General features: G+C 38.4%; 3 protein-coding genes across 4 annotated transcripts; 2 read left to right on the top strand and 1 right to left on the bottom strand.

Annotated features, from left to right (window-relative positions):
- Positions 1-10,060: 10,060 nt before the first annotated feature.
- LOC149071155 (disintegrin and metalloproteinase domain-containing protein 10-like) lies at positions 10,061-12,184 on the bottom strand. Its single transcript, XM_089248093.1, has one exon. The coding sequence runs from the start codon at positions 12,182-12,184 to the stop codon at positions 10,061-10,063; it is 2,124 nt and encodes a 707-aa protein (XP_089104219.1).
- A 6,668-nt stretch (positions 12,185-18,852) lies between these two features.
- Positions 18,853-49,757, top strand: Pop2 (CCR4-NOT transcription complex subunit Pop2). 2 transcript variants are annotated; one of them, XM_089248164.1, is made up of 8 exons: positions 18,853-19,086; positions 24,899-25,191; positions 27,081-27,274; positions 32,356-32,517; positions 36,059-36,236; positions 37,756-37,833; positions 39,462-39,649; positions 49,255-49,630. In XM_089248164.1, exons 2-7 carry the CDS (start codon positions 25,033-25,035, stop codon positions 39,591-39,593), a joined length of 903 nt encoding a protein of 300 aa, XP_089104290.1. In that variant the 5' UTR covers positions 18,853-19,086; positions 24,899-25,032; the 3' UTR covers positions 39,594-39,649; positions 49,255-49,630. The 2 variants fall into 2 exon arrangements, with proteins under 2 accessions (XP_089104290.1, XP_089104289.1); XM_089248163.1 differs by having other exon boundaries at positions 18,867-19,086; positions 39,462-39,653; positions 49,255-49,757.
- A 10,085-nt stretch (positions 49,758-59,842) lies between these two features.
- On the top strand, positions 59,843-71,854 carry LOC149071153 (uncharacterized). The gene is made up of 5 exons (XM_089248239.1): positions 59,843-60,117; positions 64,536-64,629; positions 68,746-68,882; positions 68,994-69,126; positions 71,341-71,854. Exons 1-5 carry the CDS (start codon positions 60,078-60,080, stop codon positions 71,678-71,680), a joined length of 744 nt encoding a protein of 247 aa, XP_089104365.1. The 5' UTR covers positions 59,843-60,077; the 3' UTR covers positions 71,681-71,854.
- Positions 71,855-72,089: the final 235 nt, after the last annotated feature.

The raw sequence follows: 72,089 nt of genomic DNA, 5'->3' as shown, positions 1-72,089 counted from the left end.
TATCCACGGATCCTTGTCGGGCACGTGTATGATTAAGGCTATTTCCTTGTGAAAAAACAGCCCTTTTGGGTGTCAGGTGAACCTTGGATTCGCCCAGTTAATGCATACAAACCGTTATAGCAAAGCGCACTACTACTGCTGAAACGGAGGGGTAATGATGAAGGGGGGGGGGGGGTTTGGTGGGTTATAACTAACTACGCACTAGAACCGAGGTATCACCAATTATGGTTTTTAGGTTTTCCACTTTAATTTTCGAATTCAGTAAAACTAGTCAGCGGGAGATCAAACAGTTGGGCCATCAGGATCTGAGAACAGTCAGTGCTGTCTTACAGCATGGGTACACACGGGAAAGACTCGAGGCCATCTTAAAAATGTGATTTCATGAAAATTTCTGAAAATTATCATGAAAATTGAAGGCAAGCATAAAATCATTTTAGCCACAAGCCTTTGAAGTCCTTTGGAACATGATGTACCCTGAATCAAACAAGGACCCTAGATTGTTGAAAGTTTTCACTGATTCTGAAACTAATTCTCTCGTAAATTCTAAATTTTCATCGATTCTGGCAGTATTTTTATTAGTAAACAGCGTGTTAACAGGTGGACCAACTGCACTTGAGTACGTGGTCCGAAATCAAAAGGGTCCCTCCAAATTATTGGAAACTTTCACTAATTCTGATATTATTTCTTTCATAAATTATGGATTTTTACACTGCTTGCAATTATTATTCTCATAAATTCAGAAACTATTTTCCTATTAATTATGGAAATTTTTTTCATTAATAATGGAATTGTGTATTTTTTTAAAAATAACTTCAAATTCTCATAAATTCGGAATTTTCATTAATTTTTGTGTAGTGTTTTAAATGCCCCCCACATCCTAGAGTGGGGCCCATAGGCTGGAGCCTCTGGCGAGTCCCCAAACCAAACTCTGTCAGTCCTGCCCTTGTAGGGCCATGGGGTTTTCAGAGGGCCACAAAAGTGTCGGGATTACAGGTCACCAGGACACACCCCTGAAAGCAGTGGTGCAACGAAAGAATTTATGATCAGATTGTTAGTAGATTTGTACTAACCATCTCAGGAGCCAAGTGGGGGTCGTGACCCATTGATTAAACCACACACACACACGTAACGAATTATTCGCACACATTATACAGTACAAAATGTGTATTGTGTATACTCGCGTAATATAATAATATATTATGTTTGTTTCTTGAACAACAGATGTCAGCACTGGAGATATTCTATCCTTGTGCAAAACAGATCAGGAGATATGTATGTAAAAGAAGTCGATAGATGGCAGCACTCTAGGTTTCTTTGGGGCTATTCTTTCAGTTTCAATAGTTAAAATCGTGGGAAAAAAAGGATGATGAGAAAAGACATACACCATCAGCACACGCTAAAGAAGGAAGCATGTGTGCTCACCCTGGATGACGTCATTTTTTCCCAACATTCACAACAGATGGCGTCGCTTTTCTGCCGTATAACAAACACAAACACTGCAATAATTTTTCCCAACTCTAATACAGAACCGCTATAATTAAATATTGCGGTAATTTGATAAATATAAATATGGTTATTATGCACAATTGCCCACTATTAAGCATAGTTACCAATAATTTTGAAAGTTTAATAAATTTTGTTTTTCATATCTACCGGTGATTATGTGTAATCCCCACCTCGTATATACGATAGTAAATAATCGTCAATAAATTATTTAAATTTATCGAAAATTTTGCCCATATTCCAGCCTAGGGGGGAGGGATTCGATCAGTGATGTTGCTTATGTTTAAAAATGTTGATAAATGTGAAGAAAGCTAACATTGCAATGCTGATAATATAATTTATAACGTTTTTTGTTCTCATAACGCTTATTGTCATTTAATTTAGTTTTTACGGCAAAATATGGGTAGTGCAAACCATCACTTAAGAGAGGAAACTGATAAGTGGTTGAATTTAAGTGATATTTCCGTATGATTTCTTCCATATTTATCATACTTATGAACTTCAATCGGTAATCATGCATAATTGCCGGTAAAAGTGGAAAATGTATCAAACTTACCGAAACGATTAGTGTTTATGCACAATTACTGATTTATCACATTTTCCGTAACATATATATATTGCCTATAACCATCTGACCTACCACATCCTTGTTGCAATAATGCGATGTTTATCTGTTTCTGTCTGTAACTAACCTACAACTTTTAAATCTAATCAATCTTGAGTTAAAAGGTAGATGCATATATTATTAATCATTAAAATAGAGATGAAAAACTCAAGTTATATCACAGAAATACGTCAGGGCGTGACAAATCCTTCTTCAGTTAGAACGTCACTGAAAAAGGTGAAAATTTGCAAATACGTGTCCACATTTGCGTATAATCCGAGCTCTAGTTATGAAAAATTGTTGAGATATTTCATGTAATGTTTTCTTCCCCGCTTACCTCCTCTGTAACACAAGTGTGGCGGCACTGATATAGCAGCGAGAGAAAGTAGGCCATATATATTTTTCCTGTCAATATTTACAAGCATACAAAAGCTGAGTAAGGACGAGACGTGGAAGCTACAAATTGAAGCGGTGCTCATCAAAAACGACCATTGGAACTTGGCAAACGGAAAAGAAACAAAGCCTCCGGAAGGTACAACGGAAGCTGATGTCGAGAAGCTCAAAAAATGGACTCGGGCCGATCAAAAAACCAGAGCGGACATAATCCTATCCATAAGCCCAAGTGAATTATGTCACGTGAAACACTGCACCACAGCTAATGATGTCTGGAAGAGACTCAAGGAAATATACGAGTCCAAGGGGCCGGCGAAAAAAGCAACTCTGTTGAAACAGCTGCTATTTCGAAAGATGAGACTCTGAAGGTATGTCTGATCATCTGAATATTTTTTTCGATATCGTCGACAAGCTCCATGAAATGGACATTCTGATAGCTGACGACCTACTGTCGATTTTGTTGCTGTACAGTATCCCCGCAAGTTTCGAAAACTTCCGATGCGCTATTGAGTCCCGTGACGAGCTACCTACGCCCGAAGCTTTGAAAATAAAGCTGCTTGAAGAGTGGGACGCAAGAATAGGAAATCATGTCGATATTTCCCAGCAAGCCTGCTATTCCACCGTCAAGAACGGACAACAACGTCAAAAAGAAAGCGACGGAAGATGGTGGTCAAACCATAAAGAAAGTGACCGAAGAATGGGGTCAAGCCACAATAAGAATGTGCCGAAGTATAAGCCGTTACGGAACATCATCTGTAACTTCTGCTCCAAGAAAGGCCATAAAGCTTCAGCGTGCTGGAAGAAGAGGGCTGACCGACAAGCTGAATCTCCGAAGCACGAAGCTTCGATGGCTGCACAGGATCCACAGACTACGCTGAACCAGGTTTACCGAACACAGTGGTGCCGGGATAGTGGAGCAACGTCACACATGTGCAACGACGAGAGACTGTTTTGGGAAATCAACAAGCAATCGAACTCGTTCGTGAAACTGGCTGTCGATAAATTCGCCGAAGTGACGGGAAAAGGAACCGTTTGCATCAAGGTGCCAGATGGACGCAGGACCAGAACAATTCGCACAGAAAATGTTTTATGCGTTCCCGAGCTGAAGAGCAATCTGCTGTCGACGTCCAATGCTACTGCGAGAGGCAAGAGTCATCGAGCCAGATGGATCCCTACTCTTCCGAGCACAACGCCATGGGGACTTATACTACGTGACACCAAGCATCGAAACTGCTGCAGTTGTCACCGATCTTCAAAAGTGGCATCAAAGATATGGCCATCTGAACGAGAGGGACCTGAAGAAGCTGAAAGCCGATCAAATTGTACGAGGTATGTCATTTGGAAATTCCGATTCTTTGAAGGACTAAAATATGCATCCAGTGTAAGCAAACGGCTACACCGTTCCCAAAAGAGTCGCGATACCGAAGCAAAAATTTGCTGGACCTTGTCTATTCCGATGTGTATGGTTCGAGATATTTCGTAACATTTATTGATAACAAATCTCGTTATGTGCAAGTATATTTTCTCAAAACTAAAGGCGAAGTGAAAGATGCATTCGTGAAATTTAAGGCCGAAATGGAAAATCGAATCGGGCAGAAAATTAAAACACTTCGCACCGACAATGGGCCGGAATATTGTGGGTCTCAATTCACCCAATATTTGCAACAGCAAGGGATTCGGAGAGAAAAATCGGCCGCATACACTCCTCAACAAAACGGTGTCGCCGAGCGTATGAATCGCACAATTGTGGAAATGGCAAGATGTCTATTGATCCAGTCAAAGCTACCCGCAAGTTTCTGGGCGGAAGCTGCAAATTGTGCTGTGTACCTCCGAAATCGAGCACCTACTAGGGCTGTGGAAGAAATGACTCCACCATACGGAGAATTTTTTGGCATCAAGCCAAGTGTATCCTACTTCAAAGTATTCGGGCAAAAAGCGTTCGTGTTGAACAAGCGGTTAAAAGGCAAATTTGAGCCAAGATCGCAAGAGCATATTTTCATCGGATATGCATCTGAATCGAAAGCGTATCGGCTGTGGGACAAACAATCAAGAAAGGGTTGCAAGCCATGACGTAAAATTTATCGACGAGTTTGAAAATAATCTTATTTCTGATGGTGAAGTCGAATGTGTATTTCCAACCGAAACTCGTGTAAGCGATTGTGATGATGAAAACGAAAACACGTTTCCTTTATACAACCGCGAAACCGTAAACACCGAAAGAGGCAACAACGGTGCAACTCTGTCATCATCTGATTCTAGCGAGAACGAAAGAAGTTCTTCTGAGGGGGGCGAAGATGGGTCGGACAGCGACGCATCTCCTACCCTTCCCTCCGTTCAAGCGCGAGCGCCTGGTCGTCCTAAGCTTATCAAGACGGGGAAAAGAGGAAGACCGCGAAAAGAGTACCAAAATAAAAACAATCCGAGATAACGAGGCCGTGCAACTGGTTGACAGAGTTGCCAGATTGGCGGTTTTCCCGCCAAATTGGGCTGGTTTGAAAACGGTTCGGCGGGAAATTTTTGGCTTTGGCGGGTGGCGGTTTTTTGGGCGGTTTTTCCAAACTTTTGTTCATGACTAATTTCTCCCTGTTTTCCTTTGCTTGCGTGAGCAAAGAAGTTTTTCTTTTTCACTTCAGTCCCCAACCTCATGTTGTGTTTTCTTCCTGACAAGGCAGAAGGAGTGGGGGGGGGGGGGCATCTCTCCCAACTATGGAAAGCCAGAACTTTCAACCATAATGCCTTTGCCACCCAATAATTGAAGGGGCCGTAAAACAAAAACTTGGGAAACTGTCCTAGGTTCTAGATCAGTGGTTTTCAACCTTTATGATACCGCGGCCGGTCGGTTGTAATATATCCAATGTAGTATAAGGGAAATAGTATATCCAAGGCCCCACATCCTGAAGCAGGGCCCTAGGCTCTGATCTTTTGCGTGCCCCTGAGCAGACTTTCACGGGGCCCCTTCATGATGAATTTCTAGCGTGAAAAAGCAAAAAAAATTGTGAAAATTGCCCTAGGTCCCAGGGCTGGAGCGTTGTCAGCCCATCCCTTGTGGGGGCCACGAGTATATCTAATAACTATAAGGGAAATGGGAGACTTCAGTGACGTCACGATCTTCGCGCGGAGGCCTTCTGCTATAGGTGTTGCTCCGGCCCGATGGTTGGGAAACATAGTATCTAGACCACAGAAGCCTGTGAAAGAAACCGTAGCCTCCACAATCGTGGAGCTAGCATGGCAGGGCTCAAGAACTAGTTGCCCAGGCACTAGTCCTGTCTTAACGCATGAGCCCAACCGGGCATGGCCCGAGGGCCTCAGAAAAACTAGAGGCAGTTGTATTTTTCGGGGATTTTCCGTGTAGGGAATCAGAAAAATCACTTGACTCTCGGGGCCATCATGCTCTTAAAACGGCCCTGCCAGGAACCCAGAAGAGTTCTTAAATTTTTTGTTTACTGTATAGACCAGTGATTCCCAACGTGGGCGTTAACGCCCCCTTGGGGGCGATGGAAAGTTCCAGGGGGCGGTAGAAGCTACGGGTATAGCATGGGATCCTATGGGTTAGATTGCGTTGGGGGCGATGGGAGAAAAAAAAATTCTGAAGAAGGGGGCGATGGGACAAAAAAGGTTGGGAAACTATGGAATAGACTGTGAAACATCTAGTCTGGGACCCATACTAATTTTTAAAATCATTGTACCAAATTTCGTAGGCACCTATGCGCAATTTGAGGCAGTGCCGTCTTGACGAAGGGGCCAATCCGGGCACGTCACGGAGGCCTTGAATGAAGAGCGGGGGCGGGGGAGGGATAAAAAATAAGATATGGTTAAGATTTGCGAGATTAAGCATGTGAATTGGTAAGGAGGCATTCGCAGTCTGGATAGAGGGCTGAGCAAAATCAATTTGCCCGGGGGTCCATGATGTTTTGAAAACGGCCCGACTCCAGGCCATCTCTTGGCCGTTTTTCCAGGAGAGAGAATGTGTAGCCCTGACTTTCGCAACTTTTCAAAGAAATCAATTTATTCGGTAAAAAAAACATATGGAGGAGTTACTGACTATAAAAACACAAGAAAAGCTATAAGCCACATCGTTGCAGGCTAGAATATCGTCAAGCTGTAGCTCGATCGTTGCTTCATAGATGGCAGCACAAGCTCTAATATTTTGGGCTACTTTTTGGCTACTTTTGAAGAGGATTTTGGCTGGAAATTTTTTAAGGACCTGGCAACTCTGCTGGTTGATGACACCGACAATAATCCTACTGTTTCTGAAGCTTTGCGTGGGCCGCATCGAGCGCAATGGAAACAAGCCATGAGCGATGAATATGATGCCTTAACCCAAGAAAAAGCATGGGAAATCGTCAATAGACCAAGAAACAAAAAGGTAATTGGCTGCAAATGGGTACTAAAATTGAAGTACAAACCCGACGGAAGTGTGGAAAAATACAAAGCAAGGCTCGTCGCTAAAGGTCGCTCTCAAGTACCCGGAGTGGACTTTGCAGAAAATTATTCGCCTGTGACAAGGCTGAGTTCAATCAGAACTGTAATCGCCTATGCAGTTGAGAATAATCTCACGGGTTATCAATTAGACTTTGTGATGGCGTATGTGAATGGTGATTTAGATGAAGAAATCTACATGGAAATCCCAGACGGATTCCAGGACGAATTGAGTGCTGATAAAGTGTGCCTGTTAAAGCGATCACTGTACGGACTGAAACAATCCGGAAGACAGTGGTACAAGAAATTGGATGAAAAATTGAAATCTCTGAATTTCAATCCTCTAAATTCTGATAAGCGTGTGTATGTCAAGAAAACGTCTACCATAGAAACAATCATCATTGTATATGTTGATGATCTAATTGTGTTTACAAATTCCAAAGAGAACTACAAAATCATTAGGGATAATCTCGCAAATTCTTTCAAGATGAAGGATCTTGGAAAGCTGCATTATTGTCTGGGCATCGAGTTTGAACAAACCATGGACTCTATCAAAATGTCTCAAAAGAAGTACACCGAGGATATCCTGGGGAAGTTCAAGATGGAAGACGCTATGCCAGTCAGTATCCACACCGATGGAAAGCGGCTACAAGCTGACCAAAGAGATGTGTCCCGTAAATGATGTGGATAAATCCGAAATGAAAGACGTTCCGTACCGAAGTCTGATTGGTTCTCTGATGTATCTATCTGTGGCAACTAGACCTGACATCACGCATGCTGTGAATTTTCTCAGACAATTCAACAACAACCACGGAAAATGTCATTGGGTTACAGCTAAGAGAATCCTGAGGTACCTCAAGGGCACTATGGATCAAAGTCTCACATTCAAGCGTTCGGGAAAGCCATTGACTGCATATGTGGATGCCGACTGGGCTTCAGACATCAATGACAGAATGTAATTTTCATGTAATTTTTTCTTCACCGCTTACCTCCTCTGTAGCTCAAGTGTGGCGGCACTGATATAGCAGCGAGAGAAAGTAGGCCATATATATTTTTCCCGTCAATATTGTTACGAACTTTCGACGATAGATGGCGCGATTCGTTCGATGCCTCTCAAAATGTCGAAATCAGTCGATACCGGTTTCGGTCTAAGCGCAGCGACATGCGATTGGCGGAGAACTGGCGGGGCGTGTAGAGAAAAATCTAGAAAGTCCCGCCCCTCCATACGGTAGCGCCGCCGACTAGGAAACTGTGAAATGGAATGTTGTGGAATGTTCTTTTTCTCGAAGTTTCTATCCGGGTTATAAATACCGTGGCGCTCACAAGATGGCAGACGGAGAAAGGCTAGACAGGCTCAAAGAGACTCGAATAGAGAGATTCGTTGAACAGTCAGTTGTGCTTTACGAAAAGTTGTTAGCTCTCTGTTTAGGCTGTCAATACGTGTAAATTGCTGTTCTGTAAATAAATCTGTGTTTGTCCGTCAAACCGCTTCTTGTTTTGCAATCCCGAAGTCTTGTGGAAAATTATCCGGAACAATATAGGGAGTAGCTTGTTAGTCGATAGACGTGATGGTCGTATTGTGTTTTATCGTGTAATTATATTAATCTCTATAATAAACTAGATATTTCGTTATTTTATTGATGAGCAGTTCATGCTTTGAAACGACATCTCTGCTAGATTCCCAACAAAAATTTTATTCGAACTCACACCCGATAAGTTGTAGCAAAGAGAGAAACAAATATTAATGATACGGTAGATGTTTCTGAAGTAGACCTGTCATAATCTGTTAAAAAGTTATACATCGCTGCTACAGTTGTCAAGCTCATTTAATGTTAGCGTCCATTGGTTGACAAGGTACGCAAATAATTTCGGGGCTCCTTGGTCCCGATTTTATATATTTTGTATGGGGGAGAGGAATCGGCATCCGAAGATTCGTGCATTGTCATATAGTATACAGGAATGCAGAAAAATATCTACTCAATAATGATAATTAATCACTAGAATTAATCAAAGAAAAAAATCCCAAAGGTGATGATAATTAAAAAAAAGAGGAAAAAAAATCGCAGGATTGATGGAAATTCAGAATTAATGAGGAAAAAATCCTAGAATTGATAAAAATTTAGAAATAGTGAGAGAAAAATTCCTAGAATTAATGAATATTCAGTAATAATGAGAGCAGCGAGAGAGAGAGAAAATCCCAGAATTGGAGGAATTTCAGAAATAATGAGAGACAAAATCCCAGAATTGGAGGAATTTCAGAAATAATGAGAGACAAAATCCCAGAATTGGAGGAATTTCAGAAATAATGAGAGACAAAATCCCAGAATTGATGAAAATTCAGAAATAATGAGAGAAAAATCCCAGAATTAGAGAAATATTTCAAAATTAAAAAAAAAAAAATTCCCAGAGTTGAAAAAAAAAAATTCAAAATTTATTGAAATGAAAAAATTAATGAAACAAATATTTCGAGAACTGATGAAATTCCGGAATCAAATCAGTTGAAGCTCAGATACCTTGTTTACTACAAAAAAAAATGTATTTGATACATATAATTTTTTTTTCCACTTCTATTACCGTAAGTGCGGGGCCCCAAAATCACTCCCCAGCGCGACCCAACCCGCAAGGGTAAAAAGGTTATAGACCTGGAGGGACAGAGCCTGGGTCGTGACTGGTCTGTCGGGCCCCAAAATCACGAGTCCCGGGAGCAATTGCACCTGCTGGGCACACCCGCAAGAGCGGCTCTGGCTTAGACACCTGGTTTTGTTTTGTTTTTCAAATGAAAAAAAAATATTTTTCTTTTACTTCTATTACGTTGAGTGCGGGCCCGGTGTGGCCACACCTGTCGCACATCCTCAAGGCTTCTATGTCACAGAGATATCTGCTGTGCAAACAATTTGAGACAGCTAATATTCTTCGCTGACTGAAATAGTCCTAACTGCACTAACTGATAGTCCTCCTTTCCGTGAGTGGTTGGAAAGAAGATAATTCAAAATGCATTCAAGAGTTCATCCACCTTTTTTTATTGAATACCAGCCTGGGCATTGTTTTCTTATACAACGTTTATGTAACTCTCAATAACACAGTAGAAAATTTCCAAAATTCGCTCAAGATGTCCACCATCGGTGTAGTCGGACCCTTTTCTTACCTTCGCCGATCCTTCTCAGGGCTCGTTTTTTTGATCGGAGGACGATACTGCCGCGGATCAACCTCGCGTTTCTTCATGGGAGCAATCGGTGCCATAGACATCGTCTGTCTCGCTTTTCTACTGCGCAAGTATACGGCGAGGACGGGCAGAGAAAGCACCGCCAGTAATGTTATAATACCGAATACATAGGCCAGAGCGTTGTATTTCCCGGCAAGTTCCGGATTCTCCGTCATTACTGTGCAAGACCCGTAAACGTCACAGATCTGGTTTCCTGTTTTCCCGCATTTGGTGCCGTAAGGTAAGAACACATCCTCGCCATCGAAAGCTCCAAGATCTCTCGCCGGCACGCAGGACGCATTTGCTCCTGCCTGCAAGCAACAAACGCGACAGACGTCGTCGCCGCTGCAACTGCAGTGCGTCATGTTATTCATCTCGCAGAACGACTTGTCGCAAGAACCGAAGGAACACACTCCCTCCCTCGCGTAACACTTTTTGCCGGCACGCGCGATTTTTTTCGCTCCCGTGCATTTAAGCCACATTCCGTTACATTCCTGCATGACGCAACCGTCGGGACCGAAGTGGCACTCCTTCCCGGCTTTCTCGACCTTGCAGTCCCCTGAGCAGCACATATTCTCCCTGGAGCTGCAGAATCTCTCTTCATTCCTTCTGTAGGTGCATTCAGGATCCGTACCGAGGCCTCCTTTGGGCGTGCAGCACTTGTCGACGATGTCGCAGGTATCTGGAGTTCCGCAGTCGCATTCTTCTCCAGTCTCTCTGATGCCGTTGCCGCAACTGTGGTAGGGCACTGGCCTGTTACATATTTTTTTTTCGATCAAATCCTCAAGATTCCTTGTTATATTTCTGATGGAACACGGAGAAAACTGAGCGAGGTCTTTATCCTCTTCGACAGATTTTGTTCCCATTATATACTCACCGATAATTGCTTCTGGTTTGCATTCTTTGCTCTCCTCTTCGCTGTCGTGATCAGACCCGATAAGATGTGCAGCCTCGTGGGTGAATGTCCGGAAAGTGGTGGCTAATGGTCTATTTAAATATGTTTGTGTAAGTTTGTTATAACTTGATGTTGTCATTATGGCGTATCCCCTGTTAGATTTACACATACCCGCCGTGTAGGCTGCCCCAGTTTCCTTACCATAGTACCGATTTGACATTGCCATAACAGCATCGTAATTTAATTTATATTTTGTGAATTCCTGCAGTATGACCGACAAATCACGGGTTTCGTGGGGAGAAGAAGGTTCGTTTTGGAACGGGTAGTTGGGTTCGCTACTGCTTTTGAAAATAGTTATCTTTTGAGGGATTATCCTTACTTTCATCGAACCGAAATCCGTCCGACGAATCTTCATGTCCGCCGCTTTGCAGTGCAAGTACATATATGCTGCCGTATCACTTCCTTTTGCTGCGAAGAATGACGCGAGCGCCAATAATTCTATCTTAAAAACGAAAGTTATCGGTGATTTTCTCATTTCGTTGTCGGCGTTATTTCCGGCATAGCCCGTTACATTATTAGCGTCGTAGTCATTTCCGTAATTTTCTGCATAACCCATCACGTTATTCATACGTTCACCCAGGTCATCTCCACGCGAATTTCCGTTGACGATGGTCTCATTTTCCATGTAGACGATGGATTTGGAGGCGAGTGCGAGATCGTACGGAAAATACACACTGGCCGGTTCTACAAAATAGGACGCGCGGCCGTTTCTCGTCATGACGAAACCCTCGAACTGGCCATGCCTGTTCCTGTAACCGTGGACGGAAGTCGTATAATTATCGAACTCGTAATATATCGAGCGAATGTCTTGAATATCCGAGTCGTCCGATCCATTCCTTCCGTGTATCTCTATCTCAGTTTGGTGCAGTTCTGGAGATACCGCTCTGTGCAGCAAAATGTCGATATCGTCGCCGTAAGCGCTGAAACTAAGCTGCATGAGATCGTGCGGTCTGCGCTCTTCGCTGGATCCGTGATCGGCCGGAAAGACGACGTCCTCTGTGGTCCCCGGCGGATGGAAGCTGATCTCCAATATCTCATAGTGTGTGGTGTCACGAATGATAAGTTCCAAAAGGAATAATATAATTATAACTTTTTTCCTCACAGTCATTTCTTGAGACGGTGCCCGTCAATACCTTTGTTTTGACTTTGCTGAAAGAGTCATAGATTACTAGCTCACAGAACTTTCAGAGTACGAATTCATATTTACAGTTACCCATGTACACACATAAATATCTCATTATGCGCTTTTCAACGGCTGAGACCAACTTATGTAATTCGAAATTACTATGCGCATGTTAACGAAAATGCGTAAAACAAGCTGACGATAAAGCGCCTTTGACAGCCTGTACGGAAAATTCACCAAAAACAATTCAACGCCACGTAATTTACCAAAAGGAAAATTTACCCTGGGAAAAATCTACCGCCGCGAAATTCACCGCCGATAAATTGACATAATGAGTGAGTGCATGAGCAGGTGAGTGAGCAAGTGGATGAGTAAATAAAAAAATTGGTGAGTAAGTAAAGAAGTGAGTTATTCATCAAGTGAGTCAAGGATGAGTGAGCAGGGCAGAAAATGTTGGTAAATAAATGAACAAGGGGGTCAGCAGGTGAGCGAGGCGAGTAAATAAATGAGTGAATGAGTGAGCAGGCTAGAAAATGAGCGAGTGAGTGAGGAAATCATTCCTACGGTAACTCACTTAATTGCTCACTCACTCGGACACTCATACGGTCACACGCTCACTAGCTCATTTAGTAACTCATTTGGTTACTCACCCGTGCAAACATTCACTCATTTGCTCAATCACTTGGTCAGTACAGTCACCGGTGACGAACTGACGTCGATGAATTTTCCCAGCGGTGATTTTTCCGTCAATGAATTTTCCCAGCGGTGAAGAGTTGTCGGTGAATTTTCCGTAAATCCTTTAACAGGCTTCTAGTTCAATATCTTGATGTTTTATTGAAATTGAACCTCACACTTTCTTTCTATTCGCACCACGATAAGCAAACAGACTTACAGATAGTTTAGATCAGAGGTGGGTCATGCTCAATGTTTGAGGTCCAACACAATAGTCAGCTACGGCGTCGCGGGCCGCACCAGGTAAAATACTTGGGTGTATAAGTCGCACCAGTAAAATGACCCATTTGTCCAGAAAACTTGCAAATTTGCTTCCGCCCAAAGTAATATAGTGAAATACGAGCAACTTGCATCGAAGATTACTGTTTCTTCTAAAAAAATCCAACCAATCAGCTCCGTAGTTTGAATTTTACAGACAAATATTTGTTATTATTATTATTTTTTATTTATTCATTTTATTTATTTTTTATTTTTATTTTTTTTTTTGCATTTTTCTGCAATCATTATTTTTTTCCCTTACCGCAAATTTGACAATCCTTGGTAGTGCACTTGTCGAATAGACACTCAAGGAATTGATCCACGCACAGATAGACTTGGAGGGGAGTTTTATTATTGGGATGGAAAGCGTGTGAAAAGCGATTTCATGCATAATATATCCGCTCCCAGGGTGTCCCGAATGGATAAACACGAAATGGTACCGAGGTAAGATGGACTAGCTTCGAATGGATTAGTCAAACTACCTGTAGATGTGAAAGGATGTGAACACGCATCAATACCTGGTGCTCGTGTATGCAGGGCCGTCTTAAGAACATCGTGGGCCTCCGGGACAAGTGATTTTTTTGAGGCCCTACCTGGAAAATTCCCAAAAAATTCACCTAATTCGCGTTTTTGCTCACCGTGCCCGGGTGAGCCCGTGCGAAGGGGTGTCACGACCCCTGAAGTCGAATTTTCAAACATGACTTCAAAAAATACGTCATTCAATTGCAAATAAAATACTAAAAATTTCGTGTCAATCGGTTAGTTTTTTCTTTCATAATAAAAGAAAGAATTAATGAATTATAGTGTAAACGTATACAAGAAAAAACACTTTGAACGCGATTTTCTCAGAATGCAGTTTCTGAGCTCATCCGCGAGATTAAAAAAAAACTACTGCTCCGAAAATTCTGAAATTTTGTAGAAATGTTTATTCGACATGTATTAGTAAAATGAACCTCGGATCTAGCAATTGACTGGTGGAAAGTATTTTTAAAAAAATGTTGAATTTAGATTTTTGAAATTTATATATTTTCTCAAACTTTAAAAATTCATGAAATTCTAACGAAACATCTGATATTCAAGTTCGAGGTTCATTTTACTAACACATGTCGAATAAACATTTCTACAAAATTTTAGAATTTTCGGAGCAGTAGTTTTTTTTTTAATCTCGCGGATGAGCTCAGAAACTGCATTCTGAGAAAATCGCGTTCAAAGTGTTTTTTCTTGTATACGTTTACACTATAATTCATTATTTCTTTCTTTTATTATGAAAGAAAAAATTAACCGATTGACACAAAATTTTTAGTATTTTATTTCCAATTGAATGAAGTATTTTTTGAAGTCATGTTTGAAAATTCGACTTTAGGGGTCGTGACACCCCATACACGCAGACGGATCTGCGTGTATGTCCATAAGATTATACTTACCTAGATTTGATATACAGGGTGATTATAAAAAAACTATCCCGACATATGGGCCCCTAACTATCATACCATTCACAGAAACTGAATGAAATTTTGGCATAAGGTATTTTGATGTATGCGCTCAAGAATGATATGGAAAACAACAGTGTCACTCTAACAGTTACGGTTACAGTGAGAAAATTTCGAAAATATCAAATGGCAACACCAAGTTTTTTGTATTGGAATGTGATCTCCATTGTGAAAATCCCTAAATAGCGTACCTACAACTGCAGCATGAAAATAACCGGCGGTAGATAGGCTAAAAGTGAGGACAACCAATAAGGACAGAGAAGCAGCATAAAATAAAGCATTTTATTGTGTTTTCCACATGACCTTGTGGAGGACTAATTAGGCTGGGATCTCAGCCGAAGAAACGGTGTGACGAATGAAACGAACATTAATGCTCTGGTGCACGGCAAAGTCCTTTTTACTTTTTCCTTGCCTAGCTCCGGGGATTTTCGTGCTACAGGTGCCATTCCAACGCTATTTAGTGTTTTTCAGTATGGAGATCGCATACCAATACAAAAAACTTGGTGTTGCCATTTGATATTTTCGAAATTTTCTCACTGTAACCGTAACTGTTAGAGTGACACTGTTGTTTCCATATCATTCTTGAGCGCATACCTCAAAATACCTTATGCCAAAATTTCATTCAGTTTCTGTGAATGGTATGATAGTTAAAGGCCCATATGTCGGGATAGTTTTTTTATAATCAGCCCGTACATCCATTCTATTTTTCAGTTTCAAGACAGGAATTCCTCTAAGCTTCGCACCGCTCTTATTACGTGACTCACCCTCGTTAAACAGAATGTCGGTATTTTGGTTTGAGAAAGTGCTAATCTGCTTCAACGTGGAATATCACCAACGCGCCAGGCCACAATTTAGAGACTAATGCTTCTTTGTTTACGGCAAAAATAATCATCGTTTTCGTGTATGGAACTCTCTTCGTCAACGACATACTATGATCAGGGCCGGGCTTAGGAATGTTGCGGCCCCGTCTAAAAAACTTTTGAGTCGCTTCCCAACTTTTGGAGTTATGAACGCAAATCTTGTAGGGGAAAAAATTGTTTAAAAAAATTAATTACACTTATTTTTCATTATTTTTCAAGAACGCGTTGGATACTAGAGATCGTATTCAATAGAGCCCGGAAGTTTAGACACTAAAAATGGTCGAAATAGGCACAAAAAAAAAAAATTTACAATATATGGAAGGAAGGAAATATAACTAAAAACTAAGGTATATGAAGGGGGGGGGGTCCAAAAACTAGCTTAAAAATCCGTCTACTGTTTTAATTAGAGTTTATAATAACTGCATTAATGTCCGAGTGAAATTGATTTCAAGCCCATAATGCAGGGCGGTAACTGGGGGAGGCAAGAGGGGCAACTGCCCCCGGCAGCAATTTTAGGTGGAACAAAGAACACCGTTATAACATTATCAAATTTTAAAGTTGTGGGAGCGGCAAAAATCCTAGTTACTCCCTGCATAATGAAGTGTTTGATGCCCCTAAGGTCAATTCCACGGCCACCATTAACAGACGCGGAGCCCGCAGAGAAAATGATCTGTGGGGCTCCTTCGACTTGCGAATAATTCTCGTTTGTTTGTTGTATTATTTGAACTAATCACTACTATTTCTATAGTTGAAACGTAGCTACCTTGTTCCATTTTTGTAAAAACAATTAACATTTTTTTATATTCCCACATATGCGGGACTCCTCCAAGCACGGGGCCCTGTGTGACGCATCTGTCGCAAACCTCTGAGGGCGATTCTGATCAATTTAATCGAATACCAAAAAATTTGTATGTAAAATAAATAGCCATGGTTGTTTGCAACGCATGTATGATGCAAAAACACAAAATCAAAACAACATGCCCCCCCCCAGAGCTCTGTGTTCTCCTACTTCACCTTGGATGAGTCATGACGTCAACTGATGACCTATTGGAACGACCAATCTGTAGCTATACATAATACAGTCCGATGTCTGAGCGAGACATATAATGTGAAGCATGCGGAGAAGCAAAAATTTATAATTTTCCTCTGCTTGTGTAGCATAGGACTGCGTTCTTCTGAAACGCCACGTCTAACACCCATGGCACCCATAAGGGTGGGCTGACAGGGGTTTAGCCGGGGGCCCGGGATGATTCTTATGACTTTTTTTGTTTTTTTAAGCTATAAATTCACTATTTTGGGACCTGTGAAATATTTGCCAAAGAGGCTCGCCAGATATCCCAGCCTGTGGGCCATGCTAACACCATCCGATCAAAGTGAACTCATGGCAACACCAAGTTCCCTGTACTAGGTGAATAATTAGATTGAGAAAAAAAATCAAAGAGAAATCTTACCTTCTTTTTAGGAAGTTCAGTAATAAAAATTATCAAAATTTAGACTTTATACATTGTATATCTATCTTCTGGAATGTATGAGAATAATGCAGATGGTAGTGTTTATGGCTGGAAATTTCTAGAAAGTTTTCAAGCCTCCATAGGGAAACATCGTGACATGACAGTTCAGAGGTTCCGAGGAAAGCGAGAAAGGCAAGAGGACAGTCGAAGTGGCCTCGCTCCGGGGCAGTCATCATCTAGAGATGTCAATGCTACAGACCAGATGGTAACTCCAACGAGGGGGAGGTTTTCAAGGGGAAAAATTGATAGATTTCTTTTGTGGTGCCCACTTTCCGTTGATGCTTTAAGCATGTATTTTTTCTTGGTTAATATAGTCCCCTTAACTGAAAGCCTCCTTTCACAATCAATAATAGTTTAATGGGGGTAAAAATTACATTTTAATCAAAAATTTCCAAAACATCTGCAGAGAAAGGAAAGAGTTTTTTTGTTTTTTTTTCAAAAAATTGCGGCCTGGTGTGTGCGCGCGTGCGCGATCGCACCTTTCGCACCCACCAAGTCCGGCTCTTGCTAAGGGGGTATGTACTAGGCTACTATAAGCCCTATATACCCCAGAAGGGATAGTGCTTATAATACACTATCTGTGAGAGTTGGCGGATCAGCTAGCGCGATAGCCCCGAACGAGCAGTAATGACAAAATAAAAGCTAAATCGTATCCCCCCCCCCCCATTAATTATGATATTAGAAGAAACAGAGTGTCTCCGTCGGGACTCGATTCCAGGCCTTGTTGCATGATACCATCTACACCACTGGAAATACGACCCTTGATTTTTTTTCAAACGAACGAAATGATGATTTCAAAATATGAAATAATCATTTTTATTTTTCTGATAGCCTTTACTTATAGATATTGTTCATTTGCATTGCGGTGCAGTCTCAGCCGCTAGAACAATCTTTGCAGTAAAATCTCTTGATCACGGATCCTTGGAAACGGAAATTTTCTTCGCTAACGGGGAGTGTCCATTACATAGGCGGAGATAGACTTGGAAGTCTATCCCCCACTATCTCCGCCCATGGGTCCGTCAACGGGTAGAAAAATACGTTGAAGCAGGTTGACGTAAAGTCCCGTATACACTAGCGATCGGATCTTGCAATGAAAGCATTCGCAAATGGTTGTTCAGTAATTTGTACGGTGTTGTGAACGATTCTTGAGCTGTTTTCACTGGATCCACCTGGAATCGGTTTTTTCAACGAACACAAAGGAAAGAAAGGAACACAAAGGAGGTTTGTGTACCCGAGCGGATTAGAACCGCTGCAGGGTATCGTGCGTTGCACGTTCGGCGCGCTAGTGTATACGCGCCTTAATTCAAAAAAGTGCCTGTTAACTGTCAGTGTCCGTTATGGGAGGTTTCACTTTATTAACTGATGGCCGTGTTAAGACGGCACTGACTGTGTGGCGAGAATCTCGTCGTTCCCTACCAATTAGCGAATTTTCAGTGTTTTGAGAAACTTTTGTCGCGCCTTTGGCATAAGCTTTAAATGTCCCGTGTTTTTTACCGTATTTTCTTCAAAAACATATGGTCAGTCATTGAAAAAATATTTGTTCGGCTAATGAGACCAGAAATAAACATCTGTCACTGTCTCTGCCACTAAAAAATTTTCTAAATTACCGAAAAAATTTTAATTCTCGAAATTAATGAAGAATGAAAAACTCAAACAATTTCTTTTGGAAGTTTCTCTCAATTCCTCCAAACACTACGCGCGTTGGATAAAAACTGCCATAAAAAAATTATACATCTATTCTGATTGATCAAACGTTTCCCGAACGCGTCTGAAAAACGTAGTATTTCGTATACGGCGAGTGGCATCAGCACGTGTGTATTAGTTGATTGATCTTCCTCTCAACGTTTGTTGTTTATCCATAAAGAGCCTCTAGTCTATAAAGAGAAAAAAAACTGCTCGTATAAATATTATTAAGAGGGCGGTCGCGATGTTTACAACGCAATTCAATTACATCAATCTAATGTAGAGTTTGTTTTAATATCTTTGATTGCCGTCCTTATAAGGATCTATTAGAGGAGAGAAAGAGGGAGAGAAAGGTATTATATATCGCGATATTTCTTATTATTTTTGTTAGTTAAACGTAAATCAATATACACCATACATCGCGGTGGACTTTGATTGGGATTCGCTTTCAAATGTTTGAAGCTTTAATTGAGTTTTTAAACGTTCAATAGTTAGCATTGGCTGTCATTGAAAATCAATAGGATGTTTGTTTTAGCGGGAGATCTGGAATAGTTATTGAGCGGGACATTGATGGAAACAGCTATAGTATGATCCCCACTTTTGATGATGTGTTGTTGGCGGTTTTTTTTTCCATTTTGGTGTGAAAAAGCATCCGAAAGCGTGACGAGAGGTTGGCAGAGAAAGAAGTAGAACGGAAATCATGCTTTCTGATGTCTTTCTTGCGAAAGAAAAAAAAAATCGCCAACACAATCGCCAAAAAAAGGATAAGAGTATGGCTGTTAAAATTTGTAAACAGAGTTTGATTACCCTTATTGGCGTCAATACCGTCAATACCTCGGGTTGCAACTGGGAGCGTAACATAGGAAAATCGAAAAGTTTTTTTTTTACTGCTCTTCGTTTTCTTTAATCCTTCTTTCTCCACGGCACAGTAATAACCTACCTTGGAAATTGGAACAATTCAAAGGGCATCTACATGTGTAATAATCCATGTTACAAATCAAAATTATTGGAAGGACATCTATCCACGGAATTGAACGGACAATGCACTGGTACTACCAAAATTTTTTTAAAAAAATCACGAAAATGCAAAATCAAATTCACCAAAACAATGAATTCCAAAGGGTTTGAATTCGTTGCAAGACTTCAACGCGGTAAACAATTGGCAAAAAGAACTGGTGCTGAACACAACTTACAGCAGAATATGCAGCGACAGCACCACTGCTCGATAAAAGCGAAATGACGCGAAATTCAACAATGCAATAGGGCAAGAAACATTTCGTCCAATTTCTAGCATACCTGTATGTGAATATGCACCCCAAAAGCAGAATGTGCCAAAATCTGTGATGTACGTCGCAGAACAATTAGCGCTACTGCAGAAAAATTTGCAAGAATTTTAAGAAAAAGTGCAAAAAAAACCACTATTACATGTTTGGGGATTTTTACCACAGAACATTTCCAGTCAACCAAGGGCTCATCGCAGAACAGTGCTAAACATTTTGCTTTGGGGAATATGCATAAGAGGGAACGTAATTGCTTTAGCTATGACCAGAAATGTGGTTTTGTTTTTGATTTGTTGCCACCCGCTAACAAAAGTAATAAAAAATTAATATGAAACGCAGCTGCTTACCGCAATGCTTTGTTTGTGAATCAATCAATAAGCGAGCCGTTATTATTTTCAACTTGATGCCCCTGAACCACATTTGAATTAAACCAGAAAGCCGCTATTATTTTGCTATCTCGTTAGTATTACCGTTATTATTCTAATGAGACCCGTTATTAATATTCCACTATCAGATTTAAAACCGTAGTAGACAAACAAGACAGAATCCAGTGGGAGCAGACAATCACAGACGTAACGTAGGTGCCAGGTTTGGCAACTTTTTGAAGGGTATCTAAACTCCATGCCACGTGATGTTATGTTGGGAGAGTCGTTATATTGAAAGTAAAACATATATGATAGTAATTCTATGAAAGCATTTGAGACATATCCTGGTCATTGTAATAGAATGGTTGCTATAACGTGGGGTCGTTATAATGAGCGTCGACTGTATTATCAGACTGTATTTTACACCTGAATGTGAGAGCTATGTCTGCTTTGTGTCTGTGAAACCTAACAGTGTTTTCGTTCGCCCATCGTTGTTTATGTTTTATGTTCAATAGGTGGTGTTATCTCTGAACTGCTAATGTGTGAATTTGCAATTTATCATTTATTTCTGTTGTCGGTCTGCTGGCCGTTTTTGGATAGCTGATGCAAAGTTGGAGAACCTCAGAAAATTGTATTTAAAAAATCATCGCTGCACATTCATGAGTATCAAACCATTTTGTTTGGTGTGAAACCGTTGCAACCAGCAACTGCCAATATTAACCCTATTGCAGCATAACGCCAGATAGCAAAACAGTCAGTTTTCCATAAGCATGGTCAGTGCAAACATGACTGTTTTTTTTTTCGCTCTGAGCAATCATTCGGCCAATTCAAGATAACCTGACCAGATCATGGCACACGCTTTGTCTCAATGAAAAGCTTTTAGCATGGTGAGTCAAAGAAGACTTGGGGCCATGCTGGAAGCTGCGCATGTACGTGTTGTGAATCTAACGTGAAGTTTGTTTCTATGTAATGCTTGTTGTGTGTAGTACTGTCATCTGCTGTCAATTTTTCTAACTTTGAGTGAAGTGTGATGATTGTATCGTTGTAGGCCTATTGTCCTGTGTGGTGAGATTTTTCAACGGGGAGATTGCCTTGCATTAGAAGTTAGATCTGGCATGCTAGAGCAGTGTCTCTCAACTGCCGGGTCGCAGCCCAATACCAGGCACAAACACTAGTCACACAGGGCCATGAGTGATTCACAGTTTCATTTTTCCCATTCATTTATCATTAGTTGTGTGTGGTTCAAACCCCACCGTCGCCACAGTGTTGGTCGGCTGAAGTTGGTTTCCTGTAGTTCCCAACTTCGACGCGCAAATGGAAGTCGATCTCCCCATTAAAAAGTCTTGCCACAGAGAGCAACAGGCCTACAACAATAAATAATTCAATCATTACACTTCACTCATAGTTAGAAAAGTTGTTGGCAGATGGCAGCACAACACATAACAAGTATTACGCAGAAACAAACTTCACGTCAGGTTTCACTACATGTACATGCACGTTCCAACATGTACTAATTTGTTATAGGTTCCGCAAAGGAATATGGACGCGGCATATGTGTGGTTTAGTAGTTAGTTGTGTGTATGAACGGACCTTTCACTTACACAAAAGTGATTTACCAGACCGTAGGCTTCCAAAGGTTTAGAACCACTGCACTAGAGCACATAGCGTCGTCTCTAGGGATATTGCAATGGTGCAATTATTGCAGTGTACTGAAATGTGTTTATTGTAGTGATGAGATTTCAGCGATTTTTAAGTATGTGGTACGTAACAAACATTACACAGAAACAAACTTCGCTTCTGCCTCACTATATGTACACGTACATTCCAATATGTTCCAATTTGTTAGAAAATCCACAGAGGAGTATGGATGAAGTGCACGTCTGGCTTAGTAGTAGTGATGATTACACTAGAACCTAATTCGCAGTTATGAGGTTTTTTTGTTGGTTTCACCAGAACCTATCGGCGTGAGCACCTTTTCGTTGATTTCTCCATGTTTTGAACAATGAATTTGTTAAAAAAAAAATGGAAACCCAATTATGTTTGGCAGGAATTGACAAATCACAGAAAAAAATCCAGGCACCATAACAATTTTTTAGGAGCAAAACAGTAAACTTATAAATATACTTTCCAACAGATTATTTCACAATACAACAGTATAAAGGTGATTGCTATAATGATTTGAAGTCTCAGTTACATATAATACACATTGTGTCAAATGCTTTTATGCACAAAACCATTTTTGCCGGTTTTTGTAATTTTTGCCCTCGACTAGTTTTTGTTGGTAAAATGGATCAACCCTGGTGGGAACGTTTACATGCATTCCAAAAATTTTGGGAATTTTTGGAATTTTCATCACACATGGAAAATTTGGGTGCCAACTATGATTTTTTTAGTTGCAATAGTGATCAAGTACCAGGATTTCACAATCCCTGCAATACACTGGTATAAATTTCGAAAATTTTGTGTTGTCCCCAGACTCAGATTCAGTAACCCACACATAGAAAATTATAGGCACCAGTACCAATTTTTTAATCAGCATGCATGGCGATGTGATGCCTGGGATTTGCCTGGCCCTCATATATGGTATTCACTAGAATCTTTTGCTCGAAAAGAAATTCATAATTACAGATTGAAGATTCTATACGTAATGTGAAAGGATTTGTCAACCTGAAGAAAAAAATATGCTTTATAGAAAAATTCTAGGAAGGCGGGGGCTGAATGAATGAACGCCAGGGGCTCTGCCACCAGACTTATCCCGTTGCAGAGATCTCCTCCAGCCCAGCTTCGTGGCAGAGTCTGGAACAAAGTGAGTGTACCTAACCATCTGAGTGTGTAGTTAGTGTTGTCTGATATTTCAGTGCTGCCATCTATACTTCAAATAGTGAGTGAAGTGTAATGATTGAATATCTGTAACGTTGTATCCTCGCTATGCAAGTCCGTCACTATGACCACTCGACTACCACAGCAGGGATGGGTGGATGTCGTTAATGTGTTAGACAACAGTTGTGCCAACGTTGTTTGTCATCGAGGAGAGAGCTTTATTGCCCCTGAATGTGTGTAATGGGGGTAGTGACATGTACATTCTTATCTCTGAGTCGGTTCATTGTTGTCTTGTTTTCAAATGCTGTTGTAATGGTTTAGATCATAGATGGCACTGTGGCACAAACTTCTGTCCAAGAAAGAACAAAGCAGAGCTGTTTTGTGCTTTTTCTTCATGTTGTACATAGTTGCCAGTTGAATGTTGTGTCTTGTGCATGTGTTGTGTATCATCTGTAATTTCTAGGCCTATTGGTGTAAATGTCATATTTAATGTGTCATTAAATATTGCGATTTTTAAAATTCGCTGCCTTGTCCATCTTTACGTTTTCATGTCGCGCTACTTCACCGTGCACGTGCTGTGGATTGTTAGATGTAGTAGATTTACAGTGAGTCGCAAGCAGCAGTCAGTTCCTCTTGAGACTTTTTGCTGATTAATGTGCAATTTTTCATTAGCAAAAAGCTATGTTCCCAAAGACATTAACCTTAAAAAATGAAAACTGTTCTAGAGAAAAACTGAGCAAGAGAATTATAGTTTTTGTTGGTTGCAATATGGTTGGTTCCGAAAAGTTTCCTGTGTTGGTCATAGGAGAATATCAAAAAATGTTTCAAGCATGTGAAAACTTTGCCAGTGACCTACACATTTAGCAGAAAATCCTGGATCAACCAAGAAGTTTTCACCTTATGGTTGAAAGATATAGACCAGAAATTTTTCAAACAAAACGGAAAATACACTTGATTCTAGACACCTGCAGTGCGCATTGTGAAATACCAGTATTGAAGGCTATATAAAGTGCGTCTTTTTTCTTCTGAATGCAATGGCAGAATAAAAGCCTTGTGATCAGGGGGGGATCATCCGATGTTTGAAGGTGCACTACCAAAGATCAGTCATGCAGAAAATGATTCAATGTTTTGACAGCAAAACCAGCTTTTAAGTGAATTTGTTAGAAGCAAAGACATTGCTTAGATGTGCTGAATTCTGTTTTTTTTCTTCAGCAATCAAGTACTGCTTTCGGCACGATGGATTCATCTTTATGATTGAAGAAGCTGAACATCATGAAATTTTGATGGCAGATCAATTTGAAGAATACGTTGATTAAAAAAAAAACCATTCCAACTGTTGATATTCAGACAGACAAGAGGACATTGTCTCTGTCTGTAACCAAGATCGAATCAGATGACGAACCAGAAGTCAACTTTCAACCAAAAATGTTTGAATGCTTTTTAAAAAAAACTTGATGATCAATTCAGTTTATTATATTTGTATAATTGTATACACCGCATATCAAATTTTAGACTAATTCAAATAGGCAGAGTTCACATGAAATTCGGTTTGCGTGAAAATTTTTGCAGCAATTTTGAGCATCATGTTAAAGAGGTTCGACTGTATTTGATATTTTTCCCTTAATGCCATCGTGACAAGTTTTTCGCAATAATTAGCATGTAATATGTTGCTAACTGTTCATTTTTCTCTGTTCTTCCAGTGTCTGCAGCAACAGCTGCAAAATCGACCGTTTATTTTGTTCATCAATGGTATGTTGATAGGAAGAGAACTAGTTCACAGATTACTGGATAATTTTGCAATCAGCACTTCAGTGTCCGTTGATGAGTTTAGATAATGCCAGCAGCATCAGGCCCAGGACCAGGTAGTAATGGAGTCAATCCTTCACAGCTCAGCAATGAGGCTTGCGGTATTCGAGATGTGTGGGCCATCAACTTGGAGGACGAGTTCAAGATCATCCGTCAAATAGTTCAAAAGTACAACTATGTTGCCATGGTGAGTTGAGTCTACATAAACATTACTAATTCATAATGAGCTTAGTAGGCAATATGACAAACATCAGGGATGCAAAATCTGGCCTGTGAGCCAGATAGATATGCTGTATTTCTGCCACTTGTGGGGCCAGAAACTGATGGGCCTATAAAATAGGGTGACCATATAACCTATATTTCACGTGGTATTCCAGTAATTTTGGCCTTCCGACTTGCATAAATACAGTCAAACCTTAATGCGACAATACTCTGTGGACCAAAAAAAAACATCATTGTAGATTGATTTATCGTTATATCGAGTATCGTTGTAGCTAGGTTTCACTGTACATTCATCCTCAGGCTAAGCATATTTCCCAGGAAAAATAACAAGAAAATAATTTTAGTGTTTGATTTCATCAAAGAAAATAAGTCAAGTAGACTGTTGATAATACAGGAAGAAACGGGATCTAAAAAAATTTCAAACAGCCAAAGTGATGGCAAAATACAAAAATGTCCCGGAAAATACAGGTCATATGGTCACCTGACATATTTCTCAGACATGTATGTTTTTTCTGTAAAAATTACATTTTAATCCGGTGCGACTTGCAGCAGCCCTTTAGTTCCCGCCATTGGTGATTTTTTTTAGAAATTTCTCTGTGATATTTGGTATTTTTACTTCATTCGGCAACATGTTGACAAATTGACAACTTTACTTGTGACTTGGACAATTTTTCTATGATAATTAGCGATGGCCATATGAATGCTGATTTTCCGTATTTTCATGAAGGAAAATATTCTAGCCTTATTGCTACTGCAGGGCTAGACCATAGGCAGAGATAGACTTGGAAGTCTGAGGGGGCACGATGATGATGATGACGTCAATTCATATATACATTAGATCAGTCGACTCCACCTTTGATGCTGGGGGGGGGGGGACAGTGCCCCCATGGCCCCCCACCGTATCTCCATGCATGGGCTGGACAAATAATAAAATATATATTTATTTATTTCGGTGCCAGCCCAATTTCTTAGGAGCCAAGCCTGGTATTTTTTTCCTCAAGAAAAACAGTCCTAAATAATGTTTGCTTTTACTTTTCCTATGTTAAAAGATGTAGCATGATGGAATCAGAAAATTATGGGACTCCAATTTAGCAGCCACATTTGGAACATTTTAGGTACCAATACCGATTTTCTAGTTGCAGTGGCAACCTGGTGCCTGGTACCAGCTTTGTACTGATACTTCTCTACTGAAACTTCTTCTGCTTAATACATTACAAGGATGGGATCCAATTTTCTTCTATCAGGTTTTTATTTCTCGTGGCTGTTAGTCCTGGTATAGAGCCTAATGGTTTCTTCTCACTCGTGTGCAGCTGCTACGTAGCGGATATCGTGTAACACAAAAAAAATCACCACACACCATTGGTGTAGCCTACATGGTGGCATCTCACTGTATTATACTGTGCATAGGAAAAAACAAGTCTAAGCAAATGTGGAGGGGGACCCGACTTCTTTTAGATGAACTGTGCAATTATACTCACTGATACAAAGTTATTTTAATCAATAGCATTCTTGAAAATCAAACTGGCTGACCAAATTTATAGATGTCATTTACATATTCATGGGTGTCATGCCCTACATACAGTGGAACCTCGCTATAATGATACTTGGAGTAACGATAAACCCCTCTTGGATATTTTCCAAATCTTGTTTGGAAGTTCCTGTAGTCTAATATTAAACTGGTGCCACGATGTAATGATAATCCCTCTTCATCTCTATTTTTTGTTGGCCTGCAGAGTATCATTATATCGAAATTTCATAAGTTAAAAGACATATATTTTTTGCAATTTTGATAGAGCTTATAATACAACTGTTATGTCAAAATTTGTGCATAATCATACTCTATTTCTTCCAAAGGACACTGAGTTTCCAGGTGTGGTGGCACGACCAATTGGTGAATTTCGTAGCACTGCCGATTACCAATACCAGCTGTTAAGATGCAACGTGGATCTTCTTAAAATCATACAGCTTGGCTTGACGTTTCTAGATGAAAATGGCAAATCACCACCCGGTTATACAACGTGGCAGTTCAATTTCAAATTCAACCTAACGTAAGTTTCCATTGCTCTTATGATAATTTTTTTTTAAATTTCTCTTATCAATTGAAGAAACATGCTCTTTTTTTATTCTGTATTCTGTTGCATCATTATTAGCAGTCGACGCGAACGGTCACACAAAATTTCGTTCTTGCGCTTTGATCTTACAAAGTCATTGCCAATGATTATTTCAAATGTGTAATCAGTTTTTAAGATATGTATAAAGAATAATGTCTTATCTTATATTGTGCTAAATTAATGTTCAGTACTTTCTAATTGGAGAAATGAATATATCTATTGAAAGATAGAGTTGAACAATGTTGCACCCACGTTAGTGGTGTAAAGAATGTGATTTTGTGTGTGTTTAATGAGTGCATTGGATATCTAACCACTATGCAGGTTGTAATTTAGAACCTCAATGTTACACTAAGCGGGAAAAAAGGGCCAAATTGTCATCCAATACTGAAGTAACTGGTGAATCAACCTCTGGTCTGACTCTAAGATTTTTTCAGAGAAAGTGCCGTCACACTCATTACAAGATATAACCTCTGCACCTAGTTATACTAATTCCAGTCATGCTGTATGGAATAGACAACAAACTGATGCCTCAACATTTAATCGGGACAATTCAACTCTGCCTAAAGTAGATTCTGATGTCAGTAATACACCTCGAGTTCGTAAGCTAATTTTGAATGGTAAACATAAAAGTTTGATTCTTAAAGGAGTGGTTAATCGTCCTAAGAGATCAGCTGTGTTTTTATCCAGATTAAGTCCTGATAGTATGGTGTTCGATTCTTGGATGCTAATAACCTTCATTTGCACCAAGATGAAAACAAAATATAAATTGTACGCCTCCTTCCATATTGAAGCAAATGAAGATGACATTAACAATTAACATTTTATTGAATGGTGAGCTCTAGCCTGAAGGTTCCATCATTTCCTCTTTTTATGGGAAATTACATGCATCTCAAATTGAAAAGTCGACCAATGTGGACACTAATTCAGACTTGGAACAGAGATCAAACGATAATAAGTGACTAGAGAAGATATCTATTTATTATCAAAATGTACGAGGCCTTAGAACTAAATTATCATCTTTTAAAAATTTGGTTCTTTCCAGTAACCATGATTTTATATGTCTAATGGAAACTTGGCTTATATCAGATATATGTGATAGTGAAATGTTTAATGATCGAGATACTGTGGATTTTGTTGTGACCGTTTGTACAGTTATCTACATTGCTCGAGAGGTGGTGGTGGTCTTATCGCAGCAAAAAATAAATTTAAAGTTAGTTCTATTCCTCTTGATTGTAATTTGGAGATTACTTGTGTTAATTTGGAGATTACTTGTGTTAATTTGGAGATTACTTGTGTTAATATATTTTGTAATTGATGCAGAATCTTATATTTGTGTTTTGTTTATTGTTCTCTAACTTGTAACTTTCAGTATTATCGTGAATTGTATAATATATTTCGATAGATTTTAAAATGATGTCAAATAAGCACAATTTAATTATAATTGGGGATTTTAACATTCCTGGAATTAATTGGAGCAGTAGTTTTGATGGTTTTCATGATAGTCGATCGAGATATGTTTCTAGTCTTTTCAACTTCATGCAAAAATATTCCTTAATTCAATGCAATTTTATCGCTAACTCATTTGAAAGAATATTGGATCTTGTTCTAGTATCTATTCCTTATTTTTCTGTGTCGGTCAACAGGGAGGAATTTCCACTTATTAAAGAAGATACCCACCATCCAGCATTATTGATATCTTTAGAAAAACTTGCTGTTGAGCATCATTCTACCACAAGCGTTAAGGATTTTAATTGTGATTTTAAAAAAGCTGACTTTCATTCCTTGTATAATTTTTTTGTCACTTTGATTGGAATTTTTTACAATTTGTGCACTAATGCTAATGAGGCTGTTCATATGTTTCACTTCTACATTTTTACAATTTTTGATGTGTTTGTACCATTAAGAAAGAATTTTACAAGAAAATATCCTCCCTGGTTCGATGGGAATATTATTTACAATATCAAAACGCAAGGAGAAATTATGTAAAAGATATTTGATAACTAATATTATCTCTGACCTGGTACAATACAAATGTTATAAAGCTAAGATTAAACTCTGTATAACACAAGCTCATAAAAAATATATTGATAATATTGAAGTATCTCTCAGATTTAACCCAAAACAGTTTTGGTCTCATTGTAACAAAATAAATAAGAATGCACCTAAGTATATGTATTTCTAAAACAATGCTTTATCAACAGACGCCTTGATTGCTAATGGTTTTGCGAAGTTTTTCGTTTTGTAGTGAATTTCACAGCTTCTGAGGATGATCACAAACAGTTTCTCTTGTTTCTCCTGATGTTGTAAATATTTCTTATATCTCCTTAAATGACATCAAATATAGTATAAAAAGATTGAAAGGAAGTAGCTCCAGGAGTGTTGATGGTACACCTCCTTTTATTAAGGCATGTACTGAGCATTTGCTGTATCCACTTTTATTAATTTTTAATATGTCTGCTAAAAATGGAATCTTTCCGGATGAATGGAAGAGAGCAAGAATCGTTCGAATTCTTAAAAAAGGTGATGAACATAAAATTGAAAATTATAGAGGCATGGCCATTCCGTCACTTTTTGCTAAAATTTTTTCATTCATTGTATGTGACATAATCAGCTCAAATTAATACCTGCATCTCCTCAAATCAACATGGTTTCGTTAGAAATAGATCCACAGTTATAAATCTTCTTTCTCTCAATACACATATTGTTGAAGCCGTAGCTAATAAACGTCAGCTGGATGTAATTTGCACAGATTTTGCTAAAGCATTTGATTATGGTAGCCACTCTATATTAATGTATAAACTTAAAAACTTGGTTTCTATGCTGATACTTGTAATTTTTTTTTGCTTCGTATTTAAAAACAGATGAATTTTTGTATGTTATGGCTTGTCTCTTAGTGATGGAGTGCAACATCCAGAGTCCCTCAGGGGTCTGTCCTTGGACCTCTATTGTTTTTCATTTTTATTAATGGCTTTGCAGCTTCTATTCATAATTGCTTATTATTTGTTGATGGTTTTAAAATATGTGACTTTATTGTAAATTTTGAATGTTCTGTTATTCAGGATAAGTTAACCTACATACTGGTGTATCGAGAATCGTCTACTTTGAATATCAACAAATGTTTTGTTATGTCTTCCACCCGTATGAAAAATCCTATCCTATACTCTTATTATATTGGACCTGATATTTTACAGAGAAGATATTCTGCTACTGACCTTGGTGTAATCTATACCTCTGATTTTGCCTTTCGTGATTATATTAACGATATTTGTACTAATTCATATAACAAACTTGGTTGGCTTAAAAGAATAATTAAAGATTTCACCAATTTAAATACAAAGATTATTCTTTTCAACTCTATTATGATCAAAACTTGAATATGCAGCTGTTGTTTGGAATCCTCCTTACATTAATGTTATTGATGATATTGAAAATGAATACAAAATTCAATTATGCAGTATTTGTATTTTAAAAAATTTAGAACATATGACAATAGAATTTCAACAACTTTCCTTCGTCAAGCTTTTTAATTACCAAACTCCAAAAGAGAAGAAATTTTATTCTTTTGAAATTTTTTTGGCAGTTGCTCAATGATAATATTGATTGTTCTTTTCTGTTATCCAAAATAGGATTCTTAGTCACACGGTACAACACCAGGTCAAATGAATTATTTCATATAACTCTCTTCAGGACCTTAATTGGTGTTTCTTGTGCTAGTACCAGATTTTGTATTTTATACAATAGTTTACCTGATGAATTTTTGATATATTTGCAACACCTATTGGTGAATTCAAAGAACTTCTCTCCGAATGAGGATTTTTTTTTTCTTTAATTGATTTGTTGTTTTTAACAATGTTTTTGAGTTTTTTAAATTGATCTAGTAATTTTATATAGGCTTTCATTTTACTTATTTTGTATTGACTGGTTTCTGTTTTTATTTTTTGTATTTTATATCTGTGTATTGCATTTTATCCAGTTTTTACATTTCTATGTCTTACCTTGCTGTAATTGGATTGTTTCTGCAGCTTGGTATATATTTAAATAAATAAATACATTATTATTGATATTGTCTGAGGCTTTCATGGTTAGCATTCAGTGAGTTACAAATGGTTTCTGAGCTGTGTTAAGCCATAGTCTTCCTGATGCTTCACCCTTTAACAGCTGGCTGATGCAAAAATGAATTTAGGAAAGAGATAAAATTCAACTGTGCACTTGCAGGAAATCAAACCCACGTCCTCTCACTTGTCGGTTGAGTACACTAGACTATACAAAACTTCATATGGATAGTGAAGAATGACATCATCCTCCTGTAGGTTGTCATCTGGTAGTAGTGTCAGCAATTGTGACCTTTGGCCTGAATTAGATCTGACCATCTGTGTATGATTTTGTTCAGTGCACACAAGCTCTAAGGAAAAGTTGAGATATTTGTTGACTTTGTAGTCTAGTGTGCTCACCTGGTAAGTGTAAGGCCATGGGCTTGATTCCCAGCAAGGACGGTTGAATTTTGTCTGTTTCCCAAATTTATCTTTGCATCAGCCAGTTGTTAAAACCTTTATAGGTTGAAAATACATTGAGTAAATAGGAATTCCGCTGGGACTAAGGAAAATATAGTTATAGGTAAATTTATCGTTATAGACAGTGTCATTGTGCACAGGTTTCACTGTATAAACCAAAACCCTGACAACTATGAACTAATTTTTTCCCATGTTATGCTATATTTCCAGTCTATACTTTGCGAAAGTGATAACAATTAATTCCCTACAGAGCCAGTTTATTTTTCTTTCAAAAATTCATCTTCGCATAAGTTAATTTCTTACACCTTTGTATAAATAAAAAAGAGTAACATCTGCACTTGATAACTGTATCCTGTTATAACTGTACCATTATTCATGATTCTGATTCCAATAAGTGCAACCTACTGTAATTTGAATAATGAAATTACTATAAATATGTGGTTATATATTTATTTATATTTTATACTTATAATACTCATATATTGTGTTTTGCTTCTTTTTTTTCAGGGAAGACATGTATGCACAGGATTCTATCGACCTCCTCACTAGCTCTGGAATCCAGTTCAAAAAGCATGATGAGGAAGGCATTGACCCATATCAGTTTGCGGAATTGCTGATGACATCAGGCATAGTACTAATGGAAAATGTGAAATGGATATCTTTTCACAGGTTGATTGAAATGCTTATTATCATCCTTTCTATAGGCCCAGTAAACTCTTCCCTTCACATTCTATGTGTAGGGCTTAACAAATTGAAAAAAAAAAGATTTAGGCGCCAGCCAAATTTTTTAGGAACCAAGTGAATTATTTCAATCTAAAAAAAGGCACTAAATAATGTTTTTTTTTTTACTTTTCTGGGACTATATATTATTTTCCTATATTAAAAGACCAACTGTATTGTATTAAATCCAAAAATTTCGTGTTGTTCATAGTATAAGAATCACAGAGAAAATTTTAGGCACCAATATACTGATTTTAGGGCTGTTGAATAATCTTTACTTGTTAACTAGGAGAAGACCCTTCAATTACTTCATTATGAGGACTTGAAGGAATTGACTAGGAGTAAAGGCTTAAAGTCTAATCTGCATCTTCTCGCAGTGCAGTCTGTAAGTAGCCATGTTTAACATGTGGTGAACGGAAGTGGATGGGCATCCTCCAACTCACACTGGCCAGCATGGAGGATTACAGCCAAAAACCCCCAAAAAAGAAATATGAACTCTGTCTGTAAACTAAGGCCCTCAATCCCCAGCAATCTGAGTGTCCCTGGTTAGGGCAGTGACCAACAAGACATGAAGACAGAGTGTGCTAAGAATCTTTGGCTGGAACCAGGCTGCCATAAGATGATGATATGGCCACATGTAACGGATGATCTCTTTCTTCAGAAAATCGTTTGCAGGAGTTGGAAGAACTGGAAAGAATAAATTGGGACATCTTAGGCATCTTTGAAATAAGGAGAGGAGAAAATTGAACTTACCATTAGACATGTATTTTACTACAGAGGAACAGATAATGGAAGAACTATTGGAGTATGATTTCTCTCATTGATAAAAAGTGTAAAAAAATCACATTGTTAAGTTGGATAGTACAACTGATAGAGTTGCAAAGTTGGGTATATCAAGCAGATATCGGGTACAGATTATACAAGTCTATGCACCAACAACAAGCTATTCTGAGGAAGAAGTAGAATTAGATGAGATGGAAAAACCATCATATCAAAATAGCAATGGGTGAATTCAATGCTAGAATTGAAGAGAGAAGAAATGGTGAAAGCTCAGTCGGAAGTCATGGTTACGGTGTACAAAATGAGAGGAAAATAACAGAAGAAACAAAGAAACTGATGAAAGACCAGAGAGAATTTCAGATAAAGAGGATAACCCTGAATCAAAAGCGGAATATACAGAACTTTGTAAGACAGTACGAAAGTTGATTACAGAAGATGTCAGGACATTTAATTGTGATATTGTAAAGAAAGCATTGGAAGATAATAGGAGTTTAAAATCAGCAAAACAAAAACTGTATGTTGGGAGAAAGGAAATTTTTGCACTAAAAAGGAAAGCTGGAACCATCACAAAAGATGGAAATGAAATCATTAGTATTGTTGAGGAATTTTATAATACTCTATACAAACATGAAAAACAGGATTAGAACAGAGGAAAGGGAGCAGAAAGAAAAGAAAATGGATCTGAATTTGTACAAGTATTACCTGTGCTGAAAGAAGAAGTCTAAGAGGCTATAAGATGTATGGAAAAAGGGAAATATGCAAGTGAAGATGGGATTTCAATAGACATTATCAAAGAAGCAAGAGAAAAATTTGCCAGTATGCTAGCTGCTTTGTTCACAAATTGTCTCACAAAATTGGATGTGCCCGAAGATTGGAATAATGCAATAGTGGTTTTTCTTTACAAAAATGGTGAAAAATAGGAATATTAAGAACTATCGACCAATCATTCTCTTATCAGTAATTTGTAAAATCTTCAACAAAGTGCTGACATATAGGCTTGAATTAAAACTGGATGAAGCTCAACCAAAAGAACAAGCAGGATTTCGAAGTGAATTTAGAACAATGATCACATCCAAACAATCAGGGAACTTATAGAGAAACACAAGGAATACAAATTCCCATTGTGCATGGCCTTCATTAATTTTGTGAAAGCTTTTGACTCTGTCTTCACATCTGCTGTTGTTAAAGCTCTAGATGTAATTAGAGTAGAGAAAACTATCATCAAGAAAATATATGACAAAGCAACTGCAACGATTCATTTGGATAAAGGAAAAGAGCAAAGATTAAACTTGGGAAAGGAGTCAGAGAAAGAGAGGGTGATACTATCTCACCAAAATTCTTTACCGCTGTTTTAGAAGAAGTATTCAGAAAACTGGATTGGGATAAAAAAACTAATTAAAATAAATGGAGAATTTCTCAACTTTTGGCGTTTTGCTGATGACATCGTTATTATGAGCAGTAATCCAGACAAACTAGAAGAAAGGATACAAGAACTTGCTAAGGCAAGTATTCAGGTGGGTTTGAAAATGAATCTGCCAAAGACTAAATTTCATGTTCAACCTGTTTGCGTTGAAGAGGACAATCTTGCTCAACAACACAGAGATAGAAGTAGAAAGCTATGTATACCTGGGACAAGAGAAATTACCATGGACAATGCAATCATGAATGAAATAAACAGAAGGATCAGGATTGGATGGAGCACTTTTGGCAAAAACTGTGTAAATCTGAAGAGTCACATACCACTATGCCTGAAAGGAAAGTGTTTAACCAGTTTAACTTTTGACTTTTTAAAATTTCATGTTTTGATTCCATAAGTCAGTGCTGGCAGCACTGACTTATGGAATCAAAACATGGAAATTAACAAGCAACACGATACAAAGGCTACAAACAACACAAAGGAACATGAAAAGATGTATGCTAGGCATCACAAGAAGAGACAGAAAATGAATCACTTGGATAAGGAACCAAACAAACGTATATGATATCATGGAAAGAATTAAACGTCTTAAATGGAAATGGGCTGGACATATTGCAAGGACAACAGATGAACTACAAGTATTCTGGATTGGCACCCTCGTGGTATTAAACGTACAAGAAGGTGTCCCCACACAAGATGGATCAATGAGATCAGAGAAGTGGCTGGAGTCAACTGGACAGCTAAAGCATCAGACAGAGCAAAATGGAAAAGTTTAGAGGAGACCTTCATCCAGCAGTGGATTGAAAATGGTTGATGATGATGACTGATTTTATAGTCGTCATGGTGATCTGATACTTGCCAATCCCTGTTATATACAGTCGAATCCCATTTTAACGAATACTGTTGTAGTGAAAACTTTTCTGATCCCCAGATAAGTTTACATAGGAACAATGTAAAAATCTAGAATTCCTTTGTAACAAAATTTCGTTATAATGATGTCATTTCTCTGGTCTCTTGGAGTTCGTTATAATAGGATTCGGCTATACAACTTTAGGCTTAATTATCAGACTAAATATGTCTCATTGCCATATTTTCATATTTAAACTTGCGGCTCTGTCACACAGATTTTCATTACTTACGTATGTTCATTATAGTATGTTAGACATCACATAATTTTATGTACTTGTGCTCTACAAATAACCTGGCCTGCGTGTCGCCAGTTTGTGACCTCTGATTTAGTGATATGAATTTTGGCACACTATATAGTATTTGTTATAATTATTTGTATTTTAGTGGATACGACTTTGGCTATCTATTAAAGCTATTAACAGACCAGAATTTGCCATCTGAAGAAGCAGAGTTCTTCGAGCTCTTGAGAGTTTATTTTCCCACTATCTATGATGTGAAGTACTTGATGAAAAGCTGTAAAAACTTGAAAGGTGGTTTACAAGAGGTAGCCGAGCAACTGGAAGTAAGACGACACCATTATGTTCTCTTCACTCACTATTCATTTTATCTATAAAATTTTTATAAGTATCATTGTGTTTTGAATAATCGATTATGTATAATTAATTTCACGCGTACTGCCTTTAATGCTTCAATGATCCAACCTGAGTTAACATGTTCAGAAAAAATCATTTTTGAAAAATGAAAAGCACATATTGTAGCTTCCTAGCCTCTTGTATTTTCTGGGAGGCTCCCAAATTTTTACTCCATCTTCCAGGCTTCTGAAAACATCTTATATCTCTGACATGATTGTAAAAAAACCTATTTTTTGGGGTGGTGAGTTATTGTAAAGAATTCACATGGGAAAAATGACTTACTTTCATTTTCAATACCTGAAATGAGATGAGAGACATCATAAGCATAATGTATAGTGTGACCACGGAAAGATGACCTCTGACTGTATAACCTTCATGAAAATAGAGTTTGTTCTTCAGTTGGGATAAATGGTAGGAAGAAGAAAATAAACATCCTCCAGGGTTGCTTCTGGAATTCTTCCCCACCCCTATTTTTCCCTATGGAAGAATGACCCCTCTCTTTTCATGACAGTCATATAAGGTCAGGGGTTATCTTTCTATGGTCACTATATGAATGGCCCCCATTATGCCAAATCACAAAAATTATTTCATTTTTTTTTTGGGGGGGGGGAGACAAAATTAGCCAAGAGCAGTGTCAGTATCAATCCAGCCTTTTTTACATTCAAAATTGGTGAGATGGCTTCTATCTGTTTTGACCATTTGTTCCCTTTCGGGTCTGATGGCAATTATTTTGTTGGTGAGATTTGATTTGAGAGTAGTAACGGCAGGTGACTTGTGCGATGTCACATTTTTACAATGGGAAAAATCCCTGCATAGTTTCTAAATTCCCTTTTTGCATTTACTTTTGTAAGGAATTTTGATCCCCACTAACACATCCCTAATGCGACAGAAATGATCATTAAAAGTTTGGAATATCTAACCTGTTAATTGAGAACTGAAATCATCATGGACAATGGTCCAAACTGGAAGGCGGAAAATACATCCTTGTGTTTTTGGGAAGTTTTTTTTCCCCTCACATCGTTATTTTTGCTCATAGTGCAAAACAAAAAAGATCTGTTACATTTGCTACAACAATATTAACATTTCAAAATACATAAAAGAAATTAATCTGCATTAAAATGAACTTGTTATTCAACCTATCTGTTGTGATGAAATGAGAGATTTAAAGTTTTTGATAGTTGATAACAGTACTGTCTTAATGCACAGGCTTACCCGGGCACCTCAAGAGCAGAGAGGCCTCATAAAAATGAGAAGTAGTTGAATTTTTTTTTGAGAATTTTCCAGGTAGGTCCCGTGATGCTCTTAAGACAGCCCTGGTTGATAAGCCAGTTTTTGACAACAATTATTTTTAAAAAATGAATGCTTTTTTTGTTATGAATTTCTGTCATAACTCTTTGTATGTTCACCTTCATAAAACTGGCAGTCTCATATAGCAATTTTATTTTTCAGTTAGAGAGGATAGGGCCGCAACATCAGGCAGGAAGTGACAGTCTTCTGACTGGAGCAACATTTTTCAAAATGCGTGAAGTATGTTGGTAATCTTATTGAAAAACAAAATGTATGAAAGTTGTTTTGAAAATTATTACATATCCCATTGTCTCTAGTGTATAAGTGTCCAGCGTGGCCCAACGCCTCGGGGTGATGTGCTTATATCCCCTATGGGACAGAGCCTGGGCCATGTCTGGCTCTGCATTATATAAGAGCAATAACATTCTGTTTGCAATTTTAAGTTACTGTGTGTGCTCAAATATTAGTTCATAATCGGAAGGGGGGGGGGGTTCACACTCTATAAATGAGGCTAATGAAGTTGATGCACAGGGGCGTCATTTAAACTTTTTCCGGGCGGGGGGGGCAAAGAACATGTACTCAATGTATGTATATATATATATATACTTGTGTGTATATATATATTTTTTAGTGTATTTTCAAAAGCCGGGGGGGCGGCAACGCCCCCCAAATGACGGGCCTATTGATGCATGTTATAATTGTGTCGAGTAATCATAATAATCTGAGGGAAACTTATTATAGTAATTAAATAGTAACTTGTTATAATAGCGAATTTCTCTCTCTCTGATTATTCTTTTTAAGCATTGAAAGCTTGTACACCCTCCTTCTTATCTGGGATGAAGGGGGCATTTTTCTGATCAGCTTTGTACTACCCGGCATCATAATTAATGCTGCAATTTATCACCAAACTTCACAATGCCTTCAATTGCCTATTCAAAGCAAACGAAAGATAATGTTCACAAGTGATGGCCTCCTGCTTTGATTTGTTTAACTCAGGAAACATCTTGGAAACAACACATCCACTATAAAACTGAAGACCCATTGTGGTTCCAGTAGCCGGCAACAGATTTGTATGACACTGGGCACAAAAACTAGTATGTAGACCAAATAGATGTTGGGACAATGATGCCAGTTTTGTAGAAAAACAATGTGTGAACTAGTGAATAAATTTTTTAGCTGTTGTATCTGAATATACTGAAATCTGCTTGGGCCTTGATATATGTAACAACCTTATGGCGTTTTATTATTCGTTTCCAGACCCTCATCCCGACTGCACAAAATAGTTGTTTTTCCCCCGATTTATACTAGTGGTTGCATTAATGTGATTTGACTGCATATACTCATCACATAACTATCATTTACAGTTTTGATGAAATATTTTGAGATTTTTCAACAAATAAATGTTTGACTGTATAACGGGGGTTTTTTTTTTGCATACAGTATAAATCAGGGGTTCTTAACCTTTATGTTCCATGTACTCTTTGCACCAAAGCAATGAAGCTCACAACGCCCTGCACCAATGAAATTGGGACCACAGACCACTTTATAAAATAATATTCTGTACATAGCAGTGTAAAACAATGAATTATGTTTTCATATCTAAGTTCATGTACTCATCCCCCTCTGAAATCTCTCAAAGGTATAAATAGATTATTGTGTGCTCTTGTGTATCAGTTACAGCCAATATGCAAAGTGGCCCAACTTTGCTCAAGACAAAGCAAAGCGACCATGCTTCGGACTTCATCTGTAATGCATCTGTTGATGACAAAATCACCTCCAAAGCCGGGTTTTCAAAGAAGTGAATTCATATCACAATTTTTATCATTAGGTTCAGATTAATTAAATTTTATTGTGTCTTGCTGTTACAGATGTTCTTTGAAGATAACATCGACGATGCCAAATACTGCGGACATCTCTATGGCCTTGGTACTTCATATGTGATCAATGGTAATGCCATCCTCGAAGAGGCTTCGCCGATTCCGACTACATCTGGTTCTTGACAGAAGCTCTTTGCGGTGGGACAGAAAAGTTATTCCAAAGCCATTGCATCATCTGTGTAGGTGGGTTCGTTATTACACTTTTTTGATTGATTATTTCGATGAATTCATATAGATATACAAATACAAACACAAAGGCCACAACAGGCAAATTGCTCATTGTGGTGGCTGAAAGAAAAAAGATGCTTATAAAAAATTATGGATGTCAAATATAACCAAACTACAGCAAACCAGTATAAAAGTATACATAACAAAAGAAAAACTAATAATTAATACTATATAATGCACTGCCCATGAAAAAGATTATTGTTGTCTTAATCAAATTATGGATAGCTTCATGATTTATCCCAGCATGTTTATCGTACTTCTTTCTCAACTTGTCAATTATTATTCACGACCCCAAGTGTAAGCTATTCCAATTATTGACAATCTATTAGAGAAAAACTCCCTACAACACAAGACAACCTAGAATTATTTCTTACTAAACAATACTGGTGTCCCCTTGTCAAACCAGCTGATTGACAGTGTATTAATTACTCGTGGTCCATTTAGTTGGAAATTTTAAATGGTTTGATCATATCTCCCGACACCTGCGTTCTTCCAATGTAAACATATTCAATAAATCAAGTCTCTCTTCATAGCTTAAGCCTTTTGTGTCAACAACAGCATGCACAGCTCTTCTCTGCATGCTCTCCCCCCCCCCCCACAACCAAGTTGATGTCCCTCAGTAGATATGGTCTCCAAAACCTTAGACCATACTTTAGTCTAGGACGAACTAAGCCTTGGAAGAGCGGAAGAATGACTTTGACTTTAGGAGAATGCAGAGACATTTTTAAGAATGAAACCGAGCATTTTATTTGCTTTTTTTATCATGGCTGAGCAATGTTCAGAAAACTTAACCTACTCATCGATAAGAATTGGTGATCCTAGTTGAATCCGAGATAGTAATACCATTCAACTCCTAAGTAGGTTGTTCAAACCAAAATGTGCGCGACCATGCACTTATCAACACTAAAGGTCATGCTCCATTCATTACCCATGCTGCAATCATATTCAAGTTTGTCTGGGTGCATTTGGATTTCCAACTACCCCTGTTAGCTTCATATCATCTTTGAATTTGCTATCAATTCTATCCATACCCTGATCTAGTTCATCAATAAGAAGTGAAAAAAAGTATGGACACTTCTTATGGCGGTAGAAGTATGGGCACTTCCAAGGACACTTGATCTCAACTTACAGCACTAATTTGTTCCAAGAATTAGTTGAGGTAATATTTCCGTTCTAAATACCTGAAGTCAAGAGCCTTCAAGACTTTCTCAAAGTGTGTCGTATTGAAAAGAATCACATTTATGATTAGACAATGTAATTGCAAGGTAACATTAGTCTGGGAAATGTAAGTAAAGGTATGATTGTACTCATTTATCTATGGTAGAGTGCAAACAGTTGAAACAAAGTGTGATGTTTATTGTATATGGAAAAATCATGTTGATGTTAAAAAATTGGGTGCAGTGGCCAAAATGGGTGAGATTCTTGCCTAGTACTGTACAAAAAATTTTCTCGATTTAAATTGACAATTTTTGGACTGATTTTCTCACTATATTTTTCATGTATGCCAAACAAACACAACCTAAATGGTAGGATACATACTTTAATGTCAACATTTATCACAAAAACAATGCCAAATCCATTTTCTTTCCCTATTCATGACAGAATGTAAGAAGAGCCATTTTATTCTTGTTTGCAGGTGAGTAAATCTGTTTTGAGGACTCCCCTAAAAATCTAGGAGTATTGTGAAAGCAAAGGGAACATGATTCTCAGGCGTGTATTTCTCTATGCAGGTCAACCCATTGTTGTCAGAAAATATAATTTCAAAGAGTGATTAATTTCATTCCTCTCTAAAATTTTATGGGGTAATTTTGTAAAGAGATGAGTGTTTTTTTAACTTTTTTCTTTATAAAAAATTACCTAAAATTTGAAGGATTAGAATTAAATTTTGATGCATGAATCACACATATCTAGAAACGTATTCGCAAACTCTGGGTCAACCTAGGTCCCTGGAAGACATGAAACACAGAAACATTTATGTATTTTTTGTTATGTAGTATTCACTCCTTAACGCCATAATCATTTTACTCATCAAATTTCTCATTAATTTCAATCAGTTTCACAAACTTTTGTGTATTCTGGGAAGTGAAAGAAGGAGAAAATGTTTGAACTGTGACCATTCAAAGCTCCCCTCCTCCCCCCCCCCCCCCCACTCTCGCAATTCACTGGAATAGGGGACCATTATTTTAGTGCTCCGAAGATTGAGACCTTGGGAAATAGGTGTGCTAGTCAGTTATATTAATCTCAGTAACTATGATTATGCTTGAATTTAAGTAATGTGAATTTTTCACAGTAAATTTTGTAACTCTAAATTTGTTTTATTCAGTGTAGCTTTAGTTGGGGGTAATGCTTATGCACATTTAACACTTTTCCCAGGCAAAACTGGGTAATTTTTGTTTAGCTGCATAGACAAATCAACCTTAAAAGTTTATGAGTTCAAATTTGACAAAATATCAAAAGTAACAATGCTTTTGAGGTCATCATTTAACCACTTCACATACAAGCATTTGGCAGCAAATTCAGATTATTCTGTCAGCCACCTCATTGGGCATTTTGCCTGTTGTGGCTTTGTATTTGCACAGCTGCTAACTTTTGAAAATGTAAATTAAGGAGATTTTTGCTCAGTCCCGTATTTTATACTAAAACCCTAAAAATACCTAAAGCCCTAATAAATACAAAAGGGATTTCTCCAAATAAAATGGGATTTTACACACATGGAAGTTAAACCCTTGGGAATAAAATCCTTATGTAAAAAACAAGTGAAATTGCAAGCCAATACTTCAATGGTGATGTAAAAAAATATTGTGTTCAATCAGAAATGATGTGCACAGAATGTTCACATCGTTTCTTTATTTATTTCTTTATTTTAATTCTTTATTTATTTTTAGTATAAAATACGGGACTGAGCAAAAATCTCCCTAATTTACATTTTCAAAAGTTAGCAGCTATGCAAATATAACGCCACAACAGGCAAAATACCCAATGAGGTGGCTGACAGAATAATTTAAATTTGCTGCCAAATGCTTGTATGTGAAGTGGTTAAATGATGACCTCAAAAGCATTGTTACTTTTGATATTTTGTCAAATTTGAACTCATAAACTTTTAAGGTTGATTTGTCTATGCAACTAAACAAAAATTACCCAATGTTGCCTTGGAAAAGTGTTAAATGATTTTGATTTTGGGGTAATTCAAATCACCCCAAAATCATCAGAAGATGAAAGAATAAAAGCGTCAATTTTTGAAGAACATTGCCTTTTGGTGACGCTTGATATTTTTTTTTGATTTCACATGGGTGACAATGTCTGACAGTCCGTAACACAACTTGTGCAAAAAGAAAAAGTCTGCTTTTTTCTGTAACGTTTGATGAAAGGAAATTCATCGGGAAATAAGTATCTTTAAAATTGATTAAATATTTTTTTGCTTGTCAGTATTTGTGTTTTGTTATCGCATGTATGCAACTTCAACAAAAGAGGAAGTTTTGACCACATGCGCGTCACTATAATCTTCAATTATTATCCAGGAATATTGGCTGCTAAGCTATTTCCCTGCACGATAAGACAAACAACTTTTCTTGTTACCATCAGAGGGTAAAACTTCCTTAAAAAAGGAATTTCCCATTATTCCCCCATTTATGACAAGTGATGTCATTTTGAAAGAGGAAAAAGAACAGAAGCAAAAGAGACTTTTTGCTCCACAAGAAATTCCTTAGGGATTGTTTTTAGATGCAGGGATTCTTTTTAAATGAAGTAGGGAATTTTTAGGGAGAATTAGGGATTTTCTGTGATTTTTGTAAAAATTCGGGAGATTCAAGAACTTTTTGGGAGGCGAGAGATGAAGCTAAAATTCTGGAAACTTGACAGCTATGTATTTGCATTTGCTGAATCTGTTATAAATCTGGTAACCTTGTTGTAACCTAACCACACGTTAAAAAAAAGAAGGGGAAAGGAAAAAAATATAATAGATATAAGGTAGAAAAGAGTTTTTTTAGTCTCTTTTCACTCACACCCTGTTTATTCTCTTTCGCTCTTAGAAAGGGGGGAAAGAAAAAACATTTTCGGTTGAGATAGGCAGAGTTGCCAACAGCTACGAATTGTCCGTAGTTTCTGCAGAGGGCCACTATAAACTACGGGCAGATGTTCTCATTACTATGGAAATTGGTTTAAAAAGATCAGGTCTTTGCGTTTTACTTATTTTTAATATTTTTTTTTAATTGCATCGATTTTTACCATAACGATGAATCTGTATACGTATGTGGGAGAGTTAGAGAGAATGGTAACTCGGAATCTGTTTTCGTCTGTGTGCAGAAGGCAATCTGTAAAGCAGCGTCTAAACCTGCCTCTACTCGATGCCCAAATGTGCAAAAACCTGGTTTTTCGTAGAAAACGGCCCAAGCGGTGGTCTAAAAAACAGGTTTTTCAGTGGTTCGGCACAGGGTTGTCAAATTTACTCCCTGGGTAGATACCCATTCTCTCTCTCTCTCTCTCCCCCCCCCCCCCCCCAGCCTGGGTTATTTTGGGGAAAATTGTTTGCTTTCAAAGAAAATGTGTTGCTTTCAGGTTAAAATTTTAAGGTTAGTTTATGTATTATTCCAAAAATTTCCCACGCTCACACAAATCCTTGTATAAATAAATTGAAGACTGTGAAGAAGTAAACCAATGTATGTAAACTGAATTTTCATTCAATAAATATTCACGTTTGCATTACATTTTTATAAGTTTTATACAGGTACATCAGACTTTCATAACTGAAATATCAAGAGACAAAAATAACATTATCTCATAACGAAAAGAAAATAACTGAGATTCTTGAATTGAACATTGGTAACGAACACCTTCAATTGAAACAGAACAAAGAGTATAGTTTTTCTCCAAAAATAAGACCAAACCAGAAAATAAGCCTTAGCTTGATTTTTTCAAGATGCCCATAAGCCCAACCCCCAAAAATTAGCCTGTTAAAATCGTCAGTCAGGTGAAGGCATTCTGTTGCTATACATGACAGGTTGTCTTATAAAAGTGATATTAATATACAATAATGTTATTGACATTTGTATTTAAAGATAATTCAAGTTATTCTGTAGTTTTAAGTTCCCAAAATTGGCTAATTTGACAAGTGGGAAGCACCTGCAGAGTAATGAATCCTCAGAATGACTGCTATTTCCTCCTCTTAGCCAGATCATTTTTTAATTATTACTGCTTTTTTAAAAATATTTCAGAATTTAATTTAATGAAGCAGGAATATTTTTCAACAGTGGGGAATTCAAGAAAAAGAGAAAAATGTGACTTCAGCTCCTGAAAGTTTGTGTTCGATTAAAAAAAGAAAAACTTGATGGCTCTGGTTACATAGCTAAAGGTTTTATTTTTGATGGATCAGGACACTTTTGAATACATTTTCTGCAGGGTTTAAAAAATTTGAAGAAAAAAAAATTCAGACACCATATCCTGATTTCTCAGAATTTTCATTATCCAAATTCATTTGTTTTACCACAAATAATTTTCTTGCTGCAGTTCTGCATACAACTCAAGGTTCAGCTACAATTATGCAGACATGGGTGTGTTTGTGTGTAAAAAATTATTCGAAAATGTTGTATGGTCAATTTTATTAACCGAATACATAGTTTAACGTGACCAAAAATATATATTTAGACATAATATAAGTTGTACACATAAATGATATACATACATGTTTAAGTTACATATTTTGAAGTTTTGGGAAAAAAGAAATTCAATTTTCCTCCCATTTTGCACAAAAAATCCACCCAGGCTGTAAGTGAACAATTATTCCCTTGTATGATCAATTTTATTAATCAAATATATAGTTTAACATGCACCAAAAATGTATATTTTGACATTATGTAAGATTTACACATAAAGAATGTACATACATGTTTAAATTATATATTTTGAGGTTGTAGAAATAAAGAATTCAATTTTCCGCAAAAAACCCAGGTTTTTTTTACCCAAAAACCACTGGTTTTTTAGAAAAACTTGCCCAGGTTGGGTTTTTTATAACCCAGGGTTGGGACCTGGCTTCATTTGCATAGTGCATGGTCGAGCTCACAGAACTTGTGTCGGAAAGAATGTTTCGCCATAAGTGCCCTGATATGAAGAGGGGGGGGGTAGGGTTTCTAGACGTTCATATATACGGCCCACAGGAAGTATGCTGGTTGGGAATGTGTTGAATATTCATAAATTATTAAGGACGACCTCAGAAAGTTGTTTTGGGAGGTAGAGGGGTGGCTGCTCATGTGGCTTGAGCCTTCTAGGTTCCAGTGCTAATGAAGTGCAGTATTTAATGAACTTTCAATTAAAATTTTAAAAAAATAAGTTTTTGAGGGATTATTTTTTATTGTACTATGATTACGTTGTCCTAGGGAGTACCCCCCATGGCAAAGCTGAACATTCATTAATTACTACTGACAAGCTTCAAGCCAATGTTGGAATGTCTGGATAAGGTTATATGTACTATAAAGCTTTGCAAGGGTGAAGAGAGGAAAGAAAACACATAACTTGTTTGAATTTATTCCACTGGTATTTGGACGCAATATTATGTCTGTAACCATAACAGGGTGAACTGTTCCTTTTGACATTTCATTCATACTGGGTGAGCATTTTCAAGAAATGAGTCTTAGGATCTGGTGGAAATGAAGCTTGTACTTATGTCTTGTCCCTCCTTGACTGCATCAGTCAGATGTGCAAGAGTTTTCTGATTAGTTGATATCATTACCACGAGCTTTGAACAGAATGCAGGTGTTGTTTCTCTCTTCTTCATAACTGAGAACTAAACACTGCTGATTCTCATTTGCCCTTTTTCCCTATCAAAGCAGTTTTTATGTTTCTGTAGTGTTTTTTGGTAACTTTCCTGAAAATATATGGGTAATATTTGATGTGACTGGATAACATTTGAAGAGCTTATTTTCAAAAGTGAACATTTCCACTTTTGCTTATTTTACTGTAGAAATTTAAAAAAAATTGTTTTTCTCTGGAATGGGCTATTTTACAAAAGTAGAAAATAGCCAATAGAAAGAATATTTAAATATTATATTTCTTGATATCAACATTCACTTTACGTTACACTCAGCAATGAGTTTTCTACTTTCAAATTTTGGGAATGTTCTGAAAAAAAATTAAATGCATAGTAAAAATGTTTTTTTTTAAATTAAAATTGGAGTTGGTCAAATCTGAAAAATTGGAAATTTTTATGCTATTCATTCATTCAGAAGATTTCACCTAGCCAAATAAGATACCTTTACTTTCCGCCCGTGAGTAACATTAAAAAACCTCCATGATCATTCTACAGTGGACTCTCCCATAGCAGACACCTCCAGCATGTCGACAGGACTCACACACAATATATTTTATAATTTTTTATCCATTAACAGACACTCCTCCTTATAAGACAAAATTTTCAATCCCATGGGTATTCATTATTTGAGCGGTTCTACTGAAAAAAATGTTTGTGTGCGACTTTGAAAGTGTGTCTAAAAATGTGCCATTGTTTTAAAGAAAAATCCCTAAATGCTAGTAGGACATCCGCTTTGTTATGTTCCCTTTTGAATGAAAAATACAGAAGTGAAGGAATGAGGTGGGTATGTTCCCTTTTGGTAGGAACGACCCACTTTGCATTGTAATTCTCACCAAAAAATAAATATTCTTGTTTGAATAAATCCTGTTGCATAATCTGACAGAGCTCGTCTCATTGATTCAGAAGCTGTTAAAAAGTATGTTCTGAAAAGAAGTAGAAATGTTTCCCTTTTGAAAATAAGCTTTTCATTTGCGAATTGGTGAAAAGAATATCTTGATTTTTGGTCAAGGCATGCATAGTTAATCCAATTGGTTATAGCTGAGCAAGATCATCTTACCATTCCTGCTGAAGTCAAGAAGGGATGTAAGTACAGTCGAATACACTTATAACATACCCCGTGGATATAACATACAGTTGCGTACTCCTTGAAATTTGGCCCATTAACGTCTATATATTTTTATTTCTGTTATAAGATACCCTGTGCATATAACATACAAAAAGAATGGTCTTAATCAAGAAAATTATTCTGATATAACATACGGTAAAAATATCTAGTAAAATACCATAAAAAACAGACTTTTTTTGAACAGCATTCATTGTATGTGTTTTTTTAAATATCAATAAACAAAAGAAATTACATTGTCAAAATAGCTGCATTTCTTATCAACAGATGACACTTAAAATTTTCACTTTAGCACTACCTGTCTGTGATAAATCTAACTATTTTGACAATAAAAGTTTCACAATTTTATAAAATCTTGTCTTTCTGATGCAAACTACATCATCTATGCTTTTGCATTATTGAATTTTTACTTCTTTTTGCTACTTTTTAATCACTTCAATGGATGGCAGTGTTGAAAGAACAATTGTTGTAAAACAACTCACTCACTGTTGAAAAGCTAATTCAAGTGTGTTATTGATTGGTGGCGTGTATGTAAAATTAATGAACATCAGTTTGTTTTTTTTTTTCATTTTCTGAGTTTTTCTTTATAATTGTACAATGCTGTCAACTTCATAAGAAAACCATTAGCATAAACTAAAAAAAATCATTAACATTTCCAAATGTTGTTGTATATCTTGTGTTTTCTAATAAATTTTCAAAACTTTTCACATGCCAATCAAAAACTATATTCATGCTATGTTACATTTCAATTACGTGCTATATAAGCTTATTCTGTTTGCGACAATCACAATAATGCATTTTATGGATATATGCTATTGCTACGTAAGCTCATTTCAAGATCTCACTTATAACATTCACTTCTCGAATTACCTAGACCAGGGGTCGGCAACCTTTTGAGTCGGAAGAGTCAAAAATTACAATTTACAAAATTTCAAAGTTTTTAAAGAGCCACAAAATTTTTAGAGCCACATACGAGAAGCTGGGCATAATGAAATATAATTTATCAAAAAATATGTATAATATGTATTTTAAAAATATAATACTTATTATGTTACCTACCTTTACTTCGGTTTTTTTATTATCATTATATATATATATATATATATATGTACATACATAACTTTAAGAAGATAATTCGCTTCTAACTCTTTTACTTGAAACAACAAACTATACGTCACAGCCAAAGCACTGGTGAAGACGCCAAATTGTCTTGCGTCGAAAGCGAATTAAAACCTACATAGAAACATCCGCCGACGGCGTCATTCGAGAGTTTCAGACGGACTGACAACAGTGACGACGCGTGTCACGGGGGAGGGGTGCGGGAAAAAGCGAGTACAAGTGGCTGAGAGATAGAATCTGTGCCTAATCCTCGTTAATCGATTCAGAATGATTTTTACATGGTTTTTTTTTTTTTTTGATAAAATAAATAATATTTGCATATGGAACTAAAGAGCAGCAGCTTCACATCCAAAGAGCTGCAGGTTGCCGACCCCTGACCTAGACAGATATGTTATAGCTGAACTCGACTGTATAAGCTTTGTTCTTGCCGTTGAAAATGCTTGCCACTTGTGTGAATGCAACATTAGCTTTTGGTTCTGTGCTAATTTTATGTTTTTTTTTTTTTTCTATTTCAGAGCAATGGTGTGTCGCATATGAGATGATTTTAAAACAAAAAAAAAGAATATTTTCCTTCTTACAAAGGTTCGCCTATGGTTCATTTAACCCCTCCCTGGTTGTTTTAAACAGTTTTGTGATTGACTATTTCAGTAGGAACCTATTTTAAACGGAAGATTAAAAGAAAATTGTGAAAAGGATTAAATGAAATTCGATTTGTGTGTTAGTTGGGGAAAACGAAAAAAACTCCAAATATATATATTATAAGAATATATATATTTTTTTGTAATAATCACACTGACATTTTTTCTGATATGCTGTTTGACATTCATCATACGATCATGTCTATGTAATTATTATTATAAATTTATTTCCTTTTTTTTTTAAATTCAAGAGAAGAAGAAAAAAAAATATGTTAATGAAATCGAAAAAAAGAAGGAAATTTGTTTCTATCACATTCATGCATCTCATAAATATTGGCACATTTGTTTATATATGAGATAAATAAAATCTTTACTCATGCATTTCATCTGCTATTTCAATTGTTATTTTTGTGATATCGATTTTTATGACTAGTAGGGTTGTTCAGCGCCAGAGTGGTGTGTTTGTAAAATGCTCATCTACCATCGTGAAGATTGCTGTCATGGTCCTGGGTTCGAACCCGAGGGAGGATATAGATAATATATTTTCCCTAGTGAACTTGAGGCGACCACCAATAGACAGTGCTTTCATTTCCATCTCATTAATGGTAGTAAGTTGCAATATAGCGATATGGCCAGAGTTGAAGTAGTAGGTAGGGTTTGCTTCGTTTAAACCAAGTTTAATGTGGTTTTTTAGGGATAGGACAAATAATGATTTGTCTGAATAATGAAGGCTAATGAAATTCGGCTCAAAACTTAATGTTTGATGGCTGAATATCAGTTTTCTTAAAATTCATCAGAATTACAAAGAAAATTGATGTCTTTAATTGAAAATAAAATTATTGGCAATTTCAAATGATTGATACTGAGTTTTAATTATGCAATTAATTATTTAAATATTAAAAAAATGGTAATTGAAAGATATCTATTGCCAATGATACTAACAATCAAATTTAACGATGATACATGTGTATTGTATTACTTACAGAATCATTTTTTCTTTCAACACCTGTTACCAATTTCACATCTAATTAAGAAAATTCCAACCACCATTTTTACTCTCAGCTAGTAATGTATCATAAAATTGTACTTATTTGCTTATTTTTCCTCTTCAGATGTTCGTTGCCTCTTTCAGTAGCTCAATACGTATCTTGTCTATAGGTAAATCCTTCAGTTAGTGAACTTGTGTAATACATGCTCACTTCCATATTGTTGCGGGAGTAATTCCATTTTCAGCGTCATGTTTTACTTATCCTATAAATTCTCTCTCTCACCCAGACATAACCTCTTTCATGTGCACCACGCAATAAAATATAATCAGTAAATTTTTAATTTATGGGAAGCAAATTCTAATTCATACAATTTTTTAAAATTAGTTGCATGTACATAGAATTTTGCGCAGATATTCAGCCAAATACCGCAGCATTATTTGGCCAAATTGAATACTCTGCAAAAGGGCAGAATACCAAATAGCAGCTGAATATTCATCCTGGCTCTAGTTTTTTTTCAAAAAAAAAACAAAAGCAGTTTAAATATATATTCTTGTCCCTTGAAAAATGTCATATTGGTTCATAACTAGCCAAAATTTTTCATTCTCACCACATTTCAATTCTTGGGGTACATTTTGATGGTATGTCTTTAAATGTTGTAAGATGATACAAGTGGTTTTATTTTCCGCTGTTAACGAAGTGTGTGTACGGTGAAGTAGTAGTTAAAATTTCTGTATTTTCTTCGGTCAGAAAAAGGGATTGCTGAAATCATGTTGTAGGTGGCGACTAAAAATCAAGAATTCCAATCATCGATATCTCACTGAATTTTTATTCCAATATGTAAGGGAAAAAAAAATTTTGGTATAACCTGAGAGAGAAGAGCAAGTTCTGCCATTTTGACATTTATTTGATGAATGAAAAAAACTTTAAAATTTTTTAGGACCATATAAAAATTTCAGGTTTGAAGGGTTTTCCTATGTACCTTACATACAGTAAAACCCCTCTTTTGTTGACACTCTTGGGACAAAAAGACTTGTCCATAAAAGATGAGTGATCATATCAAACTGAAATGGTTCTTTATTTGAAAATGAGTGAAATTCTCTGAAAATATGAGATGCGTTTAAATTTATGAAAATACAATTATTCCATGGATAGGAAATTAACGTTAAAAAAGAACTATTGTACAAAGTTTACTTTCTGAATTAACATCTTTGGGAAAAACTGATCAGTCTCATGGTGTGGTGGGTTTTGCTGAGTATTTGAACTCCTTCAAAATGTATTTTAAGCTGAGAAAGACTGAATCCAATTACTTTCCGTAATTGCGTTTACAGGTTACAGGCATTGAATTCATTTGCAAGAGCACAAACTCGTTTTACGCTTTTTCACTGCATTTGAGATGTCAATTTTTTCTCATAGAGTGACGGTTATACTAGAGCTGGCCATATTAAACATTTGGGAATAATAGAATAATGTAAAATATAGGAGCACAACCAGCAACACATTATTTCAGATTCTAAACGGACATCAGGGGTGCCAAACATTAGCAAACTTCAAGATAAAATTTTATTCAAAAGTAGCCAAATATAAAAAAAATTGACCCAAGTATTTAAATTTTTGCCGCCATCTAGTGAGCATAATGGGAACGAGTGATGAAAATTGTGTCCGTGATACAAGGGTTCAAAATACATGATTTAAATAGGCTTTTTGCCGGGATATTCTTATTTGGCCGTAACACAGAGGTGACTGCATTTGAAGGGGGTGACCATTCAGAAGGGTTTTACTGTATTTTGAATAAGTTATGAAGCTTACAGTGTTACAGACACATTGATAATGCAAAACTTCAAAAAAATTACAGTCCCCTTCCTTTACAAAATGGCCGATATACTAGATATGGTTGGCTAAGTGATGTGAGCCGCGGTTCTTCAAAAGGTATTGTTCTTCACGTTTACGCAGCTCAAGGACTGGTGTGGTTGACTTTTACTTCACTTCAGCCTCGTCGTCGGAAAATATTCGTTGCTGTGAGGGGTGAGTCTTCTGATTATGCCGATTTCATTTTTGTTGGGCAGTCAGTGCGCTTGAAAATGGGAAGTAAGAGTATGTCGAAACTGTGTTTTTTGCATGGGATTTCTTTTGCCAGCCATCGTGCGGCATGGGACAAGGTATCTAATGCTTATATTTCATTACTTGAATATGATATGAACGCACGTAGTGACGACGACGAGGCCCCTAACGAAACTAGTGTTAGACACGACCTAATAGTCGCCATACTAAAAACTCTCGACATGCATTCGTCCCGTACGAGACATGCAGAGATTAAATCGTCTTCAAGAGGCGCGTGCAGTGGTAACAATTCTTTCTGTGAACTTATTGAACTGGGCTTTAGGCTCGTAAACTGTGAAGTTGATTATGACAAGTACGAAATTGAGGATGCTATGATATGGAAACTCGGTGAAGTGCTCGATGCCGAGGCATCATCTTGTGGTATATTTCGCAAAAACAGCCCTTCTCCCCGTCAATCATCTGATGACGATGCAAATAGCGTCAATGGAAAGGGAGGTCAGAAGAAAAAGAGAAATAAGAAGAAAAAGAAGAGAGATAATGGCCCGAAGGACATTATTTGTGAGCCCATTATTGTAGAAAGGTGTGAGGTGCCCCAGGGTACCCTGTGTAATGATGGTTCAAACGAATCCCCACTTGTTAGTGGCTACGCTGTGGCCAGCGCATCAAAGGTCGATTTGGCCAATGCTGTAACAGCAAGTAATGACGTAGTCACTCCAGCCAATGGGCAAACAGCTACTTGTGACGTCATTGCTACAGCCAATCAGGACTCAACCAGCAATAAGACGCGCAGGAGCGATGTCACTAAAGCTATACCATCAACAAGTACCGTAGGAAATGCGGGAAATACAGGACAAAATATCGGAAACTCTGGAAATAATTCAAAAAATGAAGAAATTGATGATCCAGACCCTGATAATCCTAATCAATGGAGAGAAGTCTCTCATAAGAAAGTTCGCATTCCCCCATTGACTCTTACCAAGTATGGGAACTGGATGGAATTGCTGCAAAAAATTAAAAGCACCTGCCAAGAGGCTTTTTCGGCAAAAACAGCCGGTAAAAATATGATGTTGTTTTTGAACTGTGAAAATGACCACCGTGCGATTACAAAAATGTTCGATGCGAATAACATAAAGTATAGCACATACATGCTCCATTCAGATAAGACAATAAAAGTGGTTATCAAGGACTTAGAAAGAAATACCCCCTGCGAAGTGATCAAAGAGTCGCTGGAAGCCGAGGGCTTCGAAATCATAAATGTTGCTCAGTTAAAAAGCCATAGAGGACAGGGCCCTGACAGAATAGTAATACCAATTACGATTTGGCTAGTGGAAATGCCCCGAAAAAATCGGAGTAAGGAAATTTATAAGTTGACTTCTTTGAACTACATCAGAATTCGAGTTGAGATGTATAGAAAACGCCAGGGTGTGGTCCAGTGTTTCAATTGTCAGGCCTGGCGACATACATCGAAGTCATGTCATAATGATCCACGCTGTGTCCAGGGGAACATCACTCCTCTGAATGCAGTCTGAAGCGGGGTGAGCAAGACCCGATATGCACCAACTGTGGAGGAAAACACAGTGCAAATTACAGAGGCTGTTTATCGTGCCCCACTAGCAAAGGCAGAATGGCCAGAAATGAAAACACGACAAGACGTCCAGATATACCAAGAAACAGACCAAATATTGGTATGCATAATCGTGAAAATGATAGACAATCCGACAAGTTGAGACCAAGTCACAAATCTCAATATAAATCTCAAGATGACCATGATGATGACTGCTCAAGCGTCAGTTCAGCTAGAGGCTGGCCCAAAGGAAGGAAGGGAAGGTTCAACGAACCTAAAAGGACTTCTACTGTACCAACGGCCGAGGCAGTGCCAACTCATGATGACGAGAGTGTCGTGGTTCAGCGGGCTACCGACGAGATGGTGCCTTTTGCCAAAATACTGAGGTCCCCTCCTCGACGAAGTGAATCACCGGCAACAGCTGTTAGAGACGTGCGGGTCTCCAAAGCAGCTTCCAATAGCAGTAAAGTAAACTGCAATGTGGTGAAACCAACAGCTTCGAATCAACGATCTGACATGTGTGGTGGCAACCGTGTGGAAAAAGAACCCACGAAAATAGCAAATAACGATATCAATATGAACTCTAATAGCATAATTTTCCCGATTCAACAACTAATATCTATTACGAAGGACTGCTTTCTGAAAATCCTCAGAGCTACTTCAAACGAGGAGAAAATAGAAATCTTCTTCAACTGTTTTCTAACTGCAGCTGAACACTTATTTGCTTCAACACTCACAAATGTCTAGTACACCAAATGTTGTGTTGCATAACATGAAGATCATGGCTTGGAATGCCCAAAGCTTGGTCTCTAGCATGACTGAGTTCAGGGACATCCTTGACACTGAGGGTGTTCACTTGGCACTGGTGGGGGAAACTTGGCTTCGTCCTTATCACACTGCCAAAGTAGCAAATTATGACTGTATCAGACAGGATAGAAGCTTTGGTCCAGGAGGAGGAGTAGCTATATATGTAAAGCGACACATTAATTATGATATTATTCAGCTACCTCCCTCGACACAATGTGAGGTAATAGCAATAGAGATCTACGTAAACAATCAAAAAATTAGGATAGGAGTGTGCTATAAACCTCCGAGAAATACTATAGACATTCCACTTTTTAACGAATTTTTCAATTGTCAGTACCCAGTGATAATGTGTGGCGACATGAATGCTAAATCCTTTCTGTGGAACTCGTACTCTACAAACACCCAAGGCAGGGTGCTCGAAAATTTTTGTATCAGAAAGAGCATTCAACCTTATGCGCCATACACTCCAACTCATTTTCCTGACCAGGCTGGCCAGTCACCAGATATTCTTGACATAGCGCTTGCTAAGAACCTTACATTTACTATGTCGGTTCACGTTCAACCTGTCACGGATTCTGATCACAACCCTATATTTCTGGTAGCGGATTTCAATATTCCTTTTATATGTAAACCAAAGAAAATAGTGATATGGCCATTATTTAAGCGAAAGCTGGCCAGAATCACCTTGCCTTCCTTCACGGGTGGCAATATTGATCAAATTGAATCTGACTTATTGTTTCTCACAGAAACCATCACTAACACTGCTAAGGAATCCACCCGAGATGCTCCCACTAATAATCCACTGGGTATTCCCCGCTGGATTAAGGAACGCATCAAATTAAAAAACAAATTTAGGAGGAAATGGCAAAGAACGTTAAATCCGTACTACCAAGATAGATACAGATCTATAAAAAGAGAAGTATCCAGAGAAATCAAAGAATTTATGAGTGAGCGTTACTTCAGCTTTTTACGTGAGGCAAATTGTGCTGATGGCACGTTATACAAAGTGTATAAAACATGTAAGCCCACTTATTCGAGGATTCCTCCGATTGTCGGCACAAGCGGAACAGTATATAGTGACAGTGATAAAGCGGAAATATTTGCTGACACATATGAGAGACAGTTCTCTCCATGTGATAGCACTCCTCCTCAGCTTATTGCCAGTGTTGACAGAGAAGTTCAAGTATTCTTTAGGGATGTTCCCCCAGAACGGCCCTCTGCTTTATTTCCTACGAACACTGAAGAAGTAACAAACATTATCAAAAACCTCAAAAAGAAAAAAGCACCTGGTCAGGACACCATCACCAACAACACTTTCAAGAATCTCCCCGAAAATATGGTTCGCCAGCTGGTCAACATATTCAACGAATTACTTCGTACAAACCACTTTCCGGCAGAATGGAAACTCGCTAAAGTTAAGGTCATCCCCAAAGCTGGACATGACCTACACTATCCACAGAATTGGCGCCCAATCTCACTTCTCAGTTCATTAGGGAAACTTTTTGAGAGAGTGGTAGCCATCAGACTACACAAATTTGTAGAGGACAATAACATTATCGGTCCAGAGCAGCACGGTTTCCGCAGCAAGCACTCGACCACCACTCAATTATTGCGGTTCGTAGAACGAATTCAAGAAGCCAAAATTTATAAAGACACTGCAGCAGTAGCCTTTTTCGATTTAAAGAAATCTTTTGATAAAGTTTGGCACAATGGGCTGCTGTTTAAGATGATTCGCATGTGAATGCCGTATAACATCATAAAATTTGTGAGCAATTATCTCGACTCGCGCTCCTTCCGAGTACAGATAAATGACTCAATATCTAATTCTAGACAGATTCGTTCATCAATAGCTCAGGGAAGTATGTTAGGTCCTATCCTACACAATTTTCATATGAATGACTTCCCAGTTGCCCCTAAGGGTTTCACCGCTCTTTATGCCGACGATAGTGCCCTTTGTTGCACAGATAGGGACCCTGGCAAGGCCCTTTCAAACTTGCAAGAAATGGTAAGATTGGTCGAGCGCTGGTGTGTGCGAACCCGTGTTGAACTGAATGCAGATAAAACCAAATCCATGTGGTTCACTAACAAGTCCTCATTACCACAACAAGCACACATAGAGGTACAAGGAGTTATAATCAACCCAGTCATTCACAATAAATATTTGGGGGTGATAATGGACAAGAGATTCAGTTTCTCCCAGCAGTGTGTTGATACCATCCGTAGGGCGACCGTGGCCTCGGTCATGCTCAACAGACTAAGCCTAGGCACTCAAGTCTTTCAATTAGAAATAAAATTATTCTGTATAAGATGGCAATTAGACCGATTCTTCTGTATGCGGCGCCTGTCTGGTTGTTCTCGAAGAAAATGAATATCATCGCTCTGGAGAGATTTCAGAACAAGACTCTGAGGAGATACACCGGACTAGCTTGGTACGTTAGAAACGTTAATATCAGACGTGATTCCGGAGTGGCTGAAGTAACGTCATATGCAAAGAAACTGGCAAAGAACTTATTTGATAAATTGAACGATTCTGAATTTCCACACCTTGCGGAGATTTCATCATACGACAGTAGACACAAAGCACGATTAAAAAGACCAAAAAATTTTCTACACATGCCTCGACCTGTGTTGCCAGGTCTATGAACATTTGAAAACTTTTGAAAAAAAAAAAAAAACCCCTTGGGTCTCAGGTGAACCTACGTCTTCACCCACCTTATTAGAATCTAACTATCATTGCAAAGCGCACTACTGCACAGGAATTGGCAGAGTCATGATGAAGGGGGTTTGATGGATTATAACTATCCATTGGAACCCCGTTTCACCAATTACGGTTTTCGGTACAGACACATTGTTGATAGAGAGGTTCAAGTATTCTTTAGGGATATTCACCCAGAACAACCCTTCTCTTTATTTCCTACACATACTGAAGAAGTAACAAACATTATCAAAAAAAACAAGGCACCTGGTCAGGACACCATCACCAACAACACTATCAAGAATCTTCCCGAAAATATGGTTCGCCAGCTGGTCAAAATTTTTAATGAATTACTCCGAACCAACCATTTTCCGGCAGAATGGAAACTCGCTAAAGTTAAGGTCATCCCCCAAAGCTGGGCATGACCTACACTATCCACAGAATTGGCGCCCAATCTCCCTTCTCAGTTCACTACGGAAACTTTTTGAGAGAGAGGTAGCCATCAGACTACACAAATTTGTAGAGGACAATAATATTATCGGTCCAGAGCAGCACGGCTTTCGCAGCAAGCACTCGACCACTACTCAATTATTGCGGTTCGTTGAACGAATCCAAGAAGCCAAAATTTATAAAGACACTGCAGCAGTAGCCTTTTTCGATTTAAAGAAATCTTTTGATAAAGTTTGGCACAATGGGCTGCTGCTTAAGATGATTCGCGTGGGAATGCCATATTACATCATCAAATTTGTGAGCAATTATCTTGACTCGCGCTCTTTCCGAGTACAGATAAATAACTCAATATCTAATCCTAGACAGATTCGTTCATCAATAGCTCAAGGAAGTGTGTTAGGTCCCATCCTACACAATTTTCACATGAATGACTTCCCAGTTGCCCCTAAGGGTTTTACCGCTCTTTATGCCGACAATAGTGCTCTTTGTTACACAGATAAAGGACCCTGGCAAGGCCTTTTCAAATTTACAAGAAATGGTAAGATTGGTCGAGCGCTGGTGTGTGCGAACCCGTGTTGAACTGAATGCAGATAAAACCAAATTTTCATGTGGTTCACTAACAAGTGCTCATTACCACAACAAGCACACATAGAGGTACAAGGAGTTTCAATTAACCCAGTCACTCACAACAAATATTTGGGTGTGATAATGGATAAGAGATTCAGTTTCTCCCGGCAGTGTGTTGATGCCATCCGTAGGGTGACCGTGGCCTCGGTCATGCTTAACAGACTAAGCCACAGGCACTCAAGTCTTTCGATTCGAAACAAAATTATTTTGTATAAGATGGCAATTAGACCGATTCTTCTGTGTGCTGCGCCTGTCTGGCTGTTCTCGAAGAAAATGAATATCACCGCTCTAGAGAGATTTCAGAACAAGACAGGTGCCACACCGGGCTACCATGGTTCGTTAGAAATGTCACAATGTTCGTTAGAAATCAGACGGGATTCTGGAGTAGGTGATGTGACATCATATGCCAAGAAACTGGCAAAGAACTTAATGATAAACTGAAAGATTCTGAATTTCCACACCTTGCGGAAATTTCGTCATACGACAGCAGACATAAAGCACGATTGAAAAGACCAAAAAATTTTCTGCACATGCGTCGACCTGCACTGCCAGGTCCATGAACATTGTTTGAGAAATGGCCGAATTATAGTTCGGCTCTTGGAGACGAGATAATACTGAAAAATCTGATCCGTACGACTTGACCTTCTTTTTGGCTATGTAGGGGATGATATGATCCTGGTTTTCTTGTTGATGCTGCAAAATTGTAAATACATTTATACTCTCACTACTCGCATTTAATGGAAATTACTCGTAAATTTGCTCGTATAACTCTTCACTGAAGAATGCTCTTGAACCTAACTGCACTGGTATCAGTGCAGGCTTGTATTAATTGAAAAAATATATATATTTATTTATTTATACCCCTTGGGTCTCAGGTGAACCTACGTTTTCACCCATCTCACTAGTACAGTATTTAATTATCATTGCAAAGCGCACTACTGCACAGGAATTGGCAGAGTCATGATGAAGGGGGTTTGATGGATTATAACTATCCATTGGAACCCCGTTTCACCAATTATGGTTTTTGGTACAGACACATTGTTTGCTAGGAGGAGTTTGCTCATGTTTATGATAATTCCAAACCCTTATGAAGATGAAACCAGAAAACTTATCCTTCCGTTATTGGCATATAATGCTAAAAGTTATATCATATAATGGCTAAAAGACATTTGTCGATGATCTCGGGTTGCTATCTGGAATATTTTTTTTTTTTTAGTAGGACGCCGATTATTGATAAGACGAAGAATTATACTTTGCACCGCTATTAGCGTCTTCAGATAAATATTCAAAAAATAAGAGCACCTCTTGACGTGCACCTGTGAGAGCGCAAAGAAAAATTTGCTGGAGCAAGCATCTATATTCCATTTTTTTTCCTTTTTTTACTTCTTATTTCATATCTTACCTTTACGAGTGTCCATGATCCTTATCACCAATGCGATGAGGAAAGAAAAAAAACTATGTTCTTAACAATTCCCCGTATCGACGGTGAACGAAATACAACACCTTCGTCATGAAATTGCTCGTGCTCACGTTGTTAATTGGATTCTTTGGTGAGTTTTGAATTAGTTATATAATGTATGTTATACATAAATGAGTAACGATAACCTTGTGTTTCGTATCATCGTTTATTCAGGGGCGTCTGAAGTGTTTCAAACCCGTGTCGTCTTGAGCTTTATACAGGGTGATTCTAAATTCATCGGACAAACTTTAAGAGGTGATATAAGACTCTTCAACAAGCATTTTTGATCATAGAATGTGCGGTCGAATCGCAATACCGAAGGCATAGTGTTTAGAGAGTGCAAAACAGCACTTCACCAAAAATATATATATTTTTCTCCAACGGATTTGTTGCAATATGCGCTATCAACCATTCCAGAGTGCATATGCACCTTCGGATTTGATTAGTTTTTTTTTTTATTGGTGCAATGTACGTCAAGGTGCTGTTCATTATGCTGCGCCAAACAATGATCAAGCGGTACAATGGCTTGTGGTAGAATTTGCGTTCCCAAGTTGCACCATGAGAAGCAGTAGCGTCTTAACGCATTGGCCCACCCGGACACGACTCGGAGCCTTCAAGAGAAAAAAAGAGGCTCACAAAAATGAAATCTGGTTGATAAGCATGTAAATTTGTAGGCAGGCATTTTTTAGCATGGTACGGCTTCAAAAAAAATCACTTCCCGTGGGCCCATGATGCTCTTGAGACAGCCCTTATGAGAGGGCCTACCACATTACAATACCCCGCACCCTAGCGTGGCTGATTGCATTTACTACAGCAAATCCGTCAGAAAAATATGATATTTGTTTTTGGTGAAGTGTTGTTGTGTGCACACTCTGAAAACACCCTCTACCGCCTTTGCTATTGCGATTCTGCCGCTCATTCTATGACAAAAAATGCTTGTTGAGGAGTCATATATCACCTCTTAAAGTTTGTCGCATGAATTTAAAATCACCGTGTATAGGAAATTTCGATTTTCTGAATCAATTCCGCTCAGACCCATGCCACTAATTACTGTACCCCCTCCGGCTTGGACACCACTGTGTTTCCTCCCGTGATTTTGTAGATATTAACCCGCTGTTGAATGATCTACTCCAGTCAGTGGAACCATGTCAGTGAACGATCAAAAGAGTGACCAAGACCGTGGGCAAGTATGTGAGTGATGTAGAGGAAGTGCAAGTATGTGAGTGATGTAGAGGATGTTCAAGTATGTGAGTGATGTAGAGGATGTGCAAGTATGTGAGTGATGTAGAGGATGTTCAAGCATGGGAGTGACGTATGGAGTGTGCAAGCATGGGAGTGACGTATGGAGTGTGCAAGCATGTCAGTGACCCGTGGAAGCATGGGATGACCAAAACAGTTTGCAAGCATATTAGTGACCAAAACAGCGTACGAGCATGTGAGTGACTAAAAGAGTGACTTATAGAGTGTGTGAGCATGGGAGTGACTTATAGAGTGTGTGAGCATGGGAGTGACCAAATGCGTGACCTACAGACGCGTGCATTTGCAGGAGTTGGGGTGAGATCAAGCGGGTTATAGCACAGAGTGGCGAATTTCAGTAATGAGTGGTAAAAAAAATGGAAAAGACTAAAAACCAGGAGAAGGACGGCGAAAATCGTGCCCGCAGGCGCGAAACCGTAAATGCACTACTGCTGATGTAATTTTTCGGCATGGGAAAATACAAGTTGGTTCAACGGAAATTGATGATTTCAATTTCAAATTGAGTTTGATGGGAGCAGGGCCGTGGTGTGCCTTTTCGGGGGCCCCGGGACAGACTCTTCCTGGGGTGGGGGTGGCCCCCTCGAAAGACTCATTATTACAATACAAATGTAAACTTTTGTGGTGTTTGACACGGAAACGGAAGAGAAAATTATGTTCTCATATATATATATACATATATAACGGGAAAAAAAATTATCTTGAGTTACAGAAAATAATAATGTTTCACGGTTTCTGAACAAAAAATAAATTCTCAACTTTAAAATGGAAAAAAAGTTTTAATGAAAAAGTTTGTTATATGTTCGTTAGACACAGCTAAAAATTTTAATCACAATTTTCACAATGATCCTGGTTCAACATTTCATCTATAGATCACACTATGCTGGTCCAAATCAGATTTGTTAAGTCAGCTCTGCATTATCGAATTTCTTTAGTAATTGGCATCTTGTGATTGAGGAAAGTAGAGATTCGTGAGTGTTTGTGCTTTTACCGGCTGGATACATGAACCTGAGTCTGAGGGCCAATGAAATTCCATTAGACCCGATAGTTAAAATTTACAGGCCGTCCAACGAACATGCAAAGAATTCGTTATCATTCGCTGGTTTTCAAGAAATTCAATTTAACAGTTGGATTGTCCCTTTTCCGTACACCCTGTACATATATATCAATTTGAACATTGCATTACATACACACCGACCACGACCACTTTTAATACATAATGTATCAGATTAAATGATAAATATGTTAGTAATTTATAGACCATAAAACGTACGTTACTTCAGTTTGACTTTCATTTACTTCATTTCAAGTACAAGCAAAAAAGTTATACTATTTTACATATTATGTCAATTGAACCTCTATTCCATAGTTTCCCAACCTTTTTTGCCTCACACACACATCGCCCCCTTCTTCAGAAATTTTTTTCTTCCGTCGCCCCCAACGCAATCTAACCCATAGGATCCTATCTATGTTACACCCGTAGCTTCTACCGCCCCCCCCCCCGGAACATTCCATCGCCTCCAAGGGGGGCGTTAACGTCCACGTTGGGAATCACTGCTCTATTCAGTGGAGACCTGTTTCAAACAGAAAAAAATCTCGGTCCCTTGAGACAGACAACAAAAAAGAGGCATAATTTCTTCATAGTGAATAAGTTGACAAATTATGGACGTTTAGAGTTTGAGAATGCTTCCCTCTACACAGAATTTTTTTGCTGAGCAGAGAAAAATCCCCTATATTGTATAAGGCAGCATGTTATTTTGTCACAAATATCGAAATTCTGTGGGCAAAGAAACCAAGGGCGTAGCGAAGGGGGTTTGGTTCCCCCCAACGAAATGTGAGAAAATGACCGAAAAAAGGGGAAAAGATGGCCAAATCTATTGTTCTATCACTTTGGTCCCCCCCCCCAGCCGATCGAAATTTCTGGCTACGGGCCTGAGGGGAAAAAAAACGGGTCTGTGCAGGTTAAGGTGAAAGAGAATGTGCCCCAGGGGCGTAGCCAGAAATTTCGTTCGGGGGGGGGGGACCACTTTGACAGAACAATGGATTTGGCCATCTTTTTCCCTTTTTTCGGTCATTTTCTCACATTTCGGGGGGGGGGGACCAGACCCCCAAGTCCCCCCCCCCCCCCGGCTACGCCCTTGATGTGCCCACTATGTGTAAGAAAAGGAAAGGACAATTTTTATTCCTACAAGAAATGTACGAATAAGAATTGTCCTTGCCGAGCATCTCGATGTTCACCCATGGCCCCCACAACCTCCACCTTTGTCCCTCATTTTTCACATTACAAACATTTGCTCTCGTTGATTCAAAAAGAAGATATAGCTCCCAGTTTTAATCTAGTATGAATGTAAAGTTTCGAACTACTTCGAAAAATGGTTTGTTTATTTCCCAATCTCTGCGGAGCACCAAGAAATCGTTGGTGTAGCACAGTTCTTAACCCCGGTCATAGGTGCTTGCATTAGAGATACAACATCCGTAGTGCCAAAATTTGCTGTAATCTGGCACTTGATGAGCAATAAAATACTTTCTCACCTCTCCTCCGAAGGTAACACTCACTTGCGTAAAAGTTTTTGTTGGACCCTCACAGTAACTAACTTTGTTGTTGTTGTGAGGGACGCATACCTTACAGTAAACGTTGTTTTCCCCCCAACAAATTTGAGTAGGAAATAACCGGGGAAGAAATTCCCCGGGGAAGAAAAAAAAGAGAAGAAATTCGAGCAGTTTTGACAAGGGCCACAAAATTTTAGGGTCCACCGAGGCCCTTCCGGAGAGTCGGATTTACGGTCTTTCCGCCGGTAGGCTATACAAATATTGCCGTCCTTCACCCATTCTAGTCTAGTTTTCTTGATCACTCATTTACTCCCACTGTAAAGATGCCTCTATTTTCATGTGTCATATCCGTGATTTTAGCATTTGGTCAACCAAAACGTGAAAATATGTTGAAGCCATTTCTATAAACGGCTGTATCTGAATTTTTGCCGGATCCCTTGTCGTTTCAGAATTTTTGCCCGGATCCCTTGTCGTTTCAGAATTTTTGCCCGGATCCCTTGTCATTTCTGAGATTTTTGCCTGGTTCCTTGCCTCCTTTTATAAATTATTGCTCCCTTAATAATAAGATTAAGATAAGAAGCTCCTTTGATAATAATACGATTTATCCTTATCAGTCTCCCTCATATGGAGATATCATTAGAGCAATTTTTATGCAATTTCTTTCTTAATGGAAGTATTTAGTTATCATTGTTATTATTTTTTCAGTTGCCAGTCATGGACAGAAAATGCAATGCGGGGTCAAAACATGCCTCATCGAACTGTTCAACTTCAATGATATCACATTCAGGACGATTTTGAAGTATGTAAAGTACCCTCACCGAATAATTATTGCACAGTACACTCAGTAATCCGGCCGCACGCTAGTCCGGTCAACACCCCCTAAAGAAGGGCCTCTTTCTCACCCTCTTCTGTAAGGGATATTGGCACTGCAGTTTTAATACATGGGGCCTGAAAAGAAGAGGGGGGGGGGGCTCAGAAATAAGGCTCGGAAAAAATATCTTGGCCCGGGGACCCATGATGATCTTAAGACGCCTCTGGGAATTGGTACGGCCCGTCCAGCAATCCGGCGTTTTTAGACGGGTTTTCTTCGAGTATCCCCCCCCCCCACCCCATAGAAGAGGAAAACATGTCACTGCATTTCTTTACGCAGAAGTGTACAGTATATTATTTCAATGAATTTCTTCAATTGACTTCCAGTGATCCGACGATTTCGGTAATCCGGCATACCTTGGTCAGATATTTGCCGGATTAGTGAGAGTCTACTGTAATATTTTTAATGTTATTGTTAAAAAATAATTTCTAGTACCCATACAGGTTATAATACAATTTTTATCAGTTCAATGTTTGAAATAATTTTTCTTCCTCAAATTGTAAAAATTATTTTACAATTTAATATATTCTTTCCCAAATTGTAATATGATGAATTTTGAATCAGATGGGGCTTGAGTGAGATAATCTGATCAAGTTTAAAATTTCAAATGAGCGTGAAAAATTTACGACCACAAATTAATGACATCAATTTCTCAATGAGCAAACAATAGTGAATATTGAGAGATAGATGGGGTTTTTTTTTTCAGCCCAAGGTATCAAGGAAACACATATTTTCTGAATATTATGCCGAGGTGAACTCGTAAAGAAAAGTAATCTTGTCTCCACCGGGACTCGAACCCGGGCCCTTCTCGCAAACCGGGCAAGTAAACTGAAGAGCCAAAAAAACTGGTACAGGCATGCGTATGCAAATAAAGAGATATGGAACTAATCAGAGTACGGCGCTGCGGTCGGCAACGCCTATATAACACAACAAGTATCTGACATAGTTGTTAGATCGGTTACTGCTGCTATAATGGCAGGTTGTCGAGATTTAAGTGAGTTTGAACGTGGTGTTATAGTCGGTGCACGAGAGATGGGACATAGCATCTCCGAGGTAGCGTTGAAATTTGGATTTTCTCGTACGACCATTTCACGAGTGTACCGTGAATATCGGGAATCCGGTAAAAAATTAAATCTACGACATCGCTGCAGCCGGAAAAAGATCATGCAAGAACGGGACCAACGACGACTGCCGAGAATCATTAAACGTGACAGACGTGCAACCCTTCCGCAAATTGCTGCAGATTTCAATGCTGGGCCATCAACAGCGTGCGAACCATTCAACGAAACATCATCGATATGGGCTTTCGGAGCCGAAGGCCCACTCGTGTACCCTTGATGACTGCACGACACAAAGCTTTACGCCTCGCCTGGGCCCGACAACACCGACATTGGACTGTTGAGGACTGGAAACACGTTGCCTGGTCTGACGAGTCTCGGTTCCAATTGCTTCGAGCTGATGGACGTGTACGGGTATGGAGACAACCTCATGAATCCATGGACCCTACATGTCAACAGGGGACTGTTCAAGCTGGTGGAGGCTCTGTGATGGTATGGGGCGTGTGCAGTTGGCGTAATATGGGACCCCTGATACGACTCTGACAGGTGATAGGTACGTAAGCATCCTGTCTGATCACCTGCACCCATTCATGTCCATTGTGCATTCCGACGGACTTGGACAATTTCAGCAGGACAATGCGACACCCCACACGTCCAGAATTGCTGCAAAGTGGCTGTAGGAACACTCTTCTGACTTTAGACACTTCCGCTGGCCACCAAAATCCCCAGACATGAACATTATTGAACATATCTGGGATGCCTTGCAACGTGCTGTTCAGAAGACATCTCCATCCCCCCCCCCCTCTTACTCCTACGGATTTATGACAGCTCTGCAGGATTCATGGTGTCAATTACCTTCAGCACTACTTCAGATATTAGTCGAGTCCATGCCACGTCGTGTTGCGGCACTTCTGCGGGCTCGCGGGGACCCTACATGATATTAGGCAGGTGTACCAGTTTTTTTGGCTCTTCAGTGTATATTGCCCTATATACCAGTGGTCGCAATATTACGACCGTGATCGTAAAGAGATTAATGAATACTGGACGGATCGTATGATCCCTAGGATAAACATCGGAATGTAATATGTGTTTGTGTACCTGTGTTCTGTATTTGTTGTGTTAATTAAATCTAACATTAAAAAAAAAATTCAGTTGCATTTTATGAGGTTTGTTCATAAAGTAATCGACCATATACTTTTTCGTGCGTAAACCAATGAAGCTAGAGAGGCGTGGTTTGGTGCATATATAGGCAATCCCAGTGCGCATGCTTGAATTTTTCCCTGCCTGCACAAGCCAAAGCGTATTAAAGATTATTAATACGCTTTGGCACAAGCTGCCAGTCACAGGCAAACCGCTGATGAGTGAGGAAGTGAAGTGAGCGCTGTCACTTTTCTGTTTCCGACAAAATGACTGGAAAAACAGAGCAAAGCTACTGCATTAAATTTTGTGTGAAGCTTGGTGATTCCCGAGTGGAAACTATCCACGTAAATATACCTCTGTGTCTAAGTCACTCTTTTGGTCATTCACATGCTTTTACACCCTCTAGGTCACTGTTTTCGTCCCTCGTTCACCAGGTCATTTGTTTGGTCACTCACATGTTTGCACACTCTATAGGTTAGTCATCGAAATGGTCTGGACTTTATTTTTAAACGACACTGTCTCGTTAAAATTCGAAACAAAGAACTGCTTTGCAAATATCAGAGTAACAAGAACGTTTTCTTCTTTGAAAGCTTTCCGGGTTCTGGGACTTTTAAGGGTTCCATGGCGTCTTCGATCAGGCGGAACCTCAAAAATAGCTGTCATGGAACTCTAGTTGGAAATCCCTGACTTGGAATGTTTTCACAAACATGTGAAAGACTAAAAGAATGACTTTGAGAGGGAGAAACCAGGTGAGTGAGTGACTAAAAGAATGACTTCGAGAATGAAGGACCAGTTCAGTGAATGATCAAAAATATTCACCTAGAGAGTTTTCAAGCATGTGAGTGTTCAAAAGAGTGACTTAAAGATTGGCGTGCATACAGGGGGTATAAGCAATATATAGCCCAGGGCGGCATATTTGAGAAGTGAGTGGTCAAGCGAATTAGACAAGGAAAAGAGAAGGGCGGTAAAATTTTTTGGCCAGGTAGCAAGACCACAAATCTTCCATTGAGGTCACTCAAATGATAGTAAGTATGCCGCGGGTCACTTAAGTAATCTGTAAATGTACCACGGGCTCCTTGAGTGACGTTGAACTCTGCATCGTGGTCAATAGTGACCTACTTCACCGCACAACAACTCCGGCCATATCGCTATACTGCAATTTACTGCCGTTAATGAGTTGGGTTGGAATTAAATGCGCCATCTATCGGTGGTTGCCTCAAGCTCGTTACGATAAATATCACGTTATGTATATTCTTGCTCTGGTTTGAATCTGAGACCTGACGCTATTTTGGTAGGTTAGCATCTTAGCACCACGCTCAACTAATAATCTGAAAATGTGTCACAAAGGACAGTATTTATCAACCTGGTTTAAACTATAGTCACAATTTTCGGAAAAAAGATCAACATGAATTGGTTAAATTCAGGTTTTTAACCAATCCGTGTCGGTCTCCTATCCAAAAATTGTGACTATAGTTTAAATATCATATAGTTAAATCACTATGTCCGTGAATACCACCCTTAGCTCATATTTACAAAATTAGGTTTAGGTCTCGGACCACATCAGATGACTCCGAGGCCCACATTTGGCCCGCGGGCAATGGATTGAGCATTATATGCTCTAAAAGAACTTCCAAAGAATGGATCTTTGTAATTTAACAAATCCCCCCCCCCCGGACGGATCATGCTGATCCCTTGGGAATACGTGAGGATCACGTTATTATTTATTATTATTAATAATGGCCTCACGTTAACACGAATGCTTGATGAGTGCATGGTATTTCTTTCAAATTGTAAGTAAGGGTTGCTGATTGAGTATCTTTTATACTGATATTTGTGATCATTACAGGAAGGCACACACAGTATCATTCTGCGTAAAACAGTGCAGTCCACCAGGTTTGACAGAGTTCATCCAGAGCTTATCTTTCGCATTCACGAAACGGATCCCTGGCACTTGCACTGGCGATGAATGCATCTACGAGAACAGTGAGTATGTCCTGATGATGATGATGTGTGTGTGCAATTTATTGGATTTTTAGTACTTGAAAGTGGTAATTATTAAGAAGCATTTATTCACCAAGTCTTTCAAATTTGCAGGATTCGTCGGTTTGGGCAACTGCTTCCAAAATCACTCGTGGCCGCTGGTGAAATGCGGCGTGAAACTCGCGGATCTGATGCAAATCAAATACGAGACAAACCTCGATGGTGACCAGAGAAATAAGACATGCGAGTAAGTGTACAAAATTCTCTCTTTTATCAAGTTGAAAATGGCAAGGGCAGACGGAAATTCGAAAGAAGGACTTGAAATAAAAAAAAGGGAAAAGCACACGCGCAAATAGGAAAAGTTAGGAAACTTCTTCGTAGGGGAGGGGGGGGCACACAAATTTAGGAAATTGGCATTAGGGGTGGGGCAGAAATTTAGAAAAGGTCAAGGAAACCACACAGAATGTTAGGAAGAAGATCAACGAGGGAGGCAGAACATTGAAAAAGAAGGGGAAGGAGATGAGCAGAAATTCGGAAAAGGGCAAGGGAAACAGAATGTTAAGGAAGCAAGGAGATCGCAAAAATCCAGAAAAGGTCAAAGGAGATAATGTTGCACAAGGACAGAATGTTGAAAAAGGGATCAAGGACATAGTCAGAAATTCGGAAAAGGACAAGGGAGGCAGAAGTTGAAAAAAAAGTTGCGGAGCAGGCCTACCTCCTCCCCCTCTAAGTGTGTGCAAGCATGTGGGTGACCAAACAAGTGACCTACCTGGTGAGTGAGAGACGAAAACAGTGACCTAAAGGGTATAAAAGCATGTGAATAACCAAAAGAGTGATTTAGACACGGAGGTATATTTACGGGGTGGGGAAAGGGGAGCAAAGGGGCATCCAAAGCTACTAATTTGGAGGAATGAGTAGTCAAGACTAAAATGGGTGAAGGGTGGTAAAATTTGTATAGCTCACACGCTGCAAAACGATAAATCCGCTTCCAGAAAGGACCCTAGGCATTGGAAGGCCCTAAAACTTTGTTGCCCTTCTTGATTACTAGAACTTCTGCATGGAAAAAAAAGGGGCATATGCACAAGCGACACCTACTATTTATCAAATCACCTGATCCCATTATCGTAGAGTTTTCACTATATATATATATGCACTAGAGAAGATTCTCCAGGCCGTGCTTGGTAGGCTCATTCGTTAAGACGGTCATAAGTAGTTTATTAAAAAATCAGGCAATGGGTATTTCCTTTTTTCAAATCAGAAACAAGCATTTGGAAATATGCATACACTATGAAAAACTTACACGTGTTGAAAATAGAGATAATTGTGCACATTTTTTTTATAACAAATTATAATGCATTTATTATGATAGTTATTTCATCATATTCACACATCGTTACGTAAGAAATTGGAAAAAAAAAACCATTTTTTCTTACCTTTCTCCTTGTTTATCACTGACTGCTACCAGGTAATCAGGAAAAAAATCAAAATGGATTTCTGGAGTCATTCAATAACCAATATTTTTGTACGAACAAAGCAAGTCTTGAACAAATTGTGGCAATTTTTCTCTCTGTGGGTTTTCCCCTAAAAACCCCTTCATTGCAGATGTGAACGATTGCCACGCAGCGAGTTCTATGTGAAAACAAAATCACTGGATAGTTTATTTTAGCACCTACAAATTTCAGAAATTTCTTCTTTTCGGTGAGAGAAACCTGGGCGAGAGATTTGTCCATAACCTTCATAATGTTTTTCATCAGGCACAGGGGAACGTACGCAGAATCTACTTAAGAGGGGTCACAAAAAAGTTTAGTGGGGGATGGGGGTCACAAGGATTTTCTTCCAGATAAATTTATTGTTATTAACCTTAAAAAAAACATTTAAGCTAACGAAAATTGATTTACACAGTCGATAATGGTATTTTATTAGTTTATTCGATATTTAATTTTTTATAAAAATATTAATAGATATGCTAATTCGTTGTTGTCATAGGAGGGGCACAAGCCCAACCCCCGCGTACACCTCTGATCAGCTCAAATTTACTGTGGAATGGTGGCAGCAAAACTTATTTGGAACATCAAATGCGTCTACGACATTGACTTTTAGCTTTATTTTTTGACTGAAGGGTTGTACATAAACAAATCCTGTGTTCTACTTTCAATTTAAAAAAAAGGGAGAGTCCGGTCGCAATTTGAGATAAAACCAATGTTGCCATTCCCCAATTTTCGGAGGCCAAAAATGGAAATATGATTTCTAATATCATTTCACACCTAAATAGGTAAATTTTGAAAGCTATTCAAAATTAAATATCATAGAACTAAATAAAACTAGACGTGATGTCCATTTTTGAAGGTCTCAGATCTGGAACAAAAATTAATTAATAACACCTACATTTTCCTATGATAGGAAAACCTTGTAGACTAATGTCTATCAATCAATTAACGAATCTTTTATCTCTAATTTACAGCGTATTGATAGATTCGATCAGATGCATGGAAGAGATAATGGCGAGATGCGGCAGGAAAGTCCACAGCTTGATGAAAGAAGGACTCATAGACGCCATCGAGGTCGGCATCAACATCTACTGCAGAAGGTCCTATAAAGACGGAGGTTCACCGGTCACACTCCCCGAAGAGCCAACAACGCCATTCTACAACGATACTGGCGTGACGCACGTGCCGATCGCCAAAGGGTACAAGAGCCGACGCGGTGGCAAGAACGCTGCGCCAGTACCGCACGTACCAGGGTCCTGGGTGGTGGCCAGCGTCGTCTGCGTCATCGCGACTTTCGGAATGTCGTACAGTTGAACGCGATTTTTAACATTCCAGACAATAATAAATACAAGGATGCAAAACCAATGTATTTTTGGACATTCATTTTGTTTTCAACAACCATTGTTCATTTCTTTGTTACGTTATCGCACACACACACACACTGTATGTTTGTATCAACAAGACATTAAAATATATATTTAGGATTTATTTTACATGTGTTGATTATTTTTAAAATGATTTCCGTCGTGTTTATTCCCCCGTGCAATGAACGACAAATTGTCACGGGGGAAGGGGGGAAGTCATTCAAATATTACGTAAGCCAAGGGTGTTCAACCTTGAAGAGTACGGGGCCACACTTCATTCATTGGAGAAGGTGTCGTGGGTGACTTAAAATTATGTGATCCGGAACAGCGTCCTAGGTTACTTGAGTGATCTGCAAATG

This window comes from Pholcus phalangioides, unplaced genomic scaffold, assembly GCF_987345545.1.
Source record: "Pholcus phalangioides strain wild (caught in Gottingen) unplaced genomic scaffold, Ppha-v1.0 ptg000019l_1, whole genome shotgun sequence".
In the NCBI taxonomy this organism is placed as follows: domain Eukaryota; kingdom Metazoa; phylum Arthropoda; class Arachnida; order Araneae; family Pholcidae; genus Pholcus; species Pholcus phalangioides.
Note: the sequence above shows the minus strand (reverse complement) of the source record. Positions and strands in the feature narration are given on the sequence as shown.

Bases quoted from the DNA above. Each gene is read 5' to 3' on its own strand.
- LOC149071155 (XM_089248093.1), bottom strand. From the start codon at position 12,184: ATGACTGTGAGGAAAAAAGTTATAATTATATTATTCCTTTTGGAACTT.
- Pop2 (XM_089248163.1), top strand. From the start codon at position 25,033: ATGCCAGCAGCATCAGGCCCAGGACCAGGTAGTAATGGAGTCAATCCT. The intron at 27,275-32,355 runs GTAAGTTTCCAT...CTTTTTTTTCAG, and splicing joins AATTTCAAATTCAACCTAAC to GGAAGACATGTATGCACAGG. The intron at 37,834-39,461 runs GTATGTTGGTAA...TTGCTGTTACAG, and splicing joins CATTTTTCAAAATGCGTGAA to ATGTTCTTTGAAGATAACAT.
- LOC149071153 (XM_089248239.1), top strand. From the start codon at position 60,078: ATGAAATTGCTCGTGCTCACGTTGTTAATTGGATTCTTTG. The intron at 60,118-64,535 runs GTGAGTTTTGAA...TTATTTTTTCAG, and splicing joins GTTGTTAATTGGATTCTTTG to TTGCCAGTCATGGACAGAAA. The intron at 68,883-68,993 runs GTGAGTATGTCC...TCAAATTTGCAG, and splicing joins TGAATGCATCTACGAGAACA to GATTCGTCGGTTTGGGCAAC.